The sequence below is a fragment of the Hordeum vulgare genome, chromosome 6H (genome assembly GCF_904849725.1).
Source record: "Hordeum vulgare subsp. vulgare chromosome 6H, MorexV3_pseudomolecules_assembly, whole genome shotgun sequence".
NCBI lineage: Eukaryota > Viridiplantae > Streptophyta > Magnoliopsida > Poales > Poaceae > Hordeum > Hordeum vulgare.
The window spans coordinates 16,779,877-16,851,965 of record NC_058523.1 but is presented as its reverse complement, the minus strand read 5'-3'; the positions used below and the strand labels follow the sequence as shown (position 1 = coordinate 16,851,965).

At 45.1% G+C, this 72,089-nt stretch overlaps 1 protein-coding gene, 1 long non-coding RNA gene and 2 other non-coding genes across 4 annotated transcripts; 1 reads left to right on the top strand and 3 right to left on the bottom strand.

Annotated features, from left to right (window-relative positions):
• Window positions 1-40,417: 40,417 nt before the first annotated feature.
• On the bottom strand, window positions 40,418-40,489 carry TRNAP-CGG. Its single transcript has one exon. It is a non-coding gene; the product is annotated as a tRNA-Pro (tRNA).
• A 3,442-nt stretch (window positions 40,490-43,931) lies between these two features.
• On the top strand, window positions 43,932-44,005 carry TRNAV-AAC. Its single transcript has one exon. It is a non-coding gene; the product is annotated as a tRNA-Val (tRNA).
• A 3,318-nt stretch (window positions 44,006-47,323) lies between these two features.
• LOC123401039 (pre-mRNA-splicing factor ISY1 homolog) lies at window positions 47,324-48,331 on the bottom strand. Its single transcript, XM_045094755.1, has one exon. It carries the CDS (start codon window positions 48,329-48,331, stop codon window positions 47,393-47,395), a length of 939 nt encoding a protein of 312 aa, XP_044950690.1. The 3' UTR covers window positions 47,324-47,392.
• A 6,073-nt stretch (window positions 48,332-54,404) lies between these two features.
• On the bottom strand, window positions 54,405-56,749 carry LOC123404358. Its single transcript, XR_006611754.1, has 4 exons — window positions 55,887-56,749; window positions 55,256-55,411; window positions 54,949-55,133; window positions 54,405-54,611 (listed from the first exon to the last, which is right to left on the bottom strand). It is a non-coding gene; the product is annotated as an uncharacterized LOC123404358 (long non-coding RNA).
• Between the last annotated feature and the right edge of the window lie 15,340 nt (window positions 56,750-72,089).

Sequence of the window (72,089 nt, the reverse complement as noted above, 5' to 3'; positions counted from 1 at the left end):
GCGATCTAGAGGTAAAACCGTGGAGGTATGTGGTCGGGCTGCCGTGGCAAAAGTTGTCTCAAATCAGCCCTAATACCTTAGTATATATAGGAGGGAGGGGGAGGGAAGAGGCAGCCTCAAACCCTCAAGGTTTGGCCGAAATTGGAGGTGGAGGAGTCCTACTCCAATCCTACTTGGAGTAGGATTCCACCTTCCCACTTGGAAACTCTTTCCACCTTGTGTTTTTTCCTTCTCAAACCTTATGGGCCTTAGTGGGAACTTATTCCAGCCCACTAGGGGCTGGTTTATCTCTTCCCATAGCCCATGAGACCCCTTGGGGCGTGACACCCCTCCCGATGGTCCCCGGCACCCCTCCCGGCACTCCCGGTACACTACCGATGAGCCCAAAACTTTTCCGGTGACCAAAACAGGACTTCCTATATATCAATCTTTACCTCCGGACCATTCCGGAGCTCCTCGTGACGTCCTGGATCTCATCCGGGACTCCGAACAACATTCGGTAACCAACCATATAACTCAAATACGCATAAAACAACGTCGAACCTTAAGTGTGCAGACCCTGCGGGTTCGAGAACTATGTAGACATGACCCGAGAGACTCCTCGGTCAATATCCAATAGCGGGACCTGGATGCCCATATTGGATCATACATATTCTACGAAGATCTTATCGTTTGAACCTCAGTGCCAAGGATTCATATAATCCCGTATGTCATTCCCTTTGTCCTTTGGTATGTTACTTGCCCGAGATTCGATCGTCAGCATCCGTATACCTATTTCAATCTCGTTTACCAGCAAGTCTCTTTACTCGTTCCGTAATACAAGATCCCGCAACTTACACTAAGTCACATTGCTTGCAAGGCTTGTGTGTGATGTTGTATTACCGAGTGGGCCCCGAGATACCTCTCCGTCATACGGAGTGACAAATCCAAGTCTCGATCCATACTAACTCAACGAACACCTTCGGAGATACCTGTAGAGCATCTTTATAGTCACCCAGTTACGTTGCGACGTTTGATACACACAAAGTATTCCTCCGGTGTTAGTAAGTTATATGATCTCATGGTCATAGGAATAAATACTTGACACGCAGAAAACAGTAGCAACAAAATGACACGATCAACATGCTACGTCTATTAGTTTGGGTCTAGTCCATCACATGATTCTCCTAATGATGTGATCCCGTTATCAAGTGACAACACTTGCCTATGGCCAGGAAACCTTGACCCTCTTTGATCAACAAGCTAGTCAACTAGAGGCTTACTAGGGACAGTGTTTTGTCTATGTATCCACACAAGTATTGTGTTTCCAATCAATACAATTATAGCATGGATAATAAACGATTATCATGAACAAAGAAATATAATAATAACTAATTATTATTGCCTCTAGGGCATATTTCCAACAGTCTCCCACTTGCACTAGAGTCAATAATCTAGTTCACATCACCATGTGATTCCAACGAATCCAACACCCATATAGTTCTGGGGTCTGGTCACGTCTTGCTCGTGAGAGAGGTTTTAGTCAACGGTTCTGAAACTTTCAGATCCGTGCGTTCTTTACAAATCTTTATGTCATCTTATAGATGCTGCTACTACGTGCTATTCGGAAATGCTCCAAATATCTACTCTACTATATGAATCCGTTTCACTACTCATAGTTAATCGGATTAGTGTCAAAGCTTGCATCGACGTAACCCTTTATGACGAACTCTTTAACCACCTCCATAATCGAGAAAAATTCCTTAGTCCATTAGTTACTAAGGATAAATTTTGACCGCTGCTAGTGATTCAATCATGGATCACTCTCTGTACCTCTCAACATACTTTGAGTCAAGGCACACATCAGGTGCGGTACACAGCATGGCATACTTTAGATTCTACAGCTAAGGCATAGAAGACGACCTTCGTCTATTCTCTTTATTCTGCCGGGGTCGGGTTTTGAGTCTTACTCAAATTCACACCTCACAATGCAACCAAGAACTCCTTCTTTGCTGATCTATTTTGAACTCCTTCAAAAACTTGTCAAGGCATGTATCTTGTCGAAACTTCCATTAAGCACTTTCGATCTATCTCCATAGATCTTTGATGCTCAACGTTCAAGTAGCTCAATCCAGGTATTCCTTTGAAAACTCCTTTCAAACAACCTTACATGCTTTACAGAAATTCTACATTACTTCTGATCAAGAATATGTCTACCACATACACTTATTAGAAATTCTATAGTGCTCCCACTCACTTCTTTGGAAATACAAGTTTCTCATAAACCTTGTACAAACCCAAAATCTTTGATCATCTCATCAAAGTGTATATTCCAACTCCGAGATGCTTGCACCAGTCCATTGAAGGATCGCTGGAGCTTGCATACTTGCTAGTATCTTTAGGATCGACAAAACCTTCTGGTTGTATCACATACAATGTTTTCTCAAGGAAACCGTCGAGGAAACAATGTTTTGACATCCTACGTGCAATATTTCATAAATAATGCATCAACTACTAACATAATTCTAACAGACTTTTAGCATCGCTACGAGTGAGAAAGTCTCATCATAGTCAAATGTTTGATCTTGTCGAAAACATCTTTGCGACAAGTCGAGCTTTTCTTAACAGTGACTTATCACCATCATCGTCTGTCTTCCTTTAAAGATCCATTTTTACTCAATAGTCCTATGACCATCAAGTAGTTCTTCCAAAGTCTACACTTTGTTTTCATACATGGATCCTCTCTCGGATTTCATGGCCTCAAGCCATTTGTCGGAATCCGGGCCCACCATTGCTTCTTCATAACTCGTAGGTTCACTGTTTCTCAACAACATGACCTCCAAGACAGGGTTACCGTACCAATCTGTAGTAGTACGCGACCTTGTCAACCTACGAGGCTTGTAGTAACTTGATCCGATGCTCGATGATCACCATCATCAGCTTTCACTTCAATTGGTGTAGGCGCCACAGGAACAACTTCCTGCGCCCTGCTACACACTGGTTGAAGTGATGGTTCAATAACCTCATCAAGTTCTACCACCCTCCCACTCAATTCTTTCGAGAGAAACTTTTCCTCGAGAAAGGATCCGTTTCTAGAAATAAACACTTTGCTTTCGGATCTGAAATAGGAGATGTACCCAACTGTTTTGGATATCCTATGAAGATGCATTTATCCGCTTTGGGTTCGAGCTTATCAGCTAAAACTTTTTCACATAAGTGTCGAAACCCCAAACTTTCAAGAAACGACAGTTTAGATTTCTCTAAACCTCAGTCTATACTGTGTCATCTCAACGGAAATACGTGGTGCCCTATTTAAAGTGAATGCGGTTGTCTCTCATGCTTAACCCATAAACGATAGTGGTAATTCGATAAGAGACATCATAGCATGCACCATACCAAATAGTGTGTGGCTATGACGTTCAGACACATCATCACACTATGATGTTCTAGGTGGCATGAAGTGCGAAACAATTTCCACATTGTCTTAACTGCGTACCAAAACTCGTAACTCAGATATTCATTTCCATGATCATATCATAGACAGTTTATCCTCTTGTTATGACGAACTTCACTCTGAAACGGAATTGAACTTTTCAACATTTCAGACTTGTGATTCATTAAGTAAATACTCCTGTATCTACTCAAATCGTCAGTGAAGTAAGAACATAATGATATCCACTGCGTGCCTCAGCACCCATTGGACTGCATACATCAAAATGTATCACTTCCAACAAGTTACTATCTTATTTCATCTCAATGAAAACAAGGCCTTGCTCATGTGGTATGATTTGCATGTCACTAGTGATTCGAAATCAGGTGAGTACAAAGATCCATCAGCATGGAGCCTCTTCATGCAATTTATACTAACATGACTCAAGCGGCAGTGCCACAAGTAAGTGGTACTATCATCATTAACTCGTATCTTTTGGCACCAATATCATGAACATGTGTAACACTACGATCGAGATTCAATAAACCATTGAAGGTGAATATTCAAGAAAATAGAGTAACCATTATTCTCTTTAAATGAATAATCGTATTGCAATAAACACGATCCAATCATGTTCATGCTTAACGCAAGCACCAAATAAAAATTATTTAGGTTTAACACCAATCCCGATGGTAGAGGGAGTGTGCGGCGTTTGATCATATCAACCTTGGAAACACTTCCAACACGTATCATCACCTCGCCTTTAGCTAGTCTCGGTTTATGCCGTAGCTTTCATTTCGTGTTACTAATCACTTAGCAACCGAACCGGTATCTAATACCCTCATGCTACTAGGAGTACTAGTAAAGTACACATCAACATCATGTATATCAAATACACTTCTTTCGACTTTTGCCAGCCTTCTTATCTACCAAGTATCTAGAGTTGCTCCGCCTCAGTGACTGTTCCCCTCATTACAGAAGCACTTAGTCTCGGGTTTGGGTTTAATCTTGGGTCTCTTCATTAGTGCAGCAGCTGCTTTGCCGTTTCACGAAGTATCCCTTCTAGCCCTTGCCTTTCTTGAAACTTAGTGGTTTTACAAACCATCAACTATTGATGCTCCTTCTTGATTTCTACTTTCGCAGTGTCAAACATCGCGAATCGCTCAAGGATCATTGTATCTATCCTTGATATGTTATAGTTCATCACTTAGCTCTCAAAGCTTGGTGGCAGTGACTTTTGGAGAACCATCACTATCTCATCTGGAAGATTAACTCCCACTTGATTCAAGTGATTGTCGTACTCAGACAATCTGAGCACACGCTCAACGATTGAGCTTTTCTCCTTTACTTTGTGGACAAAGAATCTTGTTGGAGGTCTCGTACCTCTTAACAAGGGCACAGGTATGAAATCACAATTTCATCTCTTTAGAACATCACTTATGTTCCGTGACGTTTTACAACGTTTTCGGCGCCTTGCTTCTAAGCCATTAAGTATTTTGCACTGAACTATCGTGTAGACATCAGAAACGTGTATGTCGGATGTTCATAGCATCCACAGACGACGCTCGAGGTGCAGCACACTGAGTGGTGCATTAAGGACATAAGCCATCTGCGCAGCAACGAGGACAATCCTCGGTTTTACAGACTTAGTCTACAAAGTTTGCTACTATCAATTTTCAACTAAATTTTCTCTAGGAACATATAAAACAGTAGAGCTATAGCGCAAGCTACATCGTAATTCGCAAAGACCATTAGACTATGTTCATGACAATTAGTTCAATTAATCATATTACTTAAGAACTCCCACTCAAAAAGTACATCTCTCTAGTCATTTGAGTGGTACATGATCCAAATCCACTATCTCAAGTCCGATCATCACGTGAGTCGAGAATAGTTTCAGTGGTAAGCATGTCTATGCTAATCATATCAACTATACAATTCATGCTCGACCTTTCGGTCTCATGTGTTCCGAGGCCATGTCTGCACATGCTAGGCTCGTCAAGCTTAACCCGAGTGTTCCGCGTGCGCAACTGTTTTGCACCCGTTGTATGTGAACGTTGAGTCTATCACAACCGATCATCACGTGGTGTCTCGAAACGACGAACTGTAGCAACGGTGCACAGTCGGGGAGAACACAATTTGGTCTTGAAATTTTAGTGAGAGATCACCTCATAATGCTACCGTCGTTCTAAGCAAAATAAGGTGCATAAAAGGATTAACATCACATGCAATTCATAAGTGACATGATATGGCCATCATCACGCGCTTCTTGATCTCCATCACCAAAGCACCAGCACGATCTTCTTGTCACCGGCGTCACACCATGATCTCCATCATCATGATCTCCATCAACGTGTCGCCATCGGGGTTGTCGTGCTACTCATGCTATTACTACTAAAGCTACATCCTAGCAATATAGTATACGCATCTGCAAGCACAAACGTTAGTTTAAAGACAACCCTATGGCTCCTGCCGGTTGCCGTACCATCGACGTGCAAGTCGATATTATCTATTACAACATGATCATCTCATACATCCAATATATCACATCACATCGTTGGCCATATCACATCACAAGCATACCCTGCAAAAACAAGTTAGACGTCCTCTAATTTTGTTGTTGCATGTTTTACGTGGTGACCATGGGTATCTAGTAGGATCGCATCTTACTTACGCAAACACCACAACGGAGATATATGAGTTGCTATTTAACCTCATCCAACGACCTCCTCGGTCAAATCCGATTCAACTAAAGTTGGAGAAACCGACACTTGCCAGTCATCTTTGAGCAACGGGGTTACTCGTAGCGATGAAACCAGTCTCTCGTAAGCGTACGAGTAATGTCGGTCCAAGCCGCTTCAATCCAACAATACCGCGGAATCAAGAAAAGACTAAGGAGGGCAGCAAAACGCACATCACCGCCCACAAAAACTTTTGTGTTCTACTCGAGAAGACATCTACGCATGAACCTAGCTCTGATACCACTGTTGGGGAAAGTCGCATGGGAAACAAAAAATTTCCTACGCGCACGAAGACCTATCATGGTGATGTCCATCTACGAGAGGGGATGTGTGATCTACGTACCCTTGTAGACCGTACAGCAGAAGCGTTAGTGAACGCGGTTGATGTAGTGGAACGTCCTCACGTCCCTCGATCCGCCCCGCGAACTATCCCGCGAACAGTCCCACGATCTAGTACCGAACGGACGGCACCTCCGCGTTCCGCACACGTACAGCTCGACGATGATCTCGGCCTTCTTGATCCAGCAAGAGAGATGGAGAGGTAGATGAGTTCTCCGGCAGCGTGACGGCGCTCCGGAGGTTGGTGGTGATCTAATCTCAGCAGGGCTCCGCCCGAGCTCCGCAGAAACGCGATCTAGAGGTAAAACCGTGGAGGTATGTGGTCGGGCTGCCGTGGCAAAAGTTGTCTCAAATCAGCCCTAATACCTTAGTATATATAGGAGGGAGGGGGAGGGAAGAGGCAGCCTCAAACCCTCAAGGTTTGGCCGAAATTGGAGGTGGAGGAGTCCTACTCCAATCCTACTTGGAGTAGGATTCCACCTTCCCACTTGGAAACTCTTTCCACCTTGTGTTTTTTCCTTCTCAAACCTTATGGGCCTTAGTGGGAACTTATTCCAGCCCACTAGGGGCTGGTTTATCTCTTCCCATAGCCCATGAGACCCCTTGGGGCGTGACACCCCTCCCGATGGTCCCCGGCACCCCTCCCGGCACTCCCGGTACACTACCGATGAGCCCAAAACTTTTCCGGTGACCAAAACAGGACTTCCTATATATCAATCTTTACCTCCGGACCATTCCGGAGCTCCTCGTGACGTCCTGGATCTCATCCGGGACTCCGAACAACATTCGGTAACCAACCATATAACTCAAATACGCATAAAACAACGTCGAACCTTAAGTGTGCAGACCCTGCGGGTTCGAGAACTATGTAGACATGACCCGAGAGACTCCTCGGTCAATATCCAATAGCGGGACCTGGATGCCCATATTGGATCCTACATATTCTACGAAGATCTTATCGTTTGAACCTCAGTGCCAAGGATTCATATAATCCCGTATGTCATTCCCTTTGTCCTTTGGTATGTTACTTGCCCGAGATTCGATCGTCAGCATCCGTATACCTATTTCAATCTCGTTTACCAGCAAGTCTCTTTACTCGTTCCATAATACAAGATCCCGCAACTTACACTAAGTCACATTGCTTGCAAGGCTTGTGTGTGATGTTGTATTACCGAGTGGGCCCCGAGATACCTCTCCGTCATACGGAGTGACAAATCCAAGTCTCGATCCATACTAACTCAACGAACACCTTCGGAGATACCTGTAGAGCATCTTTATAGTCACCCAGTTACGTTGCGACGTTTGATACACACAAAGTATTCCTCCGGTGTTAGTAAGTTATATGATCTCATGGTCATAGGAATAAATACTTGACACGCAGAAAACAGTAGCAACAAAATGACACGATCAACATGCTACGTCTATTAGTTTGGGTCTAGTCCATCACATGATTCTCCTAATGATGTGATCCCGTTATCAAGTGACAACACTTGCCTATGGCCAGGAAACCTTGACCCTCTTTGATCAACAAGCTAGTCAACTAGAGGCTTACTAGGGACAGTGTTTTGTCTATGTATCCACACAAGTATTGTGTTTCCAATCAATACAATTATAGCATGGATAATAAACGATTATCATGAACAAAGAAATATAATAATAACTAATTATTATTGCCTCTAGGGCATATTTCCAACAAATCGCACACGGAATAGGCTCTATATCCTCAACCTTGATCAATCTCAACCGGAGTGTTGGCTCGCCAAGAGTGACGATGATTCATGGTTATGGCATGCTAGATTTGGACACGTTAACTTCTACGCCTTGAAGAAGATGTCAAAGATGGAGATGGTATCCGGGATGCTATTTATCGACCGTATTGATCGAGTATGTGACGGGTGCTTGGTTGGAAAACAGCACCGCAGGCCGTTCCCTGCTCAGTCTACCTATCGTGCAAGTGATGCAGTCGAGCTGTCCATGGTGATCTATGTGGCCCTATCACCCCAGCAACTCACGCGGGAAAGAAGTATTTCTTCCTCGTGGTAGACGACTACTCGAGATATATGTGGGTCGTTCTCCTACGATCTAAAGAGGAGGCGTTTGAAGCGTTCAAGAAACTGAAGGCTGCAACGGAGATGGAACACAAGTTGAATGTTCGCGTTCTATGGACAGATCGCGGCGGAGAATTTACATCGAACGAATTCAACGATTACTGCGAGAATATTGGCATAAAAAGGTTCCTCACGGCACCTTACACGCCGCAGAAGAACGGGGTCGTTGAAAGGCGCAATCGAACCGTCGTTGTCATGGCAAGGAGTTTACTCAGGAGCAAGAACCTGCCGGGGACTTTTCGGGGAGAAGCTGTTTCGACGGCGGTCTATCTTCTCAACCGGGCTCCAACGAAGGCAGTGATCGGCAAGACTCCGTATGAAGCAATTTACGGACGTAAGCCGAATGTGTCTCATCTACGGACGTTCGGGTGCGTGGCACATGTGAAGACGGCGGATCCGCACCTCTCAAAGCGTGCCGATCGTAGCACCAAGATGGTGTTCATCGGATACGAGAGGAGTTCCGGCACCAAGGCATACTGCTTCTATGATCCACAAACCAAGCGTCTACGGATTTCACGCGACATCGTGTTTGAAGAAAACAAAGCGTGGAATTGGAGTGCAGAAGCCGACGGTGCTCCAAACGCTAACATATTCACGGTTCAATTTCCAACTGCTGATGATGCAGGGGAGGATGTCCAGGTGGTTGGCAAGACGCCCAACCAAGGTGACCACAATGGTAGTAATCATCATGGTGCCGACGCCGACGACGACGCGCATAGGTCGCAAGGAGATAGCAACAACGCCGCGCACGACACAAGCGGAGATCTCGACAACAACGTCGACAACGAGGCGCATAGTGATGACGACAATCAAGATGATGGTCACGGTCACGACGACTAAGCCGATGACGCGGCTGTCGATGACACACCAGGGTCTCAGCCGTCTTCCTCAAGTGCATCAACACCGACACAATTTGTGTCGCCTCGTTCGCAAGCCACAACGGACTCCTCAGGGCCTCGTCGCTACAAGACCCTCAAGAGAGTCTACAAGTACACAAAGCCAGTTACGCTCGAGTACTCCGGACTATGTCTGTTCGGAGTTGAGGAGCCGGCGAACTGTTGGAGAACGTCGCATGGGAAACAAAAAATTTCCTACGCGCATGAAGACCTATCATGGTGATGTCCATCTACGAGAGGGGATATTCGATCTACGTACCCTTGTAGATTGCACAGCAGAAGCGTTAAGAAACGCGGTTGATGTAGTGGAACGTCCTCACGTCCCTCGATCCGCCCCGCGAACCGTCCCGCGATCCATCTCACGATCTAGTGCCTTACGGACGACACCTCCGCGTTCAGCACACGTACAGCTCAACGATGATCTCGGCCTTCTTGATCCTGCAAGAGAGACGGAGAGGTAGATGAGTTCTCCAGCAGCGTGATGGCGCTCCGGAGGTTGGTGGTGATCTAATCTCAGCAGGGCTCCGCCCGAGCTCCGCGGAAACGCGATCTAGAGGTAAAACCGCGGAGATATGTGGTCGGGCTGCCGTGGCAAAGTTGTCTCAAATCAGCCCTAAAACCTCCGTATATATAGGTGGGAGAGGGGGGGCCTTGCCTTAGGGCTCAAGGAGCCCCAAGGGGGTTGGCCGAGCCAAGGGGGGAAGTCCTCCCCTTCCAAACCGAGTCCAACTAGGTTTGGAAGGAGGAGTCCTTCCCCTTTTTCCCACCTCCTCTTTTTTTTCTCTTTGATTTTCTTCCTATGGCGCATAGGGCCTTTTTGGGCTGTCCCACCAGCCCACTAAGGGCTGGTGCGCCACCCCCAAGGCCTATGGGCTTTCCCGGGGTGGGTTGCCCCCCCCCCCCCGGTGAACACCCGGAACCCATTCGTCATTCCCGGTACATTTCCGGTAACTCCGAAAACCTTCCGGTAATCAAATGAGGTCATCCTATATATCAATCTTCGTTTCCGGACCATTCCGGAAACCCTCGTGACGTCCGTGATCTCATCCGGGACTCCGAACAACATTCGGTAACCAACCATATAACTCAAATACGCATAAAACAACGTCGAATCTTAAGTGTGCAGACCCTGCGGGTTCGAGAACTATGCAGACATGACCTGAGTGACTCCTCGGTCAATATCTAATAGCGGGACCTGGATGCCCATATTGGATCCCACATATTCTACGAAGATCTCATCGTTTGAACCTCAGTACCAAGGATTCATATAATCCCGTATGTCATTCCCTTTGTCTTTCGATATGTTACTTGCGCGAGATTCGATCGTCAATATCCGCATACCTATTTCAATCTCGTTTACCGGCAAGTCTCTTTACTCGTTCCGTAATACAAGATCCCGCAACTTACACTATGTCACATTTCTTGCAAGGCTTGTGTGTGATGTTGTATTACCGAGTGGGCCCCGAGATACCTCTCCGTCACACGGAGTGACAAATCCCAGTCTCGATCCATACTAACTCAACGAACACCTTCGAAGATACCTGTAGAGCATCTTTATAGTCACCCAGTTACGCTGCGACGTTTGATACACACAAAGCATTCCTCCGGTGTCAGTGAGTTTATATGATCTCATGGTCATAGGAACAAATACTTGACACGCAGAAAACAGTAGCAACAAAATGACACGATAAACATGCTACGTCTATTAGTTTGGGAGTCCATCACGTGATTCCCCTAATGACGTGATCCAATTATCAAGCAACAACACCTTGTTCATAATCAGAAGACCCTGACTATCTTTGATCAACTGGCTAGCCAACTAGAGGCTTGCTAGGGACAGTGTTTTGTCTATGTATCCACACATGTATATAAGTCTTCATTCAATACAATTATAGCATGGATAATAAACGATTATCTTGATACAGGAATTGTAATAATAACTATATTTATTATTGCCTCTAGGGCATAATTCCAACAGTCTCCCACTTGCACTAGAGTCAACAATCTAGCCCTCACATCATCATGCGAATTACATTGTAATAAATCTAACACCCATACAATTCTGGTGTTGATCATGCTTTGCCCGTGGAAGAGGTTTAGTCAGCGGGTCTGCTACATTCAGATCCGTGTGCACTTTGCATATATTTACGTCCTCCCCTTCGACGTAGTCGCGGATGAGGTTGAAGCGTCGTTTGATGTGTCTGGTCTTCTTGTGAAACCATGGTTCCTTTGCTAGGGCAATGGCACCCGTGTTCTCACAGAACAAGGTTATTGGATTTAGTGTGCTTGGCACCACTCCAAGATCCGTCATGAACTGCTTCATCCAGACACCCTCCTTAGCTGCCTCTGAGGCAGCCATGTACTCCGCTTCACATGTAGAATCTGATGGGGAACGTCGCATGGGAAACAAAAAATTTCCTACGCGCACGAAGACCTATCATGGTGATGTCCATCTACGAGAGGGGATGAGTGATCTACGTACCCTTGTAGACCGTACAACAGAAGCGTTAGTGAACACGGTTGATGTAGTGGAACGTCCTCACGTCCCTCGATCCGCCCCGCGAACAATCCCACGATCAGTCCCACGATCTAGTACCGAACGGACGGCACCTCCGCGTTCAGCACACGTACAGCTCGACGATGATCTCGGCCTTCTTGATCCAGCAAGAAAGACGGAGAGGTAGAAGAGTTCTCCGGCAGCGTGACGGCGCTCCGGAGGTTGGTGATGACCTTGTCTCAGCAGGGCTCCGCCCGAGCTCCGCAGAAACGCGATCTAGAGGAAAAACCGTGGAGGTATGTGGTCGGGCTGCCGTGGAAAAGTCGTCTCAAATCAGCCCTAAAACCTCCGTATATATAGGTGGGAGGGGGGGGGACCTTGCCTTGGGGCTCAAGGAGCCCCAAGGGGGTCGGCCGAGTCCAAGGGGGGAGGACTCCCCCCCCCCCAAACCGAGTTGGACTTGGTTTGGTGGGAGGGAGTCCCCCTTCCTTCCCACCTCCTCTTTTTTTTTCTTTTCTCTTGATTTTCTCTTCTTGGCGCATAGAGCCCTTTTGGGCTGTCCCACCAGCCCACTAAGGGCTGGTGTGCCACCCTCAAGGCCTATGGGCTTCCCCGGGGTGGGTTTCCCCCCCGGTGAACTCTCGGAACCCATTCGTCATTTCCGGTAACTCCGAAAAACCTTCCGGTAATCAAACGAGGTCATCCTATATATCAATCTTCATTTCCGGACCATTCCGGAAACCCTCGTGACGTCCGTGATCACATCCGGGACTCCAAACAACATTCGGTAACCAACTATATAACTCAAATACGCATAAAACAATGTCGAACCTTAAGTGTGCAGACCCTGCGGGTTCGAGAACTATGTAGACATGACCCGAGAGACTCCTCGGTCAATATCCAATAGCGGGACCTGGATGCCCATATTGGATCCTACATATTCTACGAAGATCTTATCGTTTGAACCTTAGTGCCAAGGATTCATATAATCCCGTATGTCATTCCCTTTGTCCTTCGGTATGTTACTTGCCCGAGATTCGATCGTCAGTATCCGTATACCTATTTCAATCTCGTTTACCGGCAAGTCTCTTTACTCGTTCCGTAATACAAGATCCCGCAACTTACACTAAGTTACATTGCTTGCAAGGCTTGTGTGTGATGTTGTATTACCGAGTGGGCCCCGAGATACCTCTCCGTTCACACGGAGTGACAAATTCCAGTCTTGATCCATACTAACTCAACTAACACCTTCGGAGATACCTGTAGAGCATCTTTATAGTCACCCAATTACGTTGCGACGTTTGATACAGACAAAGCATTCCTCCGGTGTCAGTGAGTTATATGATCTCATGGTCATAGGAATAAATACTTGACACGCAGAAAACAGTAGCAACAAAATGACACGATCAACATGCTACGTCTATTAGTTTGGGTCTAGTCCATCACGTGATTCTCCTAATGACGTGATCCAGTTATCTAGCAACAACACCTTGTTCATAATCAGAAGACACTGACTATCTTTGATCAACTGGCTAGCCAACTAGAGGCTTGCTAGGGACGGTGTTTTGTCTATGTATCCACACATGTAAATGAGTCTCCATTCAATACAATTATAGCATGGCTAATAAACGATTATCTTGATACAGGAATTATAATAATAACTATATTTATTATTGCCTCTAGGGCATAATTCCAACAGTCTCCCACTTGCACTAGAGTCAATAATCTAGCCCTCACATCACCATGTGAATTACATTGTAATAAATCTAACACCCATACAGTTCTGGTGTTGATCATGCTTTGGCCGTGGAAGAGGTTTAGTCAGCGGGTCCGCTACATTCAGATCCGTGTGCACTTTGCATATATTCACGTCCTCTCCCTCGACGTAGTCGCGGATGAGGTTGAAGCGTCGTTTTGATGTGTCTGGTCTTCTTGTGAAACCGTGGTTCCTTTGCTAAGGCAATGGCACCAGTGTTGTCACAGAACAAGGTTATTGGATTCAGTGCGCTTGGCACCACTCCAAGATCCGTCATGAACTGCTTCATCCAGACACCCTCCTTAGCCGCCTCCGAGGCAGCCATGTACTCCGCTTCACATGTAGAATCTGCTACGACGCTTTGCTTGGAACTGCACCAGCTTACTGCACCCCCATTAAGAATAAATACGTATCCGGTTTGTGACTTAGAGTCGTCCGGATCTGTGTCAAAGCTTGCATCGACGTAACCTTTTACGGCGAGCTCTTCGTCACCTCCATACACGAGAGACATCATACCTTGTAGAACTGGCAAGAACCCTTTCTTGGACTGTTCCATTTTGAACCTCTTCAAAACTCTATCAAGGTATGTGCTTTGTGAAAGTCCTATCAGGCGTTTCGATCTATCCCTATAGATCTTAATGCCTAGAATGTAAGCAGCTTCTCCTAGGTCCTTCATAGAGAAACTTTTATTCAAGTAATCTTTTATGCTCTCTAAAAACTCTACGTTGTTTCCAATGAGTAATATGTCATCCACATATAATATTAGAAACACCACAGAGCTCCCACTCACTTTCTTGTAAATACAAGATTCTCCAACCACTTGTATAAACCCAAATGCTTTGATCACCTCATCAAAGCGTTTGTTCCAACTCCGAGATGCTTGCACCAGTCCATAAATGGATCGTTGGAGCCTGCACACCTTGTTAGCATTCTTAGGATCGACAAAACCTTCGGGTTGCATCATATACAATTCTTCCTTAAGGAAACCGTTAAGGAACGCCGTTTTGACATCCATCTGCCAAATTTCATAATCGAAAAATGCAGCTATTGCTAACATGATTCTGACGGACTTAAGCATCGCTACGGGTGAGAAAGTCTCATCGTAGTCAACTCCTTGAACTTGTGAAAAACCCTTTGCCACAAGTCGAGCTTTATAAACGGTCACATTGCCGTCAGCGTCCGTCTTCCTCTTAAAGATCCATTTGTTCTGAATAGCCTTGCGGCCCTCAGGTAGTACCTCCAAAGTCCATACTTTGTTCTCATACATGGATCCTATCTCGGACTTCATGGCTTCTAGCCATTTGTTGGAATCTGGGCCCACCATTGCTTCTTCATAATTTGCAGGTTCATTGTTGTCCAACAACATGATTGATAAGACGGGATTACCATACCACTCTCGAGCAGCACGTGGTCTCGTCGACCTGCGTGGTTCGACAGAAACTTGAACCGGAGTTTCATGATCATCATCATTAACTTCCTCCTCAACCGGCCTTGCAACGACAGAGGTTTCCCCCTGCCCTGCGCCACCATCCAGAGGGATGAGAGGTTCGACAACCTCGTCAAGTTCTATCTTCCTCCCACTCAATTCTCTCGAGAAAAGCTCTGTTTTTAGCAACAAACACTTTGCCCTCGGATTTGAGATAGAAGGTGTACCCAACTGTCTCTTTTGGGTAAGCTATGAAGACGCACCTTTCCGCTTTGGGTTCCAGCTTTTCAGGCTGAAGCTTTTTGACATAAGCATCACATCCCCAAACTTTAAGAAACGACAACTTTGGCCTTTTGCCATACCACAGTTCATATGGTGTCGTCTCAACGGATTTTGATGGTGCCCTATTTAAAGTGAATGCAGTTGTTTCTAAGGCATAACCCCAAAATGATAACGGCAAATCGGTAAGAGACATCATAGATCGCACGATCTCTAAGGAAGTACGATTACGACGTTCGGACACACCATTACGCTGTGGTGTTCCAGGCGGTGTCAACTGTGAAACAATTCCATATTGTCTTAACTGAGCACCAAACTCGAAACTCAGATATTCACCCCCACGATCAGACCGTAGGAACTTGATCTTCTTGTTACGATGATTTTCAACTTCACTCTGAAATTGCTTGAACTTTTCAAATGTTTCAGACTTGTGCTTCATCAAGTAGACATGACCATATCTACTCAAATCGTTAGTGAAGGTGAGAAAATAACGATATCCGCCGCGTGCCTCCACGCTCATCGGACCACACACATCGGTATGTATGATTTCCAACAAGTCACTTGCACGCTCCATTGTTCCGGAGAACGGAGTCTTAGTCATCTTGCCCATGAGGCATGGTTCGCACGTGTCAAGTGAATCAAAGTCAAGTGACTCCAAAAGTCCATCAGCATGGAGTTTCTTCATGCGCTTTACACCAATATGACCTAAGCGGCAGTGCCACAAAAATATGGCGCTATCATTGTTAACTCTAACTCTTTTGGTCTCAATGTTATGTATATGTGTATCGCTATCAAGATTCAATATGAACAATCCTCTCACATTAGGTGCATGACCATAAAAAATGTTACTCATAGAAATAGAACAACCATTATTCTCTGACTTAAAAGAGTAACCGTCTCGCAATAAACAAGATCCAGATATAATGTTCATGCTCAACGCAGGCACTAAATAACAATGATTTAAGTTCATCACTAATCCTGATGGTAACTGAAGTGAAACTGTGCCGACGGCGATTGCATCAACCTTGGAACCATTTCCTACGCGCATCGTCACTTCATCTTTCGCGAGCCTTCGTCTATTCCGTAGTTCCTGTTTCGAGTTGCAAATATGAGCAACAGAACCGGTATCGAATACCCAGGCACTACTACGAGAGCCGGTTAAGTACACATCAATAACATGTATATCAAATATACCTGATTTTTCTTTGGCCGCCTTCTTATCTGCCAGATACTTGGGGCAATTGCGCTTCCAGTGACCCATACCCTTGCAATAGTAACACTCCGTTTCAGGCTTAGGTCCAGCTTTGGGTTTCTTCGTCGGATTGGCAACAGGCTTGCCGCTCTTCTTTGAATTACCCTTCTTGCCTTTGTCGTTTCTCTTGAAACTAGTGGTCTTATTCACCATCAACACTTGATGTTCTTTACGGAGTTCAGACTCTGCGACTTTCAGCATCGCAAACAACTCGCCGAGTGACTTGTTCATCCCTTGCATGTTGTAGTTCAACACAAAGCCTTTATAGCTTGGCGGAAGTGATTGAAGGATTCTGTCAGTGATAGCCTCTTGCGGGAGTTCAATCCCCAGCTCAGCTAGACGGTTTGGGTACCCAGACATTTTGAGCACATGTTCACTAACAGACGAGTTCTCCTCCATCTTGCAAGCATAGAATTTATCGGAGGTCTCATACCTCTCGATCCGGGCGTTCTTCTGAAAGATAAACTTCAACTCCTGGAACATCTCAAATGCTCCATGACGCTCAAAGCGACGTTGAAGTCCCGGTTCTAAGCCATACAAGACTGCACATTGAACTACTGAGTAGTCCTCCTTACGTGCTAACCAAGCGTTCTTAACATCCTGATTAGCCGTAGCGGGTGGTTCATCTCCTAGCGCAGCATTAAGGACATAATCCTTCTTCCCAGCTTGTAAGATTAGCTTAAGATTACGAGCCCAGTCTACAAAGTTGCTTCCATCATCTTTCAACTTAGCTTTCTCTAGGAACGTACTAAAATTCAGGATGACTGTCGCGTGAGCCATGATCTACACCACAAATATATTCAAAGTGGACTTAGACTATGTTCAAGATAATTTAGAGTTTTAACTTATTCAAATTATTCGCTAAACTCCCACTCAGAAAGTACATCTCTCTAGTCATTTGAGTGGTTCATGATCCACTTACACTAGCTCAAGTCCTATCATCACGTGAGTTGAGTATAGTTTCAGTGGTAAGCATCCCTATGCTAATCAAATCATCTATATGATTCATGATCGACCTTTCGGTCTCATGTGTTCCGAGGCCATGTCTGCACATGCTAGGCTCGTCAAGCTTAACCCGAGTGTTCCGCGTGCGCAACTGTTTTGCACCCGTTGTATGTGAACGTTGAGTCTATCACACCCGATCATCACGTGGTGTCTCGAAACGACGAACTGTAGCAACGGTGTACAGTCGGGGAGAACACAATTTCGTCTTGAAATTTAAGTGAGAGATCACCTCATAATGCTACCGTCGTTCTAAGCAAAATAAGGTGCATAAAAGGATTAACATCACATGCAATTCATAAGTGACATGATATGACCATCATCACGTGCTTCTTGATCTCCATCACCAAAGCACCGGCACGATCTTCTTGTCACCGGCGCCACACCATGATCTCCATCAACGTGTTGCCACCGGGGTTGTCGTGCTACTCATGCTATTACTACTAAAACTACATCCTAGCAAAATAGTAAACGCATCTGCAAGCACACACGTTAGTATAAAGACAACCCTATGGCTCCTGCCGGTTGCCATACCATCGACGTGCAAGTCGATATTTCTATTACAACATGATCATCTCATAGATCCAATATATCACATCACATCATTGGCCATATCACATCACAAGCATACCCTGCAAAAACAAGTTAGACGTCCTCTAATTTTGTTGTTGCATGTTTTACGTGGTGACCATGGGTATCTAGTAGGATCGCATCTTACTTACGCAAACACCACAACAGAGATATATGAGTTGCTATTTAACCTCATCCAAGGACCTCCTCGGTCAAATCCGATTCAACTAAAGTTGGAGAAACCGACACTTGCCAGTCATCTTTGAGCAACGAGGTTACTCGTAGCGATGAAACCAGTCTCTCGTAAGCGTACGAGTAATGTCGGTCCAAGCCGCTTCAATCCAACAATACCGCGGAATCAAGAAAAGACTAAGGAGGGAAGCAAAACGCACATCACCGCCCACAAAAACTTTTGTGTTCTACTCGAGAAGAGATCTACGCATGAACCTAGCTCATGATGCCACTGTAGAGGAACGTCGATGGGAAACAAAAAATTTCCTACGCGCACGAAGACCTATCATGGTGATGTCCATCTACGAGAGGGGATGAGTGATCTACGTACCCTTGTAGACCGTACAGCAGAAGCGTTAGTGAACACGGTTGATGTAGTGGAACGTCCTCACGTCCCTCGATCCGCCCCGCGAACAATCCCACGATCAGTCCCACGATCTAGTACCGAACGGACGTCACCTCCGCGTTCAGCACACGTACAGCCCGACGATGATCTCGGCCTTCTTGATCCAGCAAGAGAGACGGAGAGGTAGAAGAGTTCTCCGGCAGCGTGACGGCGCTCCGGAGGTTGGTGATGACCTTGTCTCAGCAGGGCTCCGCCCGAGCTCCGCAGAAAGGCGATCTACAGGAAAAACCGTGGAGGTATGTGGTCGGGCTGCCGTGGAAAAGTCGTCTCAAATCAGCCCTAAAACCTCCGTATATATAGGTGGGAGGGAGGGGACCTTGCCTTGGGGCTCAAGGAGCCCCAAGGGGGTCGGCCGAGTCCAAGGGGGGAGGACTCCCCCCCCCCCCAAACCGAGTTGGACTTGGTTTGGTGGGTGGGAGTCCTTCCTTCCCTTCCCACCTCCTCTTTTTTTTTCTCTTTGATTTTTTTTCCTAGGCGCATAGGGCCCTTTTGGGCTGTCCCACCAGCCCACTAAGGGCTGGTGTGCCACCCTCAAGGCCTATGGGCTTCCCCGGGGTGGGTTGCCCCCCCCCCCCGGTGAACTCCCGGAACCCATTCGTCATTCCCGGTACATTCCCGGTAACTCCGAAAAACCTTCCGGTAATCAAATGAGGTCATCCTATATATCAATCTTCGTTTCCGGACCATTCCGGAAACCCTCATGACGTCCGTGATCACATCCGGGACTTCGAACAACATTCGGTAACCAACCATATAACTCAATTACGCATAAAACAACGTCGAACCTTAAGTGTGCAGTGTTGGGGAACGTCGCATGGGAAACAAAATTTCCTACGCGCACGAAGACCTATCATGGTGATGTCCATCTACGAGAGGGGATGAGTGATCTACGTACCCTTGTAGATCGTACAGCAGAAGCGTTAGTGAACGCGGTTGATGTAGTGGAACGTCCTCACGTCCCTCGATCCGCCCCGCGAACAATCCCGCGATCAGTCCCACGATCTAGTACCGAACGGACAGCACCTCCGCGTTCAGCACACGTACAGCTCGACGATGATCTCGGCCTTCTTGATCCAGCAAGAGAGACGGAGAGGTAGAAGAGTTCTCCGGCAGCGTGACGGCGCTCCGGAGGTTGGTGATGACCTTGTCTCAGCAGGGCTCCGCCCGAGCTCTGCAGAAACGCGATCTAGAGGAAAAACCGTGGAGGTATGTGGTCGGGCTGCCGTGGAAAAGTCGTCTCAAATCAGCCCTAAAACCTCCGTATATATAGGTGGGAGGGAGGGGAGGAGGCAGCCTCAAAACCTAAAGGTTTGGCCGAAATTGGAGGTGGAGGAGTCCTACTCCAATCCTACTTGGAGTAGGATTCCACCTTCCCACTTGGAAACTCTTTCCACCTTGTGTTTTTTCCTTCTCAAACCTTATGGGCCTTAGTGGGAACTTATTCCAGCCCACTAGGGGCTGGTTTATCTCTTCCCATAGCCCATGAGACCCCTTGGGGCGTGACACCCCTCCCGATGGTCCCCGGCACCCCTCCCGGCACTCCCGGTACACTACCGATGAGCCCGAAACTTTTCCGGTAATGCACGAAAACCTTCCGGTAACCAAATGAGGTCATCCTATATATCAATCTTCGTTTCCGGACCATTCCGGAAACCCTCGTGACGTCCGTGATCACATCCGGGACTCCGAACAACATTCGGTAACCAACCATATAACTCAAATACGCATAAAACAACGTCGAACCTTAAGTGTGCAGACCCTGCGGGTTCGAGAACTATGTAGACATGACCCGAGAGACTCCTCGGTCAATATCCAATAGCGGGACCTGGATGCCCATATTGGATCCTACATATTCTACGAAGATCTTATCGTTTGAACCTCAGTGCCAAGGATTCGTATAATCCCGTATGTCATTCCCTTTGTCCTTCGGTATGTTACTTGCCCGAGATTCGATCGTCAGTATCCGCATACCTATTTCAATCTCGTTTACCGGCAAGTCTCTTTACTCGTTCCGTAATACAAGATCCAGCAACTTACACTAAGTTACATTGCTTGCAAGGCTTGTGTGTGATGTTGTATTACCGAGTGGGCCCCGAGATACCTCTCCGTCACACGGAGTGACAAATCCCAGTCTTGATCCATACTAACTCAACTAACACCTTCGGAGATACCTGTAGAGCATCTTTATAGTCACCCAGTTACGTTGCGACGTTTGATACACACAAAGCATTCCTCCGGTGTCAGTGAGTTATATGATCTCATGGTCATAGGAATAAATACTTGACACGCAGAAAACAGTAGCAACAAAATGACACGATCAACATGCTATGTCTATTAGTTTGGGTCTAGTCCATCACATGATTCTCCTAATGATGTGATCCCGTTATCAAGTGACAACACTTGCCTATGGCCAGGAAACTTTGACCATCTTTTGAACAACGAGCTAGTCAACTAGAGGCTTACTAGGGACAGTGTTTTGTCTATGTATCCACACAAGTATTGTGTTTCCAATCAATACAATTATAGCATGGATAATAAACGATTATCATGAACTAAGAAATATAATAATAACTAATTTATTATTGCCTCTAGGGCATATTTCCAACAGTCTCCCACTTGCACTAGAGTCAATAATCTAGTTCACATCACCATGTGATTCCAACGAATCCAACACCCATATAGTTATGGGGTCTGATCACGTCTTGCTCGTGAGAGAGGTTTTAGTCAACGGTTCTGAAACTTTCAGATCCGTGCGTTCTTTACAAATCTTTATGTCATTTTATAGATGCTGCTACTACATGCTATTCGGAAATGCTCCAAATATCTACTCTACTATACGAATCCGTTTCACTACTCATAGTTATTCGGATTAGTGTCAAAGCTTACATCGACGTAACCCTTTACGACGAACTCTTCAACCACCTCCATAATCAAGAAAAATTCCTTAGTCCATTAGTTACTAAGGATAAATTTTGACCGCTGCTAGTGATTCAATCATGGATCACTCTCTGTACCTCTCAACATACTTTGAGTCAAGGCACACATCAGGTGCGGTACACAGCATGGCATACTTTAGATTCTACAGCTAAGGCATAGAAGACGACCTTCGTCTATTCTCTTTATTCTGCCGGGGTCGGGTTTTGAGTCTTACTCAAATTCACACCTCACAACGCAACCAAGAACTCCTTCTTTGCTGATCTATTTTGAACTCCTTTCAAAAACTTGTCAAGGCATGCATCTTGTTGAAAACTTCCATTAAGCGCTTTTCGATCTATCTCCATAGATCTTTGATGCTCAACGTTCAAGTAGCGTAATCCAGGTACTCCTTTGAAAACTTCTTTCAAAACAACCTTGTATGCTTTACAGAAATTCTACATTACTTCTGATCCACAATATGTCAACCACATATACCTATCAGAAATTCTATAGTGCTCCCACTCACTTCTTTGGAAATACAAGTTTCTCATAAACCTTGTACAAACCCAAAATCCTTGATCATCTCATCAAAGTGTATATTCCAACTCCGAGATGCTTGCACCAGTCCATTGAAGGATCACTGGAGCTTGCATACTTGCTAGTATCTTTAGGATCGACAAAACCTTCTGGTTGTATCACATACAATGTTTGCTCAAGGAAACCGTCGAGGAAACAATGTTTTGACATCCTACGTGCAATATTTCATAAATAATGCATCAACAACTAACATAATTCTAACAGACCTTTAGCATCGCTACGAGTGAGAAAGTCTCATCATAGTCAACTGTTTGATTTTGTCGAAAACATTTTTGCGACAAGTCGAGCTTTTCTTAATAGTGACTTATCACCTATCATCGTCTGTCTTCTTTTAAAGATCCATCTTTACTCAATAGTCCTATGACCATCAAGTAATTCTTCCAAAGTCTACACTTTGGTTTCATACATGGATCCTCTCTCGGATTTCATGGCTTCCAGCCATTTGTCGGAATCCGGGCCCACCATCGCTTTCTCCATAACTCGTAGGTTCACTGTTGCTCAACAACATGACCTCCAAGACAGGGTTACCGTACCACTCTGCAGCAGTACGCGACCTTGTCGACCTACGAGATTTGTAGTAACTTGATTCGAAGCTCAATGATCATCATCATCAGCTTCCACTTCAATTGGTGTAGGCGCCAAATGAACAACTTCCTGCGCCCTGCTACACACTGGTTGAAGTGATGGTTCAATAACCTCATCAAGTTCTACTACCCTCCCACTCAATTCTTTCGAGAGAAACCTTTCCACGAGAAAGGATCCGTTTCTAAAAACAAACACTTTGCTTTTGGATCTGAGATAGGAGATGTACCCAACTGTTTTGGATATCCTATGAAGATGCATTTATCCGCTTTGGGTTCAAGCTTATCAGACTGAAACTTTTTCACATAAGTGTCGAAACCCCAAACTTTCAAGAAACGACAGTTTAGATTTCTCTAAACCTCAGTCTATACTGTGTCATCTCAACGGAAATATGCGGTGCCCTATTTAAAGTGAGTGCGGTTGTCTCTAATGCATAACCCATAAACGATAGTGGTAATTCGATAAGAGACATCATAGTATGCATCATACCAAATAGTGCATGGCTATGATGTTCAGACACATCATCACACTATGATGTTCCAGGTGGCATGAACTGCGAAACAACTTCCACATTGTCTTAACTGCGTACCAAAACTCGTAACTCAGATATTCATTTCTATGATCATATCGTAGACAGTTTATCCTCTTGTTACCACGAACTTCACTCTGAAACAGAATTGAACCTTTCAATATTTCAGACTTGTGATTCATTAAGTAAATACTCTAGTATCTACTCAAATCGTCAGTGAAGTAAGAACATAATGATATCCACTGCGTGCCTCAGCACCCATTGGACTGCATACATCAAAATGTATCACTTCCAACAAGTTACTATCTTATTTCATCTCAATGAAAACAAGGCCTTGCTCACGTGGTATGATTTGCATGTCACTAGTGATTCGAAATCAGGTGAGTACAAAGATCCATCAGCATGGAGCCTCTTCATGCAATTTATACTAACATGACTCAAGCGGCAGTTCCACAAGTAAGTGGTACTATCATTATTAACTCGTATCTTTTGGCACCAATGTGTAACACTACAATCGAGATTCAATAAACCATTGAAGGTGATCATTCAGGCAAATAGAGTAACCATTATTCTCTTTGAATGAATAATCGTATTGCAATAAACACGATCCAATCATGTTCACGCTTAACGCAAACACAAAATAACAATTATTTAGGTTCAACACCAATCCCGATGGTAGAGGGAGCGTGCGACGTTTGATTATATCAACCTTGGAAACACTTCCAACACGTATCGTCACCTCGTCTTTCTCTAGTCTCCGTTTATGCCGTAGCTTTCATTTCGCGTTACTAATCACTTAGCAACCGAACCGGTATCCAATACCCTCGTGCTACTAGGAGTACTAGTAAAGTACACATCAACATTATGTATATCAAATATACTTCTCTTGACTTTTGCCAGCCTTCTTATCCACCAAGTATCTAGAGTTGCTCCGCCTCAGTGACTGTTCCCCTTATTACAGAAGCACTTAGTCTCGGGTTTTGGGTTTAATCTTGGGTCTCTTCATTATTGTAGCAACTGTTTTGCCGTTTCACGAAGCATCCCTTCTAGCCCTTGCCTTTCTTGAAACTTAGTGGTTTTACTAACCATCAACTATTGATGCTCCTTCTTGATTTCTACTTTCGCAGTGTCAAACATCGTGAATCACTCAAAAGATCATAGTATCTATCCTTGATATGTTATAGTTCATCACGAAGCTCTCATAGCTTGGTGGCAGTGACTTTGGAGAACCATCACTATCTCATCTGGAAGATTAACTCCCACTTGATTCAAGCGATTGTCGTACTCAGACAATCTGAGCACATGCTCAACCATTGAGCTTTTCTCCTTTACTTTGTGGACAAAGAATCTTGTTTGGAGGTCTCGTACCTCTTAACAAGGGCACAAGCATGAAATCACAATTTCATCTCTTCGGAACATCACTTATGTTCCGTGACGTTTTACAACGTTTTCGGCGCCTTGCTTCTAAGCCATTAAGTATTTTGCACTGAACTATCATGTAGTCATCAGAAACGTGTATGTCGGATGTTCATAGCATCCACAGACGACGCTCGAGATGCAGCACACCGAGTGGTGCATTAAGGACATAATCCTTCTGCGCAGCAACGAGGACAATCCTCGGTTTTACAGACCCAGTCTGCAAAGTTTTGCTACTATCAATTTTCAACTAAATTTTCTCTAGGAACATGTAAAAACAGTAGAGCTATAGTGCAAGCTACATCGTAATTCACAAAGACCATTAGACTATGTTCATGACAATTAGTTCAATTAATCATATTACTTAAGAACTCCCACTCAAAAAGTACATATCTCTAGTCATTTGAGTGGTACATGATCCAAATCCACTATCTCAAGTCCGATCATCACGTGAGTCGAGAATAGTTTCAGTGGTAAGCATCTCTATGCTAATCATATCAACTATACGATTCATGCTCGACCTTTCGGTCTCATGTGTTCCGAGGCCATGTCTGCACATGCTAGGCTCGTCAAGCTTAACCCGAGTGTTCCGCGTGCGCAACTGTTTTGCACCCGTTGTATGTGAACGTTGAGTCTATCACACCCGATCATCACGTGGTGTCTCGAAACGACAAACTGTAGCAACGGTGCACAGTCGGGGAGAACACAATTTCGTCTTGAAATTTTAGTGAGAGATCACCTCATAATGCTACCGTCGTTCTAAGCAAAATAAGGTGCATAAAAGGACTAACATCACATGCAATTCATAAGTGACATGATATGGCCATCATCACGTGCTTCTTGATCTCCATCACCAAAGCACCGGCACGATCTTCTTGTCACCGGCGTCACACCGTGATCTCCATCATCATGATCTCCATCAACGTGTCGCCATCGGGGTTGTCGTGCTACTCATGCTATTACTACTAAAGCTACATCCTAGCAAAATAGTAAACGCATCTGCAAGCACAAACGTTAGTTATAAAGACAACCCTATGGCTCCTGCCGGTTGCCGTACCATCGACGTGCAAGTCGATATTTCTATTACAACATGATCATCTCATACATCCAATATATCACATCACATCGTTGGCCATATCACATCACAAGCATACCCTGCAAAAACAAGTTAGACGTCCTCTAATTTTGTTGTTGCATGTTTTACGTGGTGACCATGGGTATCTAGTAGGATCGCATCTTACTTACGCAAACACCACAACGGAGATATATGAGTTGCTATTTAACCTCATCCAACGACCTCCTCGGTCAAATCCGATTCAACTAAAGTTGGAGAAACCGACACTTGCCAGTCATCTTTGAGCAACGGGGTTACTCGTAGCGATGAAACCAGTCTCTCGTAAGCGTACGAGTAATGTCGGTCCAAGCCGCTTCAATCCAACAATACCGCGGAATCAAGAAAAGACTAAGGAGGGCAGCAAAACGCACATCACCGCCCACAAAAACTTTTGTGTTCTACTCGAGAAGACATCTACGCATGAACCTAGCTCTGATACCACTGTTGGGGAAAGTCGCATGGGAAACAAAAAATTTCCTACGCGCACGAAGACCTATCATGGTGATGTCCATCTACGAGAGGGGATGTGTGATCTACGTACCCTTGTAGACCGTACAGCAGAAGCGTTAGTGAACGCGGTTGATGTAGTGGAACGTCCTCACGTCCCTCGATCCGCCCCGCGAACTATCCCGCGAACAGTCCCACGATCTAGTACCGAACGGACGGCACCTCCGCGTTCCGCACACGTACAGCTCGACGATGATCTCGGCCTTCTTGATCCAGCAAGAGAGACGGATAGGTAGATGAGTTCTCCGGCAGCGTGACGGCGCTCCGGAGGTTGGTGGTGATCTAATCTCAGCAGGGCTCCGCCCGAGCTCCGCAGAAACGCGATCTAGAGGTAAAACCGTGGAGGTATGTGGTCGGGCTGCCGTGGCAAAAGTTGTCTCAAATCAGCCCTAATACCTTAGTATATATAGGAGGGAGGGGGAGGGAAGAGGCAGCCTCAAACCCTCAAGGTTTGGCCGAAATTGGAGGTGGAGGAGTCCTACTCCAATCCTACTTGGAGTAGGATTCCACCTTCCCACTTGGAAACTCTTTCCACCTTGTGTTTTTTCCTTCTCAAACCTTATGGGCCTTAGTGGGAACTTATTCCAGCCCACTAGGGGCTGGTTTATCTCTTCCCATAGCCCATGAGACCCCTTGGGGCGTGACACCCCTCCCGATGGTCCCCGGCACCCCTCCCGGCACTCCCGGTACACTACCGATGAGCCCGAAACTTTTCCGGTAATGCACGAAAACCTTCCGGTAACCAAATGAGGTCATCCTATATATCAATCTTCGTTTCCGGACCATTCCGGAAACCCTCGTGACGTCCGTGATCTCATCCGGGACTCCGAACAACATTCGGTAACCAACCATATAACTCAAATACGCATAAAACAACGTCGAACCTTAAGTGTGCAGACCCTGCGGGTTCGAGAACTATGTAGACATGACCCGAGAGACTCCTCGGTTAATATCCAATAGCGGGACCTGGATGCCCATATTGGATCCTACATATTCTACGAAGATCTTATCGTTTGAACCTCAGTGCCAAGGATTCGTATAATCCCGTATGTCATTCCCTTTGTCCTTCGGTATGTTACTTGCCCGAGATTCGATCGTCAGTATCCGCATACCTATTTCAATCTCGTTTACCGGCAAGTCTCTTTACTCGTTCCGTAATACAAGATCCAGCAACTTACACTAAGTTACATTGCTTGCAAGGCTTGTGTGTGATGTTGTATTACCGAGTGGGCCCCGAGATACCTCTCCGTCACACGGAGTGACAAATCCCAGTCTTGATCCATACTAACTCAACTAACACCTTCGGAGATACCTGTAGAGCATCTTTATAGTCACCCAGTTACGTTGCGACGTTTGATACACACAAAGCATTCCTCCGGTGTCAGTGAGTTATATGATCTCATGGTCATAGGAATAAATACTTGACACGCAGAAAACAGTAGCAACAAAATGACACGATCAACATGCTATGTCTATTAGTTTGGGTCTAGTCCATCACATGATTCTCCTAATGATGTGATCCCGTTATCAAGTGACAACACTTGCCTATGGCCAGGAAACTTTGACCATCTTTTGAACAACGAGCTAGTCAACTAGAGGCTTACTAGGGACAGTGTTTTGTCTATGTATCCACACAAGTATTGTGTTTCCAATCAATACAATTATAGCATGGATAATAAACGATTATCATGAACTAAGAAATATAATAATAACTAATTTATTATTGCCTCTAGGGCATATTTCCAACATGCAGACCCTGCGGGTTCGAGAACTATGTAGACATGACCCGAGAGACTCCTCGGTCAATATCCAATAGCGAGACCTGGATGCCCATATTGGATCCTACATATTCTATGAAGATCTTATCGTTTGAACCTTAGTGCCAAGGATTCATATAATCTCGTATGTCATTCCCTTTGTCCTTCGGTATGTTACTTGCCCGAGATTCGATCGTCAGTATCCGTATACCTATTTCAATCTTGTTTACCGGCAAGTCTCTTTACTCGTTCCGAAATACAAGATCCCGCAACTTACACTAAGTTACATTGCTTGCAAGGCTTGTGTGTGATGTTGTATTACCGAGTGGGCCCCGAGATACCTCTCCGTTCACACGGAGTGACAAATCCCAGTCTTGATCCATACTAACTCAAAACACCTTCGGAGATACCTGTAGAGCATCTTTATAGTCACCCAGTTACGTTGCGACGTTTGATACACACAAAGCATTCCTCCGGTGTCAGTGAGTTATATGATCTCATGGTCATAGGAATAAATACTTGACACGCAGAAAACAGTAGCAACAAAATGACACGATCAACATGCTATGTCTATTAGTTTGGGTCTAGTCCATCACGTGATTCTCCTAATGACGTGATCCAGTTATCAAGCAACAACACCTTGTTCATAATCAGAAGACACCGACTATCTTTGATCAACTGGCTAGCCAACTAGAGGCTTGCTAGGGACGGTGTTTTGTCTATGTATCCACACATGTAAATGAGTCTCCATTCAATACAATTATGGCATGGATAATAAACGATTATCTTGATACAGGAATTATAATAATAACTATATTTATTATTGCCTCTAGGGCATAATTCCAACAGAATCTGCTACGACGCTTTGCTTGGAACTGCACCAGCTTACCGCACCCCCATTAAGAATAAATATGTATCCGGTTTGCGACTTAGAGTCGTTTGGATCTGTGTCAAAGCTTGCATCGACGTAACCCTTTACGGCGAGCTCTTCGTCACCTCCATACACGAGAAACATCTCCTTAGTCCTTTTCAGGTACTTCAGGATATTCTTGACCGCCGTCTAGTGATCCACTCCTGGATTACTCTGGAACCTGCCTGCCATACTTATGGCCAGGCTAACGTCCGGTCTAGTGCACAACATTGCATACATGATGAACCTATGGCTGAAGCATAGGGGACGGTGCTCATATGCTCTCTATCCTCATCAGTTGCTGGGCACTGAGTCTTACTCAATCTCGTATCTTGTAAAACTGGCAAGAATCCTTTCTTGGACTGTTCCATTTTGAACATCTTCAAAACTTTATCAAGGTATGTGCTTTGTGAAAGTCCTATCAGGCGTTTTGATCTATCCCTGTAGATCTTAATGCCTAGAACGTAAGGAGCTTCTCCTAGGTCCTTCATAGAGAAACTTTTATTCAAGTAATCCTTTATGCTTTCCAAAAACTCGACGTTGTTTCCAATCAGCAATATGTCATCCACATATAATATTAGAAACGCCACAGAGCTCGCACTCACTTTCTTGTAAATACAAGATTCTCCAACCACTTGTATAAACCCAAATGCTTTGATCACCTCATCAAAGCGTTTGTTCCAACTCCGAGATGCTTGCACCAGTCCATAAATGGATCGCTGGAGCTTGCACACCTTGTTAGAATTCTTAGGATCGACAAAACCTTCGGGTTGCATCATATACAACTCTTCCTTAAGGAAACGGTTAAGGAACGCCGTTTTGACATCCATCTGCCAGATTTCATAATCGAAAAATGCAGCTATTGCTAACATGATTCTGACGGACTTAAGCATCGCTACGGGTGAGAATGTCTCATCGTAGTCAACTCCTTGAACTTGTGAAAAACCCTTTGCCACAAGTCGAGCTTTATAAACGGTCACATTGCCGTCAGGGTCTGTCTTCTTCTTAAAGATCCATTTGTTCTGAATAGCCTTGCGGCCCTCAGGTAGTACTTCCAAAGTCCACACTTTGTTCTCATACATGGATCCTATCTCGGACTTCATGGCCTCTAGCCATTTGTTGGAATCTGGGCCCACCATTGCTTCTTCATAATTTGCAGGTTCATTGTTGTCTAACAACATGATTGACAAAACGGGATTACCGTACCACTCTGGAGCAGCACGTGGTCTCGTCGACCTGCGTGGTTCGACAGGAACTTGAACCGGAGTTTCATGATCATCATCATTAACTTCCTCCTCAACTGGCGTCGCAACGACAGAGGTTTCCCCTTGCCCTGCGCCACCATCTAGAGGGATGAGAGGTTCGACAACCTCATCAAGTTCTATCTTCCTCCCACTCAATTCTCTCGAGAGAAACTCCTTCTCGAGAAAAGCTCCGTTTTTAGCAACAAACACTTTGCCCTCGGATTTGAGATAGAAGGTGTACCCAACTGTCTCTTTTGGGTAACCTATGAAGATGCACCTTTCCGCTTTGGGTTCCAGCTTTTTAGGCTGAAGCTTTTTGACATAAGCATCACATCCCCAAACTTTAAGAAACGACAACTTTTGGCCTTTTCCCATACCACAGTTCGTATGGTGTTGTCTCAACGGATTTTGATGGTGCCCTATTTAAAGTGAATGCAGCTGTGTCTAATGCATAACCCCAAAACGATAACGGCAAATCGGTAAGAGACATCATAGATCGCACCATCTCTAATAAAGTACGATTACGACGTTCGGACACACCATTACGCTGTGGTGTTCCAAGTTAGTGGTGTTCCAGGCGGTGTCAACTGTGAAACAATTCCACATTGTCTTAAGTGAGCACCAAACTCGAAACTCAGATATTCACCCCCACGATCAGACCGTAGGAACTTAATCTTCTTGTTACGATGATTTTCAACTTCACTCTGAAATTGATTGAACTTTTCAAATGTTTCAGACTTGTGCTTCATTAAGTAGACATAACCATATCTACTCAAATCGTCAGTGAAGGTGAGAAAATAACGATATCCGTCGCGTGCCTCTACGCTCATCGGACCGCAGACATCGGTATATATGATTTCCAACAAGTCACTGGCACGCTCCATTGTTCCGGAGAACGGAGTTTTAGTCATCTTGCCCATGAGGCATGGTTCGCACCTGTCAAGTGAATCAAAGTCAAGTGACTCCAAAAGTCCATCGGCATGGAGTTTCTTCATGCGTTTTACACTAATATGATCTAAGCGGCAGTGCCACAAAAATATGGCGCTATCATTGTTAACTCTAACTCTTTTGGTCTCAATGTTATGTATATGTGTATCCCTATCAAGGTTCAATATGAACAATCCTCTCACATTGGGTGCATGACCATAAAAGATGTTACTCATAGAAATAGAACAACCATTATTCTCTGACTTAAAAGAGTAACCGTCTCGCAATAAACAAGATCCAGATATAATGTTCATGCTCAACGCAGGCACTAAATAACAATTATTCAAGTTCATAACTAATCCTGATGGTAACTGAAGTGAAACTGTGCCGACGGCGATTGCATCAACCTTGGAACCATTTCCTACGCGCATCGTCACTTCATCTTTCGCCAGCCTTCGTCTATTCCGCAGTTCCTGTTTCGAGTTGCAAATATGAGCAACAGAACCGGTATCGAATACCCAGGCACTACTACGAGAGCCGATTAAGTACACATCAATAACATGTATATCAAATATACCCGATTTTTCTTTGGCCGCCTTCTTATCAGCCAGATAGTTGGGGCAGTTGCGCTTCCACTGACCCATACCCTTGCAATAGTAGAACTCTGTTTCAGGCTTAGGTCCAGCTTTGGGTTTCTTCGTCGGATTGGCAACAGGCTTGCCGCTCTTCTTTGAATTACCCTTCTTGCCTTTGTCGTTTCTCTTGAAACTAGTGGTCTTATTGACCATCAACACTTGATGCTCTTTACGGAGTTCAGACTCTGCGACTTTCAGCATCGCAAACAACTCGCTGGGTGACTTGTTCATCCCTTGCATGTTGTAGTTCAACACAAAGCCCTTATAGCTTGGTGGCAGTGATTGAAGGATTCTATCAGTGATAGCCTCTTGCGGGAGTTCAATCCCCAGCTCAGCTAGACGATTTGAGTACCCAGACATTTTGAGCACATGTTCAGTGACAGACGAATTCTCCTCCATCTTGCAAGCATAGAATTTATCGGAGGTCTCATACCTCTCGATCCGGGCGTTCTTCTGAAAGATAAACTTCAACTCCTGGAACATCTCATATGCTCCATGACGCTCAAAGCGACGTTGAAGTCCTGGTTCTAAGCCATACAAGACTGCACATTGAACTACTGAGTAGTCCTCCTTACGTGTTAACCAAGCGTTCTTAACATCCTGGTCAGCCGTAGCGGGTGGTTCATCTCCTAGCGCAGCATGAAGGACATAATCCTTCTTCCCAGCTTGTAAGATTAGCTTAAGATTACGAGCCCAGTCTACAAAGTTGCTTCCATCATCTTTCAACTTAGCTTTCTCTAGGAACGTATTAAAATTCAGGGTGACTGTCGCGTGAGCCATGATCTACAACACAAATATATGCAAAGTGGACTTAGACTATGTTCAAGATAATTAGAGTTTAACTTAATCAATTTACTTGCTAAATTCCCACTCAAAAAGTACATCTCTCTAGTCATTTGAGTGGTTCATGACCCACTTACACTAGCTCAAGTCCGATTATCACGTGAGTTGAGTATAGTTTCAGTAGTAAGCATCCCTATGCTAATCATATCATCTATATGATTCATGATCGACCTTTCGGTCTCATGTGTTCCGAGGCCATGTCTGCACATGCTAGGCTCGTCAAGCTTAACCCGAGTGTTACGCGTGTGCAACTGTTTTGCACCCGTTGTATGTGAACGTTGAGTCTATCACACCCGATCATCACGTGGTGTCTCGAAACGACGAACTGTAGCAACGGTGCACAGTCGGGGAGAACACAATTTCGTATTGAAATTTTAGTGAGAGATCACCTCATAATGCTACCGTCGTTCTAAGCAAAATAAGGTGCATAAAAGGATTAACATCACATGCAATTCATAAGTGACATGATATGGCCATCATCACGTGCTCCTTGATCTCCATCACCAAAGCACCGGCACGATCTTCTTGTCACCGGCGCCACACCATGATCTCCATCAACGTGTCGCCATCGGGGTTTTCGTGCTACTCATGCTATTACTACTAAAGCTACATCCTAGCAAAATAGTAAACGCATCTGCAAGCACAAACGTTAGTATAAAGACAACCCTATGGCTCCTGCATGCAAGTCGATATTATCTATTACAACATGATCATCTCATACATCCAATATATCACATCACATCGTTGGCCATATCACATCACAAGCATACCCTGCAAAAACAAGTTAGACGTCCTCTAATTTTGTTGTTGCATGTTTTACGTGGTGACCATGGGTATCTAGTAGGATCGCATCTTACTTACGCAAACACCACAACAGAGATATATGAGTTGCTATTTAACCTCATCCAAGGACCTCCTCGGTCAAATCCGATTCAACTAAAGTTGGAGAAACCGACACCTGCCAGTCATCTTTGAGCATCGAGGTTACTCGTAGCGATGAAACCAGTCTCTCGTAAGCGTACGAGTAATGTCGGTCCAAGCCGCTTCAATCCAACAATACCGCGGAATCAAGAAAAGACTAAGGAGGGCAGCAAAACGCACATCACCGCCCACAAAAACTTTTGTGTTCTACTCGAGAAGACATCTACGCATGAACCTAGCTCATGATGCCACTGTTGGGGAACGTCGCATGGGAAACAAAAAATTTCCAACTGCTGATGATGCAAGGGAGGATGTCCAGGTGATTGGCAAGACGCCCAACCAAGGTGACCACAATGGTAGTAATCATCATGGTGCCGACGCCGACGACGACGCGCATAGGTCGCAAGGAGATAGCGACAACGCCGCGCACGACACAAGCGGAGATCTCGACGACAACGTCGACAACGAGGCGCATAGTGACAACGACAATCAAGATGATGGTCACGGTCACGACGACTACGCCGATGACGCGGCTGTCGATGACACACCAGGGTTTCAGCCGTCTTCCTCAAGTGCATCAACACCGACACAATTTGTGTCGCCTCGTTCGCAAGCCACAACGGACTCCTCAGGGCCTCGTTGCTACAAGACCCTCAAGAAAGTCTACAAGTACACAAAGCCAGTTACGCTCGAGTACTCCGGACTATGTCTGTTCAGAGTTGAGGAGCCGGCGAACTGTTGGGGAACTTCGCATGGGAAACAAAAAATTTCCTACGCGCACGAAGACCTATCATGGTGATGTCCATCTACGAAAGGGGATATTCGATCTACGTACCCTTGTAGATTGCACAGCAGAAGCGTTCAGAAACGCGGTTGATGTAGTGGAACGTCATCACGTCCCTCGATCCGCCCCGCGAACCGTCCCGCGATCCATCCCACGATCTAGTGCCGAACGGACGGCACCTCCGCGTTCAGCACACGTACAGCTCGACGATGATCTCGGCCTTCTTGATCCAGCAAGAGAGACGGAGAGGTAGATGAGTTCTCCGGCAGCGCGACGGTGCTCCGGAGGTTGGTGGTGATCTAATATCAGCAGGGCTCCGCCCGAGCTCCGCAGAAACGCGATCTAGAGGTAAAACCGTGAAGATATGTGGTCGGGCTGCCGTGGCAAAGTTGTCTCAAATCAGCCCTAAAACCTCCGTATATATAGGTGGGAGAGGGGGGACCTTGCCTTGGGGCTCAAGGAGCCCCAAGGGGGTTGGCCGAGCCAAGGGGGGAAGTCCTCCCCTTCCAAACCGAATCCAACTAGGTTTGGAAGGAGGAGTCCTTCCCCTTTTTCCCACCTCCTCTTTTTTTTCTCTTTGATTTTCTTCCTATGGCGCACAGGGCCTTCTTGGGCTGTCCCACCAGACCACTAAGGGCTGGTGCGCCACCCCCAAGGCCTATGGGCTTTCCCGGGGTGGGTTGCCCCCCCCCCCCCCGGTGAACACCCGGAACCCATTCGTCATTCCCGGTACATTCCCGGTAACTCCGAAAACCTTCCGGTAATCAAATGAGGTCATCCTATATATCAATCTTTGTTTCCGGACCATTACGGAAACCCTCGTGACGTCCGTGATCTCATCCGGGACTCCGAACAACATTTGGTAACCAATCATATAACTCAAATACGCATAAAACAGCGTCGAACCATAAGTGTGCAGACCCTGCGGGTTCGAGAACTATGCAGACATGACCCGAGTGACTCCTCGGTCAATATCCAATAGCGGGACCTGGATTCCCATATTGGATCCCACATATTCTACGAAGATCTTATCGTTTGAACCTCAGTACCAAGGATTCATATAATCCCGTATGTCATTCCCTTTGTCCTTCGGTATGTTACTTGTCCGAGATTCGATCGTCAGTATCCGCATACCTATTTCAATCTCGTTTACTGGCAAGTCTCTTTACTCGTTCCGTAATACAAGATCCCGCAACTTACACTAAGTCACATTTCTTGCAAGGCTTGTGTGTGATGTTGTATTACCGAGTGGGCCCCGAGATACCTCTCCGTCACACGGAGTGACAAATCCGAGTCTCGATCCATACTAACTCAACGAACACCTTTGGAGATACATGTAGAGCATCTTTATAGTCACCCAGTTACGTTACGACATTTGATACACACAAAGCATTCCTCCGGTGTCATTGAGTTTATATGATCTCATGGTCATAGGAACAAATACTTGACACGCAGAAAACAGTAGCAACAAAATGACACGATCAACATGCTACGTCTATTAGTTTGGGTCTAGTCCATCACGTGATTCTCCTAATGACGTGATCCAGTTATCAAGCAACAACACCTTGTTCATAATCAAAAGACCCTGACTATCTTTTATCAACTGGCTAGCCAACTAGAGGCTTGCTAGGGACAGTGTTTTGTCTATGTATCCACACATGTATATAAGTCTTCATTCAATACAATTATAGCATGGATAATAAACGATTATCTTGATACAGGAATTGTAATAATAACTATATTTATTATTGCCTCTAGGGCATAATTCCAACACGAACTTCGTAGAGGCGAGCAAAAGCCGTAGTTGGACGCACGCCATGGTTGAGGAGATGAAGGCGATTGAGAGCAATGGCACGTGGACCTTGGTAACCCGTCCTCCAAACCAAAAGGCGATAGGTTTGAAGTGGGTTTACAAGTTAAAGAAGGACACACAAGGTGCCATTGTGAAGTACAAGGCAAGACTCGTTGCAAAGGGCTACGTACAACGTCAAGGAGTTGACTATGATGAGGTGTTTGCACCGGTTGCTCGAATCGAGACGGTGAGAGTGCTCCTAGCTTTGGCAGCACAAGAGGATTGGAAGGTTCATCATATGGATGTTAAATCCGCTTTCCTCAACGGCAATTTCACAGAAGAAGTGTACGTGGAACAACCCCTCGGCTACGACAATAAAGGTGAAGAAGGGAAAGTTTACAAGCTCAAGAAGGCACTTTACAGGTTGAAGCAAGCGCCAAGAGCTTGGAACTCAAAGTTAGACCGGAGTTTGGTCTCACTCGGGTTCAAGAGATGTCCCCTCGAGCACGCAGTCTATACAAAGAACTCCAAAGGCTCACACCTGCTAGTTGAAGTTTATGTCGACGATCTGATTATCACCGGAGATAGCCTACAAGAAATTGAACGTTTCAAGGCGCAAATGAAGAACAAGTTTAGCATGAGCGATCTGGGATTACTCAGCTATTACTTGGGCATCGAAGTGAAGCAAAGCTCCGGAGAGATTTCCCTATGTCAATCGGCTTATGTGGTCAAGTTATTGGAAAAGTGTGGCATGTCAGATTGCTACGAGACACAAGTTCCAAAGGACCAACGTCACAAGTTGAGCAAGCGTAGCTCAAATCCGCCGGTGGACACCACAATGTATCAAAGCGTTGTGGGCAGCCTAAGATATTTGGTGCATACCCGACCTGACTTGGCTTATTCAGTCGGGATCGTGAGTCGTTTCATGGAGAATCCGACAACCGAGCACATGAGCGCGGTCAATCAAATCTTGCGCTATGTGAAAGGCACCATTAATCTTGGTTGCACGTACAGAAAGGGAAAGGAAGGATTGATCCTTCGTGGATATTCAGATAGTGACATGGCCGGTGATGTTGATGACCGAAAGAGCACAACGGGCATGGTTTTCTACCTTGGCCCGAATCCGATTAGCTGGAATTCTCAGAAGCAAAAGGTGGTGGCACTGTCTTCATGCGAGGCAGAATACATAGCGGCAAGCACGGCGGCTTGTCAAGCAGTGTGGCTGAGAAGACTCCTAGCTATTCTTGCAAAGCGGGAGGTACAGAAGGTGTCACTGAAGATCGATAACCAAGCTGCAATCTCGTTGTGCAAAAATCTGGTTCATCACGAAAGGAGCAAGCACATAGATACCCGGTTCCACCATATCCGGGAGTGCATTGAAGAAGGGTTGATCGAGGTTCAACATGTGAACACGAAAGACCAACTTGCCGATATTTTCACCAAGTCCCTCGGTCGACAGAAGTTCATCGAGATGAGGAGAAAAGTCGGAGTGCAAGAAGTGAAGTCAAGCAACAAGATTAAGGAGATGAATGTAGAAGTTAATCATGTTGTTTCTTTAGGATTAGGAAAGAAAGCCAAACCGGGTCCTAGTAGTATTAGGATTCCTAGTCCTAGTCTATTTCCATAGTCCCTTGTGGACGTGTATAAAAGACACCCTAGGGGTGTTGATTGTAACACCAGAAAAACGAAAAGCAATACAAAGCAAAGGCTCGACACGGACCTTTAGCCATCAAATTCATTGATCAGTTTTATTCGTGTCGCTAGTTAGGCAAGTTCTGTCAAGTAGCCGGACGAAGAAAGAATCGCGTAGGTACGCTTGTACAGTTGCATACACACGTTCAAAAGCCAACAGAGATGAGCTCGCTCCTGCGACAACGAGTGCGAGACGAGGTCGGTCATGTTGCACCGTGCATGAGACGAGCTCGGTCGTGCCCAACCGGGTGCGAGACAGATGATGGATCTCAGCTGGCAGTGGGCAGGCCCTTCAACAGACGTAGTGCTCGAACAATGAGGAGATGAAGCGAAGGTCAACACGGTCCAACCGTAGACGAACCGACGCCGGAGAGGAAGCCGACCGTCGTCGTCGGGGCCAGCGCCGCCGCCATGACCCACCAACCCACCGTCGCAGCCCACATCCACCCTGATGGCTAGACTCGAACCGCCCGCCGATGGCCATGGGCCAGATCCGAGCTGATTTGGCCAGCTGGCACCACCGCCAGCAACAGCAGCCGTCGCTCCATCGCCAGTCACTCGAGAGCACGCCAACCCGGCCCCTGACCCATGCCGCAACCTCACCGGCCGTTGCCGCCACCCCGCGCTACCAACCATGGCCAGGCCGCCAGATCCGGGACGCCCCGACCCACGTGGCCCCTCCACGCCACGCACGCTCCGCCGACGACCGCCGCAGCCCTCCAAGTCGCCAAAGTAACCGCCACCGCGCCCCACGTAGCCGCCGCACCCTCGTCCGACGGGTCCGGCCCGCACAGTCCACCACGACGCGGAGGGGAGAAGAGATCCCTCGGCCGCCACCACCGACAGGAGCGAAGGGGAGGGAGCGGAGGCCCGGGGCCGGCGGCTGCTGGGTAGCCCCCCGGTGGCAGGCGGGGGCTTCATGGTTACTTCAGCGAGGGGCATCATCAGCATTGCAGTTAGCCCTTGCTGCCGAACCCAATGTAGCTCAAAGATCCTTCAAAAATACAGAGCTGACGACCGGTGCACACCCTCGCTGTGTTCAGTATGTAGACGCCCAATCATTCCACAAAAAAACACACCAATCATCTCTTTTTCTTGCTCACAAACCGAAATATGGTTCTTAAGTTTGTTCCTCACATCCAGAACAATTCTAACCCGTTAAAAACTACCAACCACATCACGCCCGCAGTTGTCCAAGGAGTAGAACTCCCCAGCAGTCCCTGCAAGCGTTGTAATCAGTGGCTCAAAACCATCCGGTAGGTCCAGTATCTGCATCCGAATTTTGAAACTATACAGATCAATAGTTGATGGCCTTGTGAATCCTTGGTAGGCAGCCATTAGAACAGGGTTACCTCGGAAGGTCCAAGGGCCTCCTTCCATTACCTTGTCTCAGTCCCCAATACACAAGAATTGCATAGTATATAGCCCATCTCCCGGCGATCTGAATCTGACTTCTTGCGCGAGGTCCCAACCAATAATCCCGGAACTCCTTTGGTGTACGATCGCCAGCCAGCGGATTCGGTCAGCCGCCGGTTCCGGGCAGACTTCTTCATAGACAACATCTGTGTGCTCCGTCCGAGTCCTCAATGCCCAACTGTCGCATCATTTCCTGGAGATCATCGTCTCCTACCACCGAGTCTGTCTCCACTGTCGCCATGGATGAGAAAACCTAACCCTATTGCTGAGCGAACCAAAACGGCTCCAGCCGTTCCTTATCCGAAGAGGTCGTGCCCCTGAGTCAGACCGAGCGTGAACCTGATGGGAGACGAGGGCGGCGGAGGACGAGGGCTCAACGGTGAGTCGTCGCTGCTGAGAGGTTAAACCCTAGCATGAGGGGAAAACATGCAATTGTACGTACTAGCTGATTGCCCGTTGTGATTTTTCTTTTGTTGAAACTTATTATTTCAGGATATAATTTTGAATATCTCGACGTGAGAATTCTGAAGGTCAAAACGGTCCGATATATTTAGGCGCATGCTTTAAGAGGTAAACTATTTTGAGTAAAATCTAAAGGTGAAAACATTTAGGCGCATGCTTTAAGAGGTAAAACGTTTTGAATAAAAATGAAAACTCTCAGATTGCAATCAGTGACACACTGTAGGGACTGACTTTTACGAGAATTACTCTTAACTTATGATTTCAGACTGTTTGTTTTTTTTCAGGCAAAACTCATGATTTTCATGTTGGGTTTTTTAGGGCAACGGGTGATACGCAGCACGGCCCAAAAAAAGACCAGACCACACCAAACCCCCGAGAAAAGGTTGCAATCGAGGAGGAAGGACAGAGGCCCATTAGAAGAAGAAAAAAAAAGGAGCAGGAGGTGATGAACGAAAAAAAAAGGGGCGTTCCGAGAATCGAACTCGGGACCTCTCGCACCCGAAGCGAGAATCGTACCACTAGACCAAACGCCCTGTATAACGAGACAGTTAGGCAGGAGCTTTATTTAAACACAATTCCAATTAGAAAGGCACTATGCATGACTTGGGTAAACTTCCTCAAAATTGATCTATATTTCTTTTTCTAGAAGGGACGAAACAAGGTATATCTAAAACATCGCTATTACCATTGCCCCATAAAAGCCAATAATTGGTAAGCTATGCCCAAGTGACGACACCGGCGCATGCACGACTAGTCTCTCACAATTCTAGCTGCGGGAAAGGTACACCGCCCTCATTCTTTGTTGTCAAGGTTCCATAAATCTCTGGATAATACTTCCACTCGAAGGTACTACGGTGATCCGGTGAGGTCCTATCAAGTACTCCCTCCATCCCTTATTACATGTCGCCTTCGTTTCTGATGATCTAACTTTGATTGTAAATTTCACGCACGATATATTTTCTATATATCACAAAACTATACGACTGGTGGTGAACTATATTTTGATATGAATCCAATGGTATAATTTGTGTGACATATAACCTATATTTTGTTGGTCAAGGTTGAACTTCAAAACAATTACGTGTGCGCGACATGTAAATAGGGACATATCGAGTATGATAGATTTCTTGAATCAATGGTTAAAGCCGAACCTTGATATGTATCACAGTTATTAGTTTAGATCTAAAACTCAGTGGCATGATAGATTCATGCCATTTCTTCAGTGGTTTTAGTGACATGCAAATAACATTTTTTTAAATAGTAATTTTTTTAGTTAATTTGAAGAAAAAAATGCGTAGGTTCAAAAATAATAAAGCGTCGGTGTTAAGAAAGCCGACTTGTTTCAGTCGGCCTCGCGGAGACCGATAGGATCTACCCGGCCACGAGGAAGCCGATTGGATCTAGTCGGCCATCTGTAGGCCGATAAGTGGCCCCTCGACCACATGGCAGCCGACGATTGGTCCAAGGACGTTATTCGGCCTTCGCAACCTCCAGTCGGCTACAGTGAAGCCGACAGGCCAAGTAAAATGGAATGTCATGGTTACATTCTGAAGGAATGGCTCGGTTCCATTCTTGTGTTTAGTTGAAGCCTAAAAAGCAACGGATCGGTAACGTTCGTGTGTTTAATTTGACAGATGGAATAGCAAGAATTTGATTCAGCTCACCTCTTGGTAAGCTTACCTCATGTGCATATATGTATAAGCCAATGTAGCTCTTTACATTCGACAACATATTGTCCCAATTTCTAGTAGCGTTTCCTTTGCAATTTTTAGCATTAAGAGTTGTATATCTATCATTGTTTGGCTCTCAAAAATAAAACCATGTCCATATATGAACAAGAATATCAAATCCGGTCGATTGTACACCCCAATGTTCACATGGGAAAAGGACGCAAACACAACTAGCATCACACTCTGTAAATCCGATCTGTGCAACACACTAGCAGGGTAACAACTACTCCCTCCGTCCCAAAATAAGTGTCTCGAGCTTAGTACAATTTTGTACTAAAGCTAGTATAAAGTTGAGACACTTATTTTGGGACGGAGGGAGTACCTCAATCTGTGCATCCCGACTAGTTCTCAACGGTAGGCTGCTACAGCTCGCCGAACACAGACAAGTGCTGGACCATCATCCCGTGCTGGAGATGTGGCGCCCGTCGCTTGAACCTGCTGCTAATGGCTGCCGCTCCTTCTGGTCTATTTGTTGCCTTCAGTCCTGCGACACCGCCAGAGGTGCACGAGGGGAAGATGAGGATTTAGTGGAGGGGTGAGCGAGCGGTGAGGGGAGGGTTATCTTCTTTTTAAAGCGAGAAAGAGAGGAATAACGAGGTGATTCCTACGATTCTGTGGAATGGCTAGGTGAAGCATATGAAGGGAATATCCCCTCTGTGAGGATCACCAGGTTCCGGTACCATCCCCAATTGAACACTAGAACGAGAGGCTACCAACGGAACAAACCCGTCTCATTCCACTACATCATCAAACCAAACACACCCCAAGGGCATGTTACTTGTAGAAGTAACTATCCTTGGACTATGCTCGATTTGAAAGTTTATCCTCAGTGTCTCGGATTGATGTCGATCTCCTTTTCTTTTTGCGAATAGGCCTTGAATTAAGGAAAAGTGTTTAAATCAATCGGCTGATCTATCGCAAGTTTAAGTCGCGTCTAACGTTTGACATGTATTCTGGTGGGACCCACGCATCACAGCTCCCACCCCGTCATCCTTATCCCAGTTTCCACCGAGAAGCACTCACCACACGTCTCTTCTATCTCCCGTACACAACTCACTGACCACAAACTGGTCATACAGTATATCTTAAATCTCACTGGCGCAACAAGCCTACAAGGCCACAGGTGCACCGCTATTGACGGCGCTCACCGCCGTTGTAACCGAAGAATCTTGTCGGCGTGGGGAGGTGGGGGGGTGCTGGAATCCTGTTGCTGGCGCCATAGCGGTCGTAGTCGTCGATGTTGCAACGCATATCTCGCTCGCAGCATAGTCGTGGTTGGCGCTGCAACAAAGGAAGCACCCACATCGTCGGGACCGTCGGATGTGGTTGATGTTGCTGACCACGTCGATGCAGCGCCATCAGTGTTGCGGGAGGATCACTGCAACCCATGGGTCTCGTCGGCGGTGGGGGATGCTTCCACGGAGCGAGCGTGTTGCGTCCTTGCCGCTATCGGTGGGCGACGAAGCTGCAATGCAACTCGACGATGGGCGGGGGAAGTTGCAGTGCAATGGAATGGTTCTGCTCGCCGGCGACGGAGCTGCGATGCAATGGGCATGGCGTTGCATTCTGGCCATAGGAGGTTCAGTGCAACACGCCGGGCACGATGGACCACCAATTCAATGGGCCTGGTGTTGCGTGACAGCCGGCGGAGCTATAATGCAACAAGCCGGCGGGTGGGAGAGCTGCAGTGCAACAGACGGTCCCATGACGAAGGGTTCGGCTGCTGCATTTTCAGCTTGTTGTGTTGACCAATCAAATGGTTCGCGAGCGTCTGATCCGACGGTCTAGGCACCGAGCGTCTGATCCGACGGTCTAGGCACCGACTGATTTCTTGAAAAAATCAATTGGTTGATTTGTAGCAGCCCCCACTTGAATTAATTATAAGGGGAGTTAACACAGTCCATATGGCATAACGCAGTAATCTCCTCACTTCCTCAGGGCCTACTAACATGCGTTATGGCATGCTCCCTGCCTGAACTAAGTAAAAAGCTTAATCTCCTCTACAAGTGCAGCGACAACAGATCTATTTGTTTGTCCGTCTCGAGAGGAAGGGTTCCGAACTCCAATCCATGATTGATGTCGATCCCGATCGCCTTAAATTGCACAGTGCCAAATGAAAACGATAGTTCTGTTGCTAATAACTCACGCTTTGATGGGATCTCAAGTAGCTTCGGCATTTTCGTTTTGGTCGCCGAACTGTGAATCATGATTTAGAGAAATGGATGTTGGATGTTGAACGCAAAAAGGTTTCGTGGTGTAGTTGGTTATCACGTCAGTCTAACACACTGAAGGTCTCCGGTTCGAACCCGGGCGAAGCCATATTTTGCCTTATGTTTTTGTTATTCTTCGGCCTATATTTTTTCTTCGTGGTGCTCTGTTTTCCGGTCACATAAGTATGTAAGGGTTCGGCAGATATCAGTCGAAGAAGAGATTACACAACCAGTCCGGTGGATCTGCAGCTGGAGATCTCCATCTCCGTCCTCATCGCCGGCCTCGAGATCACCAGATCCTCTTCTCCCCACATTCTATGCCGGCGCGCATTGGTACTTCCTTCAGAGTTCAGACCAAACTTGGACCCGCGTACAATCTCAAACAGAAGAGGTATCATGTTTATTTTGTTCTACACATGTATGATTTCACTTAACTTAAGCTGATCCACTTGTGTAAATGCACATGTTATTGTGTATCAACAGGGGGAATGTTAGTTTAGGTAATGAGTGTATCTTGTAGATATATAGAAGCTTTTCTTTGATTCAGTTACAAACTTCCGCATATGTTTGGTCTTCCGAGTTGGGGTCCAAGCTCGGAGGTGTGATCCAGTATCATGCATTGGCAATATCACTATGCAAGTCGCATATGCATAATCTGAAAATCGCTCCGGAACCTTTGTTGTTATACACTTATCCCGGGCAGAGCCACTTTTATCGCCCCATCTTTTTTGTTTGGTATACACATCTATTTATTGATTTTTCCCCCAACTATAGTTATATGTTTCGTTGATTTATATATATGATGATGCTATATATCCATCTTCAGAAGAAACCACATCCATCACAGGAGCTACTAGTAGCTACTAAGAGATGGAATGTTCTCCCAAAGTACTCCTTATATTATTCTTTCTCAACACCTTGAAATTCCTCACCCTTGTTCTCTTTGTTAGACCACAGCAACCCGCAATGCCTTCTGTTTGTGTTTCAACCAATTTGTGTACTCCCTGGGGTCTGTCCTAACTTTGTACTAAGTGAGTGACAATTAATATGGATTAGAGGGAGTAATAAAACTACAGGTTCGCAATAGACCAGACATAGTAAGAGGATGTAATTTTCCACAAATTTTATGGCTGATAAAACTATTACACTAGGCAGAGTAATCTGTCTAGACATCTGAATAGATTTGAGTTGAAAATTTATAAGATTCCCACGGAAGAAAGACAAGCAAAAGGCTTTCTTTCAGATATCCATCAGCGGCCCAAAGTTCCCCGCTGCCTCTTGAAACTGAGAAGGTGTTTGTTTCCAGGGACTTATTGGTTTAGGGACTTAAAAAAGTCCCTATAAGTCCCACCTAAACCAAACACATGGGACTTATCAAATAAGAGGGTGTTTGTTTCCAGGGACTTATTGATTTTGGGACTTAAAAAGTCCCTATAAGTCCCACCTAAACCAAACACAAGGGACTTATTGGGACTTATTATGGTTATTTGGGACTTATCAAATAAGACTCTCTAATAGGAGCTTATTGGGACTTATTCTGGTTAGGCCCGCGGAAGTCTCCCGATCCAGTGGCCGCCGCCCTGCCCCTCGTCGCTCGCACAGCCCCAATCGCCGCCGTTCGCCCCAATCGCCGCTGGCCGCCCGCCCCGTCGCCGCCCGGCCACCGGCCACCTGCCCCGTCGCCGTGATGGCACAATGCCTAGAGGGAAAAAGGAACACTTCAATTTCACCCATTCTCCACTTAGAAATGTCATCGAGAGGTGTTTTGGAGTCCTGAAGAACAAGCGGAGGATTTTGTTTCACTTGCCTAGTTATCCACAGCAGAAACAAAGCAAAATAATTGTGGCTTGCATTGCACTGCACAATTTTATTAGACAAAGTCAACTCGCCAATATAGATTTCGACTTGTGTGATCAAGATGAAAATTATGTACCATTGTCTATGCCAACGACTACAACAAATGATTCAACAAATGAGATGGACAGTGCTGTTATGAATCAATTCAGAGGTTGGGTCGCTGATGGGTTGTGGTCCTTGAAACAACAATGATATGAGGAAGTGTTCTTCGCTTATGTAATTTCTGTTATCTCGGTTGTTATGTACTCTATCTTATTTTGGTTTTTATGAACAAGTGTTAATTCGTTTGTATGAACAAGTGTTATGAACAATTATTATTTCGGTTGTCACTATTTTGCAATTCAATTGTATTATTTCGGTTATGTGCACAAGTGTATTTTATTAGGTGCAACATGGACTTATAAGTCCCTGTAAACAAACAGGTAGGGACTCGGGACTTATAAGTCCCTCTAAACAAACAGGTAGGGATTTATGACTTATAAATTGGGACTTAAAAAAGTCCTAGGACTTATGAAACAAACAGGGCCTAAGACTCTCAGGGAGGAGCTTATTGGGACTTATCCCGGGCCGGACCTACCCCACGTCGCTCCAGGCTCGGTCCAAGCACGCCGCCCCGCCTCTCGGTCCAATCGCCGCCCCCGCCCCGCCTCTCGCCCCGTCGCCACCCCGCCTCTCGGTCCAATCGCCGCCGCCGCCCCGTCGCCGCCCCGCCTCTCGGTCCAATCGCCGCCGCCGCCGCCCCGTCACCGCCCCGCCTCTCGGTCCAATCGCCGCCCCACCTCTCGGTCCAATCGCCGCCGCCGCCCCGTCGCCACCCTGTCCCATTAGTTCCGTCGCCCCGTTTCTGCCTCGGTTCGTCGCCCCGTCCCATTCATTCCGTCGCCTCGTTTCTGGCTCGGTTCGTCGCCCCGTCGCCGCCACGTCCCGTTCGTTCCGTCGCCCCGTTTCTGCCTCGTTGCAGCGGTGCTTATCCTGTGTGCCGTACGCTTTGGCTGATGACGATCCATGTTGACTGCAGGTTATGTGAACAAGTGTATTATTAGGTGCAACATGGACTTATAAGTCCTTGTAAACAAACAGGTAGGGACTCGGGACTTATAAGTCCCTGTAAACAAACAGATAGGGACTTATGACTTGTAAGCTGGGACTTAAAAAAATCCTAGGACTTATGAAACAAACGGGGCCTCAGCATACAAATTGTTTATTTGTCGCATCCGACTCAAACATGATTTATGAGCAAAACAAATCAGAGGCGGTTAATCGCATGGGCAGTATACACGCCTAAGGCCAAAACACCCGGCCATATACATATCTAACTCAGGCTCCAGCAGAGTATTTTGCTGTTGATACCATGACAATGAAGACAACTGACAGAATTCAAACAAAACATACAATAAATGATGCAATGCAAGACTGAACACAGGCTTTGGCTCATAAAATCAAACCATTCTTAGCATGAAGGTACTAAAGACTAGTAAATGGGCGCACACAAATTAGAGGGCAACAAAGATCAGTAGAACAGTCTTTATGGTATGCATGAACAGTCTTTATGGTATTCTGGATGCATCCCTACCCTAGTCTACACTAGTTAAAAGTAATTTACTAGAGCCAAAATAAAAAGAACATATATACAACTCTCCTAGCGTTGCACATTGAGCATCTCCTTAGCCTCCTTCTGCTGCCCTTGCAGGGCATCACTTGTGTACTTGCTCAGCAGCTCCTCCTTCTTCTTCGCTAGCACCATTCGCTCAATCTCCTTGTCATCAGGGAGCGGCACATGTGCGACAAACTCCCTCCCCGCCTCTTCGCCCTTCTCTCTCTCCATTCTCTCCTCCTCCAGCCTCCTCTCCTCCTCAACCTCCTCCTCCACCTCCTCGAACAGCACCTCCCTAGCAGCAACCTCCCCGACACGCCCACCTGCTCCAGCCACCTCGCCACTCACCACATTCTTCATGGCCTCCCGCCGCACACGCTCCACGCGGTGCCACTCCGTGACAACCTCGTCGCGCTTGCGCTTCTCGGCAGCAGCCTCAAGGGGTTCAAGCACACCGTCCTCGTCATCATGGTATCCGTAGTACCCGGCATCGATGCGCTTGCAGATCTCGTAGCGGGTGCGGCGCTTGCGGACCTCAGGTGGCTTGTCAAACAGCTCACGGACGCCGGGTAGGTTCTTGGCATGACCAAAGTAGCGGTAGCCCGGGCCCCTGCCGGAGGGGTTGGGGACGGCGACGATGTTGCCGTCGAGGTCGGTCATGAGGGCAGCGTTGGAGCTCCGAGAGTAGTCGCGGCCTCCGAGCTCGAGGATGCGGCGCTCCCAGTGGCTGCGCTCGCGGAGGAGCTTGTTGATCGCATCGTTGAGGTCTCGGAGGCGGTGCTCCGCGAGGCCCTCGTTCTGGATCTCGGCGACCTTGACGCCGATTTCGCGCAGGATGTCTACACGCCAGCGGTCGGCGTGAGCGAGGTCCCGGCATTGGGAGGCGAGGTACGGCCGGCGCTCGCGGGGCTTGCGCTTCTCCTCCTGCTTGATCGTGATGAAGCGGTTCAGCAAGGCCTGCGCCTTCTCCTCGTTACGAGCCATGGCGGTTTAGGTTAGCCGCTTTGATGGTTCGCGAGCTTTGGGATGAGGATTTGGGATTAGGTTAGCCGGTTTAGGGGGAAGGGAGACGGCTTTGAAGGCTCACCTGGTCCGTATCCGTTTGGGATTGGGGTTTCGCTCGACCAGTCTTTTTCTTTTCGGTTAACTGGTGAACGTTCGCTGCGAGGTAACTCCCAACGAACGTCCTCGCAGCTGTTTGATCGAGATTAAATGATGACATTTCAAAAAAAATATTGGCACGCTGGTCTGGAAAAATATCACCCCTACAACTGAAATTCAAATGGAAATTGTTCGCAAATATCATCAGGCGAACGTTCACCAACCAAAAGGTTCTATTTTTTTTCTTTTTTATTATAACGAAATTACTGTTGTTACAAGTAAGGCATAAGTCCACTCTAGATAAAAAGGATGCTAATAGGAGTTGATGTTTATCCTGTGTGAATGGATACATATTTTAACAAGGTATAATCAAAGATGCTCACATACACGCATATACATTCACTTTATGAACACATGCACCTACATCTTATCCATGTGAACACCTCTACGATATCGAGCCAACACACCATCATCAAATTGACCAAGTCATCACTAATGTCTGGTAGTCGATGAAAATATCTTCTTCTACTAAAAGAACATCATCCAAAAGGCTAAAATAAAATTTAAAAAATACAAGCAGAAGTGCCAAGTCTAGGTATTAAATTTTAGTGGGCTAGATTCACAAACGGATATTCCTCAACAAAGCTGAAAGGATTGGTATGATCGACTTGAGGGAAGGTGAATAGGTGACCAACAAAATCTTGTCTTATTTTATAAATTTAGGCTCAACATTAGATAATCCCTCCATTTTTATATACAAGACCACTTCGTTTTTCGTGTCAAGCTTTGACTTGTAATTTTGGTCAACAAAATATGGGATATATGTCATCAAAAATAAATTATTGAAAAGTTCTTTGAAATGTGCATCTAATGACATACTTTTTATGACATGTGACCAATGTTTAAAATTGCCGGCTATTGGAAAAAGTTGTTGCCTCTTGCAGCAGCAATGAGCAGCTATTGCTGGCAATAGCTGCCGCTATGTCAAATAGCGGTTTTGCAGAATACATGCAAGAATTCAGAAAATAAGTGCAAGATACATGACTCTGCAATAGATGAAACAGATGCATAGATGAGATAGATGCATGCTATTTCATCTGCAGTTGGTTGACTTGGTTCCTTTCCAGTATCACCTGCAGTAGATGAGATAGTCTCCATGAATCTAACATCTAACATCTATCTAAAAACGATTCAGAGATACAGAATTGGTTCCTATCTAACATCTATCTAAATAAGATTCGGAGATGCAGAATAGCGATGCAGAGATTCTGAATTGCAGGTGCGAGTAGATGAGATAGTCTCCATGAATCTAACATCTAACATCTATCTAAAAACGATTGAAACTTGCCTCCCTGAATCTCTAGCTCGGGCTGAGACATGGTCCTTCCGTTCTTCTTCCTCTTCGATGGCTGCAGGATGCAGGTGCATACTCACCGTTGTGCTGCAGATGTGATCTGGGAGGAGGACGAGGAGCTGATGTTTCGCCTTCTTAGGGTTGGCGTTATGCTCTTATAGCCCCTTTTTTGGGCCTCTAATCCCTCTATGAGATTATGCTGAAAAGGCCCATAATTCACGTATTCTCTCTGGCCCAAATTCATAATAGCGGCCCAAATATCTGCAAAAAATCGCGGCTAAATCTGGCTAATAGCGGCATTTTGCGGTTCAGTTTGCATAGCGTCATAAGTGGCAGTGGCGTTGCCCCAAGCTTATCTGGCCGCTATTGCCGGCAAATAGCGCCGCAATAGCCGGCAATTTAAAACTTTGCATGTGACTCACATTTTGTTGGTAAAATTAATAGTCAAAGTTAGACATAAAAATGTGAAATGGCCTTGTATTAGTAGATGGAGGGAGTAGTTTGTCTAGAAATGTAACTAGATGGATAATCTGTATGACAAACAACATATCTAACAACTGCAAGTATGACTAAACAAGAGGGGCAAATTTGCAGAAAGTAATAGGATTGAAACAACCGCAAGTGGAGACGATGGAGTCGAGCATTTGTTTTCGAGGTTCCCTCGTTTCGGGAGGTCCGCCTCTGTTTGGAGGAGTGTGGAAGCACGATGCTCCCCAAGCGTCCCAAGGACTCAATCTTTTCTCCTCACACCCTCGCACAATGCAAGATGTCGTGAATTCACTAGGGGTGCACTTAAAGGTGGCAATTGGACCTTTGAAAGTAAGGTTAGGGCTCTCTCGACAACTTAATTAGAGGCTCTCGTCTACGTTGTCCAAATACCCAAGAATAACAAGATTCATAAATGGAAGTATGTGGAAATTAAATTTCCTTCAGTGGAAGTGAAGATCTGGGTCTCCTCCCTCGATCCCTAAAAAATGAACAACTTTGGTTGGCTCGAGAAGACCACCAACTTTTGGTCGCACCTTGAGCATGTAAGCATATTAGATCCCAAAAATTTCAGATTTTCTAAAAATTTGTAAATATTTTTCAAATTTATTGTTCATCGGACGTAGATTTTGTTTTTTTGCCAGAAGCTCCTCGAGTGTCGAAAGACCATGAAATTTGTGTCGTACCTTGAGCATGTAAGCATATTAGACCCCAAAAAATTTCAGATTTTTTTGAACTTTCTAAATATTTTTCGAATGTACTGTTCATCGGACGTAGATATTTTTGGTATTTTTTTGCCATGAGCTCCTCGAGTGTCGAAAGACCATGAAATTTTGGTCGCACCTTGCCCAAGTAAGCATATTGAACCCCAAAAAAATTTCAGATATTTTTGAAGTTTTTTTGAAATTACAGTTCATCAGACGGTTTTGTGGCGGTCAAACCCAGTCAACGGGCTCAAAATCTGGTTTAGGACCAAGCTTATCCAGTTTTGAGACTTGAGGGACCAAATGTATACCAAAATATCTTGAGGGACCAAGCCTATACTTTTTAGAAACTTGAGGGACCAATAACATGCTTTTCTCTTTATAAAACAGGAGGTGCTTGTAAGAGCAACCATCGGAAAGTCGTCAATGCAAAGCAGAAAACACCGATGACCGTGGTCGGCGAAACAAATCACCTTTCCTGAGAAGAGAACGCCGACAAGGGCATATAGAAACTTGCTAGACCATGAAAGTCGGCCGTATCCAGACGGATCCACGGAAGACCTAAACAGACCGGATCCACGAAGATCCGTCGAAGACACGACTCCACCGGAACAAGGAAATGACAGGGAGAACAATATTCCTTCATCGGGACGGTGATGCCGCCTCATCGCCCTAAACCAAACATGCAGACTCTAAATATGAAAAATAATCATGTAGTGACTTGCATAATGACCTTGTGTCCTTTTTTAGTTACAATTCAGAGTTATCTCGTGTGCACGGAGTAAAATTCAGCAAGGCTCGTAGAGCAGATGGCGCAAAATATCCCAATTGGAAGCCCAACAATGATTCTGCCGCACAATTAGGCACGGGGTCCTGTGTAGGATCGGCTCTGCGATTCGATGCACTTGGCAATAGTAAAAGCAGCAAATCTACTGTGGGGTCGGCACAGTGGGTCTTGGGAGAACCATCACGGAGCACGTAAATTTTAGAGTATTTTAGATAGTTCGGCGTCAGAAACCGGCTGAGGTTGGTGTTTTTCCTTGGATATTTTATAACCGCCTCTTTTAATCTCCTTTTTAACGATTTTTATTTTCTACACACAACATTGTAGGAGAATCTGGACTGTATGCTAGAGTTGAGTAGAGTCGGAAGTCAAAACCGCCTGAGGGCCGTGATGTAAAACATGCTCTCAAACACTGATCTATACTAGTGTGACCAAATGGTAATAAGTGATGTAGTGATGTGCAATTTACTCTGATCAGCTGGACAACTGCAAAGTATGCCTCTTTTGGTCTTCTAGTCCTTTTTTAGGTACCTACTCCCTTCTTTTCGGTTTATAGGGTTTATAGGGCTCATCTAAAAAAAATTCAGATTTTTAATACATTAGGCCAATTTTGAGTCTAAATAAGTTAAAGTGCTTTGAGCTTCATGCCATATTTAATTTATAAAGATAAAAAAAGAAAATTAGTGGCTATGCATGCATCTTTTTTTACATGCACCATGCAAGTTCAATGAAAAGGAGGGTGCTACATTTATTGCTACAGAAATCGAATATGTGAGAAATATTTACATGCACCATCCACTCACAATTCACCTTGGTTGACGAGATTTTAGATTTAAGCCCTATAAACCGAAAAGGAAGGAGTACTAAATCGAAAAGGAAGGAGTATTAGTACTCCCTTCATTCCCTTATACATGGCCACTATAAAAAAAATTACATCAATATATGACCACTAACACTAAACAAGACAAAAATTAATGATATTTCTCCGTACTAGTAACTTATTTAATACTCCTTTCGTTCCTAACTTTAAGTCTTTTTAGAGGTTTCATTAGAGGACTACATGCTGATGTATATAGACACACTCTTGAGTGTAGATTCACTCAGTTTGCTTTGTATGCAGTCTCTTTATGAAATCTCTAAAAAGACTTATATATTAGGAACAGATGGAGTACTTACATGAATGTAGTCATAATTACACACAACTACTTCCCTATCATTTCTTCCTTGCATGCATGGAGCTTATTAATGATCCCGTTAAACCAAAAGAAAAGTTGGCTTGTAAAGCAGTCGTTAAATTCTATCTTGATACGTGTAATTTGAGTTTGTGACAGTGTATAAGGGAACGAAGGGAGTACAAGTAATTAGCTAGCCGCTCAAAGAATTCGGTCCTAGCTACTAGAGTAGTAAAGATGGTACTTGGAGTGTAGACGAAGGCTGCTGGTTCCTACATTTTCGCTTCGGTTTAGGGGAATTTCGATTCTGGAATTTTAGATTGTGTTTATATGCAATGTTCTCTCTTACTTCAACAAGAATTATTTGCAGGTCCTTTAGGGATCGCACCCCCTTATTTTTGCACTTTATCAAGGTTATTAAATGTTTCACCCAATGGGATCCTAAGCACGTTAAGTAGTTTATCTAGGTTAATCATATATGGAAGGAAACCAAAACAAGTAATATTTAACAGAAATTACTGCACGTGAGGTTTCGTGGTGTAGTTGGTTATCACGTCATTCTAACACACTGAAGGAGGGCTTGTCTTTTCCGATGATTTCGGTCATGCTGTATAATTTGTTGGAAGATTCTACTACTATATGTTTCCTTTATTGATGATTTCAGCAAATTCACTTGGACATACTTGATACAAAATTAATCAAATGTGTTTAAGGAGTTTCAGAATATGTGTGTATGTTCAAGCTGAGTAGAGTTGCAAGTCAAAACTGCCTGAGAACACTGGTGCAAAACATGCTCTAGAACACACGTCTACACTAGTGTGACCAAATTGTAATAAGTGATGTGCACTTTACCTTGATCAGTTCATCAACTGCAAAGTATGCCCGTGTGTTTATGTACCTATGAGAGTATGCCTTTTGGTCTTCTTATCCAAGATTTTTTTTGTATTAGTGCAAGTAATTAGCTATGATTGACCTAGATAAACTATTTTCCATGTTAACCTGACTCGCAAAAAGAAACATACAGCCTGACTAACCTGCGAAAAAAAGGGGGGCGCCATTCGTAAAGGACCTGCAAATAGTTACTCCACATTGCTAATAGGATAGGTGGCTAGTCATCTTCTTACTATACCATGCATTGGACGCTTTGTATCTCTTCTTTTTTTGTTCTTTGTTCTCAGATTGTTGTACTCGTTTCGGACTTGGTTTCATTTTTTAATAAAGGGCTGCATGCATCTCTTGATGCAGGCCGGGGCTTTGCCTCCTTTTTAAAAAAAAATAGTTACTCCACATGCTGCTGAATAGTCGAGAGGCACAAACCCAATGACTCCTGTTTGTGTTACAAACTTACAGTCTGTTCCACTTTCTCCAAAACTACGATTCGCAATAGCCCGGGCATAGTAAGATGATATATGGCGAATAATATTACGGGTAGTATATTACACTAAGCAGAGTAATAATCAGTTTAGGCATCTCATTGGATTCGAGTTGCAATTAAAAGAGTTCACACGGAAGAAAGACAGCGACGAGCTTTTCAAAGCCTTGCATTCCTGAATGCTCATCCACCGACAGCCCAAAGTTCCTTGCCGCTTCTACAAACTGGATGGTCGGGCTGGTACATCCATCAGTGGCCCAAAAGCTCCTCGTCAACTCTTGAAACTGAATCCTGTATAAGTATATAAAAACAAAGATAACTTGTGAATGAGAATCGTGTGAAGAAACAACTTTGCTCAGGTACTTGACGAGGAGGCATGCACACAAACGAAAATTATAGCAGCACAAAAAGCCACCCATGTTTGCTCATCTCATCTGAATTTGATGCTTCAAAAGTAGCACTCAGGATTTGACACTTTGATTCGCATGGAAGTTAATTAGTTCACATGCCTCCCTAGATAATATTCCAACAAAATTGATTTGATCGTGTTTTGTACCCCCATTATATGAAGGCTTTCTATACAACTAAATTGTACTGAAACCAGGAAGAGAGCGAGAACTTAACTTACATCTTCTCTGACTATCCTTTAGACGTTAGTCCTTTGAATAGTAATTTCTATGCCAAATATACTCGAGAACTTTAAAACTTTGCAAACTCTGCTATCAACCTCTTCACATTCGACTTTGATAATCTTCAGGTATCCTGAAATAGCAGCTGGTTTCTCCATCAAACCAGCATTTTCTTCCACTCCCACTGAACATGTAGGTATTTTTTGTTGCAGGAGACAAATATTTCATCAATACCCATCAGTCATGCGTGAAAAGAAAACTTAACAGTGCATCAACTCTGCTACTATCCATTTATAAAACATATACCTTATGCAATTGAAGTGTCAGATTCTCAAGAACTGGCGAATGTTCAAGCATACAAACTAGTGCATGGAGGTCAGATTGCACACTCCACTCGTTCAACAACAATGTCTTTAACTTACTAAATGTAGGGCATCATCTCAAATCCCTTCTGAAAATAAACTGAACAAAGTGCAAAGCAATTACAATTAAGTATCTAGTTTTAAAGTCCACAATTCACTTGTACTGAAAGTGCATTGGACCTTATAATCACAATAATTCATACCTAGAAGAAGTATATAAGCAATGTCAGTATGTCATAATTACCAACACTATCCACATTTACACAGAAATGCTGATATATCATTTAGAAATTAACATCATGAACATGCAGTCTTAATGGATATATTCTCAATATCACAAGACTTTCTCCACTAGAATTCGGTCAGATGTCAAATTGCAGTCGCATAAACATATATAGAATTTCTAACATGTACACGATGAAACGTAAGAGCTCATCTGGTGGCAATACCTTTGACTATCACTATTTTCGCCATTAACTGGTATGTAAAGATGGATAGATATCCCGATAGAGACGACCGTAGAGATCAAAACACTTATGCACCAAAAATCGAGATGGAAGTATGTGTAAGTTTACCATTCCCGGTTGAGCTATCAACTCCAAGTTTTTAGCATGAGACAGACCTCCAAGAAGTATGTAGCCACCCTTGTATCCATCATTACCACAGCAATCCGGAAGAGTACCACAACATTCTCCAGCAAAATTACCTTCAGGACAGTAATCCATCGACTAGATTTCAGAACTGACAACTGCGGTTTCTAATGACAACATGCTTTCGAGAAATGGGGCTCTAGGTCCAAATGATTTGAGTTGCGGTGAAACGAGATTTGGGACAGAAATATGCATCCGGGCATCATGTTCGAAAAAAACAATCCTTGATGCTCAGATGCTTTACAGACTGGGACAGGATGCTGCTAGTATCTAAGTCACAACCTTTTATCTTTAGATCCTCCAGTGTTGAACAGCTTGAAAAATTTAGGAAGTTGCTATCAAACCTCACTTGAGAAATCTCTAATCTTCTTAAATACCGGGAGACCAGAGGAGGGCCATCCAAATAGCGGAGCACGTACCCCTGCAAAGTGAACTTGACAGTGAGGACCTAAGCTTGGCATGACAAAGCATGACGAATCCATGTTGATACCCAAGTACGATCATCTTCAAAACGATGAGCATGCTCCATCTCGACCTTGGTAAGGAAAACATGAGCGCTCCTCCCCTGCCTCCCCATTTTGTTGATGCGAAGACGACGGATAGATTCCCAAAGGTAGCGCGAGCGCTTGGCGAGCAGGCAGGTGTGCACCGCCTCATCGGCACGCAGGAAGCCAAGGACATGGTGCAGGACGTCGTCCGGCAGGGCGCTGATCCGGTCGTCGTTGCAGGACTTTGACGATTTCTCTGCCCTGCTTGTGTGAGGCATTCCGTCGAACAGGTGGTGCGCGCCGGAAGCTGCGGGAACATGAGGGGAACAGACTAAGGGGCGGGAGCCAGCAGGGAAGACGAAGATGGTCGACACAAATTTGTCATCTCACCTTGCGGGCCTTAGCTCGATTCGTCCGCGCGGCGGCGGCCGGTGGCCGGTGGCGGCGGTGAGGTGGCCGGTGGGCTGAGCGACGGTGACGGAGGAGATCAGCTCATCGCAGCCAAGAGGAATGGGAGTTTAATGTATGGAGTTGTATTGAGATTAGACATGGGATGAGTCATTTTATTCTCAATCCCCTGTTTGGCACATGATAGGAATTATATGCGAGAATTTAAGGAGAATTTGTATTTCCTTGTTTGGTTCATGAGAATTGACGAGGAACTAGATCAGGGAAGTGGACATAAGTTATGACGAAGGATTAAGATTGACTCACTGAAACAATTTCCTCCCAACTCCCACCCCCTCCGTGTTAATAAAACGGTGGGAGTTGGAGTATCAATTCCCATGCCTATTTCTTTATAAATTCTCAATCTCTCGAATCGAACAATAGATTTAAAGTCTTCTATCCTTTTAATTCCCATTCCCTGACTCTAATTACCCCAACAAAACACCCTGTGATTCACTTTCGGATCGGTGGTCGTCAATCTTGCTCTGGAACCTTAACCCTAGGAAATGCGGCTGCTTCTATTCGATTAATCTCGCACGGTGCAACACAGAGTGTGTGAGCTGCGGACGAGCGATACTACACTAGTCCACTGACCGTCCTCGACAAAATAGGCAAATAAAGGTTCAAAGAAGCCCATCTCTATTTTCGCCTCACCTCCCACCATCTTTGTATGCTGTTTCTTTTTGTTTTACCTTTCATACAACGAGAAAAAAAATACTTCCTCTATCCCATAATTTTTGTCATTGTTTCAGTTTAAATTTAAACTAAAACTGTTTCAGTTTAAATTTAAACTAAAACAACAACAAGAATTATGGGATGGAGGAAGTATGTACGCATCAGAATTTTTCATCCGGTTGCAAACTAATTTATTAATGTCAATCTCAAAAATCCAAATCTAAATTAATTAACTTTATCGTAAATCCACTCGCCCCCTTGCATTAGCAAGTTAGTTGCTGAAGATTGTAACTCTATCATTTTGAAATAAAAACACTGTGACTCTTTGCAAAAAAAAACTTTAACATAAATCATTTAATCGCATTAACTAATCTTTCTATATGTTATTAAAATTATATTAACTAATCATCAACCTGTTGAACCAGCCATATTGTCACGCTACATGCTGGTCACGTGGTGGATATCTCCTGAGGAAGTTAGGCATAAGGTAGAGATAAGATTTTGGGGAAGGCGTTTTGGCTTCCGAGCTCATCTGCATCCGCTCCGATAAAAAAAATCAAAATAGATACTAAACAAATTGAAAAAATTCTAATTTTTTGTGTGATAGATAATTTGGTGCGTGAGGTCCGCTCCAACTCATTTGGGCATCTGAGGCACTCTCAGCAAAAAAGATAAATCTGGGTTTGTAAAATAGGTCTACTGTTCACGATCTTTTTTGACTCGATTTGTCCTTTTTGCCAAGAGTTGCGTAGATGTCCAAATAAGATGAAATTTGAATCGAACCTTATGCATCAAATTATCTATCACATAAAAAAATTGGATTGTTTGAATTTTTCTAGTATTTATTTTTAATTTTTTTTCTGGCTGGGAGCACATGACCCTGGGAGCAGAATCGAATTATTGTAAGATTTCCCTCAAACCGATTGCATCCCTTATCTCCTCCTTAGATATTTTCTTCTCTCTTAAGATGTATCTTTCTCAAACAGCTTGTATGCTTATCAGGGTTTAGCCCCTGCATATATTAACACGCAGGCGCTGCCTACAACAAGGCATGACGCTTATAAGCTTACGTGGTATACAAAGCCACCTCTTTCCATCTCATTTAGCCACCTCACCTTTCGCCGCCGCTCCTGCCATGTTGTCCTCCTCGGGCTCCCTCCAGGCCGGCCTAAGTGTTCTGGTAACCGAGAAGCTTACCCGTATCAATTACGGACTCGTTTGGTTAAGGGGGATTGGGGAGGATTTGAGAGGAAAATCCCCGGGGGTCCAGAAACACCACAGATCCTCGCGCGTTCATTTGGTAGGAGGGGTTTGCTTAGCCCAATCCCCTCCGTTCCCCTTCAATCCCTTCCTATCCATGTATTTCAAAACCCTCCTCGGGGGACTAGTGAAAGCAAAACCCCGGGGATTTGAGAGGATTGGGTGAAACAAAGGGATTCACCCAATCCACTGAAATCCCTCCCTCTCAAAACCTCCCCAATCCCTCTTAACCAAATGAGGCCTGCATGTTGTGGCGTGCCCAGGTGACGCTGCAACTGAGAGGTGCTGGGGTCATGCGGTGTCCCAATTGTCAATATGTTTTACTAATTTTTAAATAATATACTATACAATGACAGATGGGTCCTTTGTGTCCCAGGCATCAACATATGCATCAGGTAACGGTCAACTACATTGTTTCGACGAAAACACTCCATTTTGGAGAGACTTGAGTGCAAGCCGAGTGGTGGAGGGAAAAAGTGATGGATGTTAGTTGGGTGGGGGGAAATTGAGGAGTGTTAAGCAACATGAAAGCGGGTTATAGAATAATGGGTTGTAGAAATGAAAGCGGCACAGAAATAGAAATCTTAAAATATTATATATTTGCTTAGTTAAAAGAAAAAGAAGAGGAAACAAAATGAAAGCGGGTTGTAGAATAAGAACCGACTAGCACAGGACCCAATAAACTTTATGAAATTGTAAGGTGGAGCGACTATTAAGTAGTAAAAAAAAATCAGCCTTATTGTTATACAACTACAAGCCAACTATTATATTGGTTCTAGAGACATGACAATTTCTTATAACAGGTTGTGTTATTAACCATGCTCTTAAGCATATTTCAGAGCTGAGATGCTCTCACTGCGTAATCCATGTTGTAACTTGTACCTGAGCCATGTTTGAATGAAATTTGGTGCCTTGTGTGCCTTAGTCTGTTAAAAAAAAACTCTCTTCATTTCAAAATAAGTGTGTCAACAGTTGTATTAAAATTAAGACACTTATTTTAAGACGGAGATACTAACAATATTATGAGCCTGTTTGGGACTGCTCTGCCCCAGAAAATTCAGCTCCGCTCTAGAAAACGTAAGCCAAACGGGGTAACTCCACGATATACCACTCCGGAAAAAAACTAGAATCCGGGGTCCAACTCCTTGTTTTTTTGAAACTTTCTAGGAGGTGCTCCATAAAATTATAGAAGTTGGAGTTGAAAGAAAATTACCCACCACTGCCATCAGTAAATGGATACCCCTTTCGTTTCTTACCTCTCATCCAATCAAATAGATCCTTTTCAGCAAATTTTCATTCGTGAAGCTGGAGCTAAATGGGAGCCAAACATTCTCTTGAAATGATTACAACTCCTATATGAAACTGCTCTAAAGTGGATTTGGTGAAGCGGGGCTGATTTTGATGGAGCAAAGCAGTCCCAAACAGGCCCTATATAATAAAAAAGAAATAATACCATCTGATTTGACTTTTTGCCTACAGCGCAATTAGCTGCTGACATTAAGGAAGTCATCAGCGCCGGATGTTTGCAGAAGAAGAACAAAAGAGAACAGTGCACTTGCTTAGGAAGGCATGCATGATCAAAAGCGTAGACCTAGACTTTTGTTGTCCGTGGAATACACTGCATTAATTTTCCACTGCCGCTTGTAAATATTTCTTCTCCGGATAGGTAGATACATAGGACGGCTGTGACTTGTCTTGTGTGCTCATTATTCATTTACAAGTTGCCTCTTGTTATTTCAAAGTTGGTACTCATAAGTTAGCCAAAGCTTGTTTATTTGCGTGCATAATCACATGCTTGCCGCTGGGGGAGGGAAGTCCTTGACCTCCTTTCCCTGACTCGCCGACTGCAGGGGAGGTCAGCTACACACTGCAGTTAATTAATCTAGCTAGCTCCACCTCCGAAACAATACTCCACCTAGTTGGTGTAGAAAACTGTGACCCTGTTTGTTTAAAAAGTCATAAGACTTTTTTTAGTCCCAACTAAAAAGTTCATAGTCTCTACCTGTTTGTTTTCAGGGACTAAACATGGACTAGAGGTTATTAAATAACATGCTAAAAGACCATGTTACCTTTATTAATGCATTAGAGGTTATTAAATGATATGCTAAAAGCAGGGACACTGTTGAAAAAGTCTCAAAAAGTCCCAGAAAGATTCTCCTTTAAGGACTTCTTTTTTTAGTCTCAAATGCCCACTTTTAGTCCCTAAAAGTTCCCCATGTTTGGTTTAGATGGGACTAAAAGTGACTTTTTTTAGGCCCTACATAAAAAAATCCCTATAAACAAACACCACCTATATATAAATCATCATGCATCCAAGAAAGCCATTTGATTAGCCAGAGAAAAAGTTAGACTTGTTATAGGCCAACAAGTTGGACTTAGTTAGCCAAGAGTCAAACCCAAAAATCCAAAAACATGCTAGTTAATAAATTAAATAGGTACTCCCTCCATCCCCGTGTATAAGTCATTTTAGGTTGTGCACCGCGATCAAGCCGGAGAGAAAAACAAAAAGAATAATGTTAATTTGCTAATTAATATTATTGCATGCAATGAATTGACCACTGCATGTCGTGCTAGATAGTCTCAAGTCATTAAAAACATACACGCCCCACGTCTCTTATTGATTGATTCCTTTATTCATGTCAAGTAAATAAAAAACGAGATGGAAGTTAATTAATGCACCGCGCCTAAGTGTTTTGGGATTATTTGGTTTTCGTAAAATGACTTATCAACCGAGACAGAGGCAGTAGTTAATAAACATCGCCTTTATCCTCTTGTTAAAAGCAAGCTAAAAGCATCTATACCACAATTTTCAAATCCATATCTTCAAACGCCCGTGGACGCGCACAGGTCAATCCTCCAATCTGTTCGTTCATATTCGACTCTCTCATATTCGATTCCCTAGATATATACAAAGCATGCAAAAAAAAACATACGTGCAATATAGTATCCTAGTCTTCGTCGTTGGAGATGTCTTCTGGCTCATTCTTGTCCGCCGCAGATCGCGCCGCCTCCATCTTTTACCGACGAAGACGTCTGGCCTCCACAGCCGACTCCGGACGAACGGAGTTCAGGATGGTCTACTGCTTTCCCATAGATCCACATCCTCCTCCAGCGTCGGCGCCTCCTCCTCCCCCACATCTAGCGACGACGCCTCCTCCGCCAGCTCCTGCTCCTTCTCATCTTCCTCCTACACCTCCTCCTCCTCCTCTTCCTCCTTCTCCAAATGGTCCTATGGATCCAGAGGTTGCCAGGCGGCCATCCAGATCCCGACCTGCTCAAGGAGCCAAAGCCGGTCCTGGATCATGTAGTGACGGTCGGGTGGTGACATGGCTTATTGACGGATGCGACGGACGGGAGGACGAAAATGCGGAGGGGTATGGTTTTGGTGTCGACGGCCGACTTAACTAGCCGGGCTAGGGATTACGCGGCCCATCGGTGTCGCACCACGCGACGCTCACACTTCAGCGATGGAGGAGGCGTCCGTCAGACCGTCGGATTTTCGGGCGATTTCCCATGGGTCCACGCAGTTAGACCGATGTAGTGGGCATGCCAGGGCGCCCCATATCCGCCTCATACAGAAGTTGTTCCCAAAATAGCCAATGCAAAATAATAATAAAATTACCACAATCGATGAAAATAGAACAAGATGACTAAACACTAGTCTATTATTGGACCGTCATCCAAACCGGTTGTAAGTATCCCGTGCTACCGTCTCCTATAGGTTGCACCCAATAACCATATGCTCCTTGGCTTCCGCACGGCTGAGTAACCACCACATACATACAGATTCAAGCAATGACTCTTTAAATAACACGCAAAAAAAGTTGTAAGAGTTTGTCTGTTAAAAATCATGTCATTTATGTAGTTCTATGTAGCCAAAGTAATGCACACATACTCCTTCTCGAATATATCATGGAATACATGGCTCCATTCGGTCAAGCCATGCCTTAAATGACGTGTTAATACTAGTTGAAGGGCTAACATTAAAGACTACATGAATAGTTTGCCAAAAAAGTTTGTGTAGAGGACATGTGAGAAAGAGGTGTTTTACATTTTGCATTCTGATCATAAAAGCAACATCGTTTACTACCCTACCATCTTAATTAGCTTGGCTAAGTTATCCTGACCTTAATTAGAATCACTTCCTTGTGCACAAACTACATAAATATTTTGATTCTCAAAGGAACTTTAATCTTCCAAATATGAATAGATTTCAAAACTGGACCAAAGTTTAATTATTAGGTCCAAATACATAGACTTGATAGAGAATATCCCATTGACGAATTGTTTCGAGTGAATCCTATCTGGCTCAATAGACAGTCGAACATCCATCGACCTTCGCACGTGCTGTAACCAGTCGTCCCATAGTTCATCTACTAGGGACCTTCTGAATTGGATATTCAAAGGGACATATTGTAATATTATAGCAAAAGAAGAATCCTTATGTAGCACAATATTGTACAGATAAGGATATTGTGTGGCTAGTTGTAGCGACCGGTTTTTCGGGAAAACAATTTTTCCAGAAAATAGGCCCACATAAAGGGCTCACATGAAAGTAATAATAGTTGCAACAGTCGGGCGTCTAAGCGACATCACAGAAAGGACATAATAAAATAAATACTGGCCACAGTCGGGCGTCTCAGCGACGCCACAGAAAGGGCTTATATAATAACAACATCGAGTTTCCAGGAGGTAGAACCGTCCCAAGGATACTCTAAAAAATCCATATACCACAAATGATTAGTCCACATCAGAAATTCATAGTGATAATGCTTATCATCCCGGTTCATTAGGTATCACCTTTTTCAATTTCATTCCTCTGAAGACCGACACTCAGAACGACACTTGATCTGTCAACTAGTCGTCCTTGACTGTGGACGCGGCTACTTGAATAGTTTTGACTCTGTAGAGGGTGTACTCTTCACCCACAACCCACGGGCTTCAGTGGTCACTCGGACTAATCCCGTGTACCGTGTTTTAGAAGTAAACACTCAGAACCAGCACACAACCATTTTTACCCCCGCGAGGTCCGGAATCACCCGGACTACGCTGTCAGGAAAAAACCATAAGACAGGGAGGCCAACATCCTCGAATAGCATGGGATCACATTTATACCACGTGCAACAAGGGGAGAGCTCTTCCCCTCTTGGTCCCAGACCGGAAACACCCATGCTCCATGACTAGATGACTGGCTTTATTCCAGTGCCATGGAGACCTTAATCCCGGCCCCTCTACTTGGTGTGTACGTGATAATAGTTTTACGACCTACTAAATCGCATTCCCTTTCGGGAAGACTTGTGGAAGCACGAAAGAGTAAGGTGACACACTGACAAGACTCGATCTATGGTCGACTTAGGAGGTTTAAGTTTTCCTGCAAGGGTTACACCACACAATTTTTTGACTGATATACCATACACTAGTAGAAAACAGGGCATTTGTCCCGATTCGTAAGGGCCATTAGTCCCGGTTCTTGAACCGGGACTAATAGGTCGTTACTAATGCCTCCCTCCTTTAGTACCAGTTCTTACACGAACCGGGACAGATGGGCATCCACGTGGCCGCTGCGGGCAGCCCAGGCAGGGGGGCCTTTGGTCCCGGTTGGTGACATAAACCGGGACCAAAAGGCATCCACGAGTCAGAAACTGGCTGCAGCTGAGGTATTTTTTTAAAAGTGGTTGTTTAGGGGTTTTGGGGGTTAATTTAGGTTGTTATTAGCTAGCTAATAGAGAGAAGTGTCCTCTCTTATCTTCGTGCTTGGTTTACCAACGCTACTGCTATGTTCATTTCACCCGCTGATATATAATAACTCTTCATGCTCGCATCACACATCATCATATATAATAACAAGTCCTACTAATCATGCACCATCATACATCATAATAACAAGGAGCATCCATGAGCATGCACAAAATTTCATCAGGCACACCACCATCATACTTAAAAGTACAGTAGCAGTTCAACACTATCGTACTTAAAAGGTTTATACAATAAAGATTAAAGCCATCAGGTTCTTAAGATATTCACTCCTCCTTCTTCACCTTCTCCTTCATCATCTTGATGCGCTTAGAGCGGCGAAGCCCCAGGCCAGGCTGTGGGATGTACTCCTCTACCACAATTGGCATGGCCCTGTCACCCAGCTGTGGGACATCCATCGCGAGGCCATCGTCGCTGCTACTTTTGCTGTCGCCAGAGTCGCTGCTACTTTTGCTGCCAGAGTCGCTCCTGCCGTAGACATAGCACATGTCGCAGTACTCGCTGCTCCTACTCCCATTGCCTTGCCAAATGCAAAAAAGTTTTTTTTAAAATGGGTGTGAGAGATAGCCTAATGGAGAGGAAGAAGAGATAGAGCGTACCGGCATCGTCGTCGTCCTGGTAGCGCCTCCGACACATAGTCATGTCGAACACCTTCACGGCGAACGTAGCGTTGCCGTCGTACCTGAAGACAAGGAAGTACCCGATCCCTAGGTCGTAGGCACAGACGAACTACTTCCGGCCACGATCTAGGTACATGCGGCCATCGACGTCGAACACCACCTCCACGTCCCACAGCTCGCGAAGCCCGTTGCCGGCCTGCCTCAGCTTCATGTTCTGTGGCCGATGGTCGTCCAGCATCTTCACAAAATTGTGCGGTAGCACCAGCCTAGAGGATTTCTCAAGTATAACCGTGAAGAACTCCATCTCTGAAAAGCAGCAAAAGAGACCAATTACTACCCTTTACAACATTGTCGTAGAACATTTACAACAACATGATCATTAGTATTAGGGAGGACCTAATTAAATACCCTATTTAAGGTAAAATAGCATAAAACAATATAGACCCTGACTCGAGGTCGGAGGGGGGTCGGTTTTCACATTTGTTTTGAAGGAACTACACACATAACAAAAAAATCTGACAAGTATAAGACTAACCACTATTTCCAAAATCAATATACTTTCACGAGACCATTGCTAGGTAACCATGCATTAAAACTAGCCCGTGCAAATGCACATGTTGTTGACTAGTGGATATTAGTTTGAATCGTCCTTTGCATGTAATTAGATGCATGAATGAGAAAACTAGGGATGGTTGATAGAGTATATTCACTGAACGGTCTAGAAACACCATATGAATTATTGGCCACTACACAAAGTGGTTGGGTATTTCGGATAACAAATACATGTTGATGATCTATTCATAGCAAGAATGACGAACAATGAAGAACGTGAAAGCATATAAACAAGGGAGAGATAAAAATGTATATAAATGTAAAAAGTGGTTGATTGAATATTTTGCTATGTGTTGCTCAATGCACCGTGACCTCACATCTATTTATGATGTTACTGGACTTCCCATAAAATGGAAGTATTCCAAATCCTTTAAACATTCTTTAAAAATTAACCGAACTCGGATTTAAGTATGGTTGCGACAACAATTTCATTTTTGGGTACCACAGTCCACATATGATCTCGGATGGAGGTGCGCCCAATTTCAAATTTATACATATGGGTGATACAAACAACTTTCTTGTTGAACCTTTTTAGATTTGAGGCCATATTTGTGCCAAATATCGCGCACAAAGAAGGCAACGACTCACGCTACCCATCAGACGTTGGTCATATGGGTATATTTTTGTTTGAAAAGGAGGTTAAGACCCCCGGTCTCTGCAAACATACATATATGAAAAATGCAAACATACATGCATGAAATGAGCATTCTACAACTATATATGTATATAGAAATCAAATGTTACAAATCAAAAATTAAAAACAATAAATAAATAAAAACAGAGCCATGGCGGCGGCGGCTCACATTGGGGGCGGCTGGGGCGACGGCGTGGGCGGCGAGGGCGACGGCGGCGGGGGGCGGAGGGCGAGGGCGACGGTGACTGGTGACGGCTCGGGGGAGGCGGAGGGCGATGGAGGCGGGGGCGGAGGGCGACGGCGACGGACGACGGCGTGGGCTTGGGGGGCGGAGGGCGACGGGCGACGGATGACGGCGACGGGGTAGCCTGGCGGCGCCGTGGATGAGCTCGCGGCGTCGTCGGGCGTGGATGAGCTCGCGGCACCGTGAAATCTGAAAATTTTCAAAGTGTTGGCTTATATAGCAAAGGCATTGGCCCCGGTTCATGGCACCAACCGGGACCAAAGGCCTCTTTTCAGCAGCCCGAAGGGCGGAAAACAGAGACCTTTGGTCCCGGTTAGTGGCACCAACCGGGACCAAAGGCCTCTTTTCAGCAGCCCAAAGGGTGGGAAACAGAGACCTTTGGTCACCCCTTGAGTCCCGGTTGGTGCCACCAACCGGGACGAAAGGTGTGTTCGCGGCAGTTCCGAAGAAGTTTAGTCCCACCTCGCCAAGCGATGCGCCCCGTTAATGGTTTATAAGCCCCTCTACGGCTGCTTATTCGAAGTGTCTTATAAAGAAAATTCAACCTAAAAATCGAAGGGTGTTTAGGTTGAATTTTCTCTATAAGCGCATCTATTTTGTTGCAATTTTTTTTGATTTTATGAAAACTTTTTTTAGTTGATATTTTTTGATTTTTTTAGTTCATTATTTTTATTAATGTTTTATTTGATTCTTTTTAGTCCATTTTTTAACAAATAAAATACCAACCGGGACCAAAGGGCGTGTGCTGGCGCGGTGCGGTGCTATGTTTAGTCCCACCTCGCTAGCCGAGAGGGGCTCGGAGTGGTTTCTAATTACTTATTTATTTTCTTTTACGATAATTCTTTTTGCTATTAAAGTTTGTAACAAAATTCTAATTACTTATTTATTTTCTTTTATGATAATTCTTTTTGCTTTTAATGTTTTGAACAAAATTCTAATTACTCATTTATTTTCTTTTATGATAATTCTTTTTGCTATTAAAGTTTGTAACAAAATTCTATATAATTTTAGTTTCAATAATACTAGAGGTTTATAAAAGTTTTTTAGTTGATTCCTTTAGTATCAGTTCTAAGGCTATTACAAAGGCATTTTATACGGAAACTTGTCTGTTAAAACATGCATATTCATACGAAAACTTGTCTGTTACAACATGCATTTCAAATGAATTACAAAAAGGTTGAAAGTTGGCATCGTATCATCATAATAGTTGTGGAGAAAGTCTTCACTTTTTCTTCGCTTGTGTCCTTTCCTTATTGCACCGTAACCATGATAATCTTCATCATTAGGATGCTTGGGTCAGCCTTGACTTTGAAGGAAGGAATTTCATGAAACTTTTCATAATCTTCGAACATGTCTGTCTTGCGCTCCACCCCCACGATGTCCCTTTTTCCTGAAAGAACTATGTGGCGCTTTGGCTCATCGTATGATGTATTCGCTTCCTTATTTTTTCTTTTTCTTGGTTTGGTAGACATGTCCTTCACATAGATAACCTATGCCACATCATTGGCTAGGACGAACGGTTCGTCAGTGTACCCAAGATTGTTCAGATCCACTGTTGTCATTCCGTACAGATTGACCCATTTGCACTTAAACAAAGGGACCTCAAAATCTAATCCAATCCTAGAGGGCATACGACCTTCTTTGCTGCGTACGTACTGTCGGGCAATTCATTATCCTCTGGAAGCTTCTTCTTCAATATTTTCAGTAGCTTCTCAAATCCTTTGTCAGGCAGAGCATTCTCTGCCTTCCACTGCAGCAATTCCAGTACGGTACCCAGCTTTGTGTTGCCATCTTCACAATTGGGGTACAAATTTTTTTGTGATCCTCTAACATGCGATCGAACTTCAGCTTCTCCTTTTGACTTTCGCATTGCGTCCTTGCATCAACAATGACCCGGCGGAGATCATCATCGGGCACATCGTCTGGTTTCTCTTGATCTTCAGCAGCTTCCCCCGTTGCAGCATCATCGGGCACATCGTCTGGTGCCTCTTGATCTTCAGCAGCTCCCCCCGTTGCAGCATCACCGTATTCAGGGGGCACATAGTTTTCATCATCCTCTTCTTCTTCGCCGTCTTCAATCATAACCCCTATTTCTCCGTGCCTCGTCCAAACATTATAGTGTGGCATGAAACCCTTGTAAAGAAGGTGGGTGTGAAGGATTTTCTGGTCAGAGTAAGACTTCGTATTCCCACATTTACTGCATGGACAACACATAAAACCATTCTTCTTGTTTGCCTCAACCACTTGGAGAAAAATATGCACGCCCTTAATGTACTCGGAGGTGTGTCTGTCACCATACATCCATTGCCGGTTCATCTGCGTGCATTACATATAATTATGTGTGTCAAAATTAAGAAAATCAGACAAATATCTATCTAAAGTAAGAAAATCAGACAAGTATCATAAAAGAAGATAAGAACAAGAGGCTCACCACGGTGGTGCCGGCGACGAGATCGGCGCGGGCGATCAACGGCGGTGAAAACGAGGACGGGGTGTGACGGAGCCCTAAATCTAGACAAATCTCGGGAAAAATGAAGCTCCTAGGTCGAGCTTCGAGAGGAGAAAGGTTACCTAGTGTGGCTCGGGCATTTCATCGAACACCTCATGTGCATAGGAGGTGAGCTAGAGCACCAAAATGCCCTCCCCTCGCCGGCCAAAAAAAACAGAGTGCTCTGCCGCGGCGATGGGTATATATAGGCAACTTATTTGTACCGGTTCGTGGCATGAACCGGGACTAAAGCCACCCCTTCTATCCCGGTTCATGCCACGAACCGGGACCAATGGTTGTGGACCAGCAGCGAGGACCATTGGTCCCGGTTCGTGGCTCGAACCGGGACAAATGGTTCTACACGAACCGGGACCAATGCCCACGAGGCCCCGGCCGGCCCCCTGGGCTCACGAACCGGGTCTAATACCCCCCATTGGTCCCGGTAGCCAGGGCCGAACGATAGCCCTGTTTTCTACTAGTGATAGTGTTACCACCCTCATGCCTCGATTTTCCCTCACTAATCACTCTCCCCCAACGAGATATCAGTTCCTTGGTCACACATTTATCATGACAAACCTTCCTCCAAGGTTGTCCAGACCAGCATGGCATACGTAGCATGATGTAGTACCCACTAACCATCTACATCACATGTTCAACAGCAAGCAAATACCCATCACATGCACTTATGCAAGGTATGATTTTATGCGGGAGTTTTTATCAACATAACAAAATCACGCATTCCAATGCACCAAAGCAAACATCACACATCCCAATACCAATGAGAGTACAAAATGCTTGCCTTTGGAGTGAGGAAGGGTGGTGTGCACCCTAAAATAATCTTGAAGGAGCTTGCTTCCCTCCAAATTCCTACTTTGAAAATATTTGATTTAACACACAATTCCATAACACCATATAAAACTTGTTTGATATTTTTTGAAATAAATATTAAAATAAACTAGATGCGATTTCAAAGAAGTAAAAAAAAGAATCAATTCATTTGGAGTTTTATTTAAAATGATATGGCTAGTCAAAGTTTGGTCAAACAGTTTGTTTTAATAATATCAGAAAAAAGGAAAGCCCTTTACGCAGAGTACGCGAACCGGAAACAAAAACGTAGTTACTGGTTTACGCTTTCTTTAGAGGGAAAGTGCACTCACGTGGCTGCACCACCGGAGGGGTTCTCTCTCTCACCGACTGATGGGGGCCACCTGTCGGGTTCGTCCCTCACCTCTCGTGCACACCTGGGTGCAGAGACAACAGCGAGTCCAACGAGGCTCGCCGGTGCTAGAGGACACCATCCTCGCCTTTGAGCAGACCAGCATGCTCAGAAGGAGCAACCGCACCTCATGGCAGTGGAGATGATCGTCGGTGAGCTCTGTAGTTGCTAACCGCCGACGATCGGACGAGAGAGTAGGAGAACCGAGAAGGGTAGACGATGATAGACTGTATCAGAGACGAGGGTTTTGCGATGCGTTAACTGACGGCAGCTTTTCTCTGATTTCTGTTATTCATAGGCTCCTCCAACGACAGCCAAAAGAACAGGTAAAACCAGCCGATTCTCTTGCCAACCTACTGATCGTGCCATCCCACGACGTCTGGCAGAGATCGAGCCACTACTTCGCCCGCAAGTGTCGCCGAGATCATGCCCTCCCATGACCAGAAACTTGAGAGCGAATCTAGCTAACTAACTAACTGAAACTAGATACTAACTACTGAAGCTACTGACCGAACGTGCACAAACACACGCTGTCGGCTCTTATTCAGAAAGCATCACTTGTAGATAGTCTTCGTGCAACTGATTAGCTAACAAGCTCTGCATTGAGCAGGGTTGCGGCAATGGCGGGCGGCGGCTCGGGCGGGAAGGAGGCTTCGCACATAGTGGTTCCTGGGCGAAAACGGCAGAGGGGATGGGCTCTAGGAGTCAAGACGAGGCTAGTAGGGGCCAGGGTGGGACGGCTGGGGCTTGGGGCTGCCTGAATTTAACCGGAGGCTGGCGGCGGCGCTGCGGCCAGAGAGGAGCAGGGCGAGCGGGTTCGACCGAATTGGAGCAAGGGGAGAGCAGCTGCGCGCTCACGGAGTGCGATGCGATGCACGGAGGGCTTGGGGCAGCATATTTGTAGCGCTCCGTGTCGGTTCCGCGGCGCTGAGGTTAAGAACGCCGGCGACAAGGTCTGGCGGCAGCACAGGGGCGGCACGAGCTGGCTAGCAGGGTTGGCAGCATGAGAATGATGCAGGGAAGGAGGGTCCAAGGGGCAGCTGACACGCGGGGAAGGCTTGGACGGCTCTGGCCATGGCAGGAGCCGACGCGGCCGGCGGCTACCCGCCGAGGGCGAGGGGCTCGCTGCGGGGCGCCAGATCATGGACAATGCCTCTGCAAGCTTGGAAGGGGACGGGGCGCGTCCCTACGGGCATGGAACGGCCAAGCTACGGGGAAGGTGGGATGCGGCGGCTCGGCGCACTAGCATGCAATTGGCATGCTGTGGACGCACTCTGGGCATGCCCACCAGGGGTTCGACAGAATGCCTGGCATTGCTACAGGGCTGGGGAAGCAATGAGACTACACAGGGCAAGGCAACATGTTAAGTTAAATCTGCTAGACAAGCTTTTAGGGTCAGGGCAGCAACTCAACAATGCAAAGTCAGAGCCATGCCAAAATTGGACATGCACCACACGTGTTTGTTGTAATTTGAGGGACATCTAAAAGAGTGTTCTCGCATCCAAACTTTCAAGGGTGATGTCTCTTTAGACACTAAGAAAAATGGTGAGGTTAGATCTGAAAAAGAGAATAGTTGTTAATGCAATTGTTTGAGAAAAACATTTCTGGTCAGAAAGTTGAGGCTGTTAATTCATGTATCTAAATTCACCCAATGGGGCTAGAATCTTGTACTTAAGGGTTTGGTAGGGTA

Coding starts and splice junctions, on each gene's coding strand:
- LOC123401039 (XM_045094755.1), bottom strand. CDS start 48,331: ATGGCTCGTAACGAGGAGAAGGCGCAGGCCTTGCTGAACCGCTTCATC.